The sequence below is a fragment of the Scylla paramamosain genome, chromosome 25 (genome assembly GCF_035594125.1).
Source record: "Scylla paramamosain isolate STU-SP2022 chromosome 25, ASM3559412v1, whole genome shotgun sequence".
Classification (NCBI taxonomy): Eukaryota; Metazoa; Arthropoda; class Malacostraca; order Decapoda; family Portunidae; genus Scylla; species Scylla paramamosain.
In genome coordinates, this window is record NC_087175.1 from 21,123,513 (window position 1) to 21,175,892 (window position 52,380).

Here is a 52,380-nt window from a genome sequence, read left to right on the forward strand (position 1 = left end):
TCTCTCTCTCTCTCTCTCTCTCTCTCTCTCTCTCTCCAATTTCCTTTGGTGAGTATAAAAATATCTTTGAACTTTCATTTCATGACTGCTATGCCATCCTGCAAGTGTTGTTAATCATCTCTGGCCAACACTAGGCATCTTCTTGACCCGGTATGTCTAATACGCAAGAACGTAAAATTAAAACAGGTGTTCCGAGCGGGCTATCAGTTTCCGACCCAAGCAGGTGTTCAGCATGTGTGTTGGAGGGAGAGGAGACGCACAATAGCTGCAGCCCGCCCGCATTTTGCCGAAGTCTGTGTGAGTATGTGTGTTCGCCTGTGATGACGCCCGGCTGTAGCTTCGAAACTAGCCACAGGGTATTCTCGGAAATGCTCTTATTGTGATTCCCACTCAAAGTCGTCATGTTCTTAAGTTTAACCTGGTGAAGATGCCAAGGTCGTCTGATAATGGGTTATATAATGAAACACTTCTGGCCGCACCTCCACTACTTTCAGAAGGCTTTAGTCTAAGTCACACTGTTTTTTTTTAAACGTTCTATTGACAAATTAACAAGATTTCTACATAATTAGCAGAAACACTTTTGAAAAGACGTCTTGTCATCTTTGAGGCCTTTGAAAATAGTCATGGTGAGAGAGCTATGTGCCTCTGAACACTGGCCAAAGTGGTTTTGTTTAGCAGGCTTTAAACAAAAATCAAGTGATAAAGAATTGCAGTACACGAAATAAACTACGAGAAAGAACATTTGTGATATATATATATATATATATATATATATATATATATATATATATATATATATATATATATATATATATATATATATATATATATATATAGTTACTTTCACAGTTCCCTGCTTATTTCAGCACACAATTCATTATTTACATTTCTGTGGGCGTGTTGCTTGTGCCTGATGTCCCGTACTGGTGGAATTCGTAATTATGAGCACACAGTAGTATCGCTACACTATCCTTTACCGTTACAAACCTTACACACTTCACGAGTTCCATGTTTATCTCCACATGTGCCTTAGCTGGCTGTGGGTAAGAAACGTGGGAGGAAGCAGGACAACAGGTGGGTGCCCAACAGGTGTGTTCGTAGCTGTCTCTTGTAGCCGTTCGCTCTTTGGACAGCCGCGTACAAGAGGACAGCTAGGAGCACAACATGCTGTCCACAACAACATGGCTGAAGACTTTGTTACAATATTAGCCAAATATAGGGAAGAAATAAACCCTGTAAAGCATTCACAATAGTCAAGCTTTTATTTTTCAAACAAAGAGCGGACAACCACGTACAAGACGACAGCTATGAGCACGACACGGAGTGCAGCTGTCATCACGTTACTGCAGGTTTGTACTGTTAGTGTACTTGTGTGTTTAATAAAGGACCTCTGAAACACTCTGGACGTGTGTGGATCCCGTCAACTTATTACCCTGTCACACCCAGCTGTGTGTGTCCTCTTCTGGTGATAAGAGATACGAAGGGCGTGGCAGTCAGGATGTATTGCTTTGGCCCTTGTACTCATCCGGCAGCTTCCGGAGGTGCACGTGGCTTCAACCTTCTCGCTCTTGTACCAAAGGTTATAACAGGTAAAGTATCTTTACGTACATCGTCTAGTCATCTTTGGTCTTGTAGTAAAAACTGTCTTTAATCTTGAAGCAAGAATTATACAACCTTTTACATAGCCTTGGGTTTTTAACAAAGATTAAGCAGTCTTTTATACTCTGGTCATTTAACACAGATTATACACACTTATAGTCTTCGTTAATTCAACGGAGATTACACAGTCTTCGGTCATTATATAGAAATTATACATACTTATAGAATGTTTGGTGATTTAACAGATTAAGCAACCAGTCACAACATGTGGTGTTGTAAGGTAACACTGTCTTGCAGACAGACTCGTTTGACTTGGTTTGACTTTGATAACTGATTTCAGACCATTTTTTTTTCCAAACTCATTAATTAGATGATTATTGTACCAGTACTTATTAAAGAGGAGGGAAAGAATGAAAAGCAAGTGGATTTTGTGAACATCAGTTTTATTTTTTGTGATAGAAATGGATCATAAGTGATACCCGCAATCAAGTCCTCTTTTAAGTAATAAATTGCCATGTCTTTTATTTTATCTTATCTATTTAGTATACAGGCTTTCTAACTCGTACGATAATTATGTTCCGATTGTTTCGAATTGGAGCTTTTGAGTCTCTCAGTCTCGGGGCACCATATTTCCAAGAAGCCAGGGACGTGCTTATGTTAATGTGGCCAGCTCATTTGTGGAACTAAAAATGAGACATTCTACAGACAGACAGAGAGAGAGAGAGAGAGAGAGAGAGAGAGAGAGAGAGAGAGAGAGAGAGAGAGAGAGAGAGAGAGAGAGAGAGAGTTTCCTCTTTCTATATTACAACGTTTCAGCTTCGCATAAGGCATCATCAGGCTTAAAGAAATAGAATAAGTATACCGACACACGGTATATGGAGTTGCAGTGAGGTAATGGTTAAAGCAAGGATGAAAAAAAAAAAGATAAATAAATAACGTTACTTGATATATGTATGTAATGTAAATTTTCTCAGCCAGGTAATGACACCGTACTTGCATGTGTTTAGCTTATAACCTAGTTTATTATTATTATTATTATTATTGTTATTATTATTATTATTATTATTATTATTATTTATTTATTTATTTTTTTTTTTTTTAGTATTAAATTTATTCAGTTCATCATCAGTGACATACACAAATATTTTTTGTTATTGTATATTTTCAGAAACAAGTTATTAAGGTTTCAGTATTCAGTATGGTAGGAAATATTTATACACGAGGCTTCGGTACAGATGTGTCAAATGTGACCACACTCCACCGCACCGCGCAGCTCTACCTACTACCTACACAGCATCGTGCGCAGCGGCCACCACTCATGGAACTCCTTACCAGCAACTATATAGCCACACGTCAACATTGCACTTCCTCCATATTCAGAAACACTCAAAAAAAAAAAAAAAAAATGTTCATACAGTCTTCAGTCACTGTAAACACTGGCACTAACTACGAATGTGTTTCTTTTTATGTATGTGCATATATGAAGTGTGCGTATTGCGTGCTGGTTAATATGAGAGGAAGAACAGGTTTATGTGTACATGTGATTGCGTATCAAATGGCTGCATTGCAAATATATGAACTAGTGTGTGTGTGTGTGTGTGTGTGTGTGTGTGTGTGTGTGTGTGTGTGTGAAGATGGAATGTTTCAGATGATATTTTCTGCCACAAAGTATTGGCAATTTTGAAGGCGGGAGGATTTGTCCCATTTATGACAACCATCCTTTTCCTGCTGGATTCATGCACTTATTATTCCTTCCTTAGTTATGTTGATTTGAGGTACGTACATTCTTTTTAGTTATATTTATCTAATTTGTTTTATTTGTTTCATATATTCCCCCCCCCCCAACAACATTTCCCATACAAATCAGTGCTGTACCGTGGACTAAGGCTTATCTGAGTCCGTCCTTGGTCACACTTATTCATGTTGCACTTTTCTCTTTCCTACGCAGTGAATGAAGGGTTTATCGGCGTGCACCACCGCTATCTGATAACACCATTACCGCACTCCCGGACAGTGAAAGCAATGTAAACAGCACTGATCGACTCCTCTGGTTGTGGTGAGCAGATAAGGAATGTTGTCGCATTATCTTTAATTTGCTGAGGAAACGAAACACACTCAACGTCATAAATAGACTATCAATTTAAGCAAAGACTACGAGCTGGAAGTTAATGGAGGTTTTAAGTATATCAAACAAGCCTCATGAGCTTTCTTAAACATATTGTGGCGTTAGCATTAATTTACTGAGGACACGAAACACACTCTGATCTTCATGAATAGATGATTATTACTGTAAGCTGCATGTACAGTATGCACTACCAGTTAATGAAGCTTTAAGGTATCACGTCGGAAACAAACCTCCTGAGTTTCCTTAATTAAACATAGATACTGTCGTATAATCATTGATCCACTGAGAAAACGAAATACACTGATGGTCATGAGTTACTGGAGCTTTTAAGTACCACGTCGAATACAAACTCCCCTGAGCTTTCTTGATTAAACATGGTCCCATAATCGTTAAGTCGCTGAGAAAATGAGAAGAAAAAATTGAGCATCCTGAGTTTTTTTTTTTTTTTTTTTTTGAGGAAAGACACTGGCCAAGGGCTACAAAAATCCAATAAAAAAAAAAATATGCCCACTGAAATGCCAGTCCCATAAAAGGGTCAAAGCAGTGGTAAAAATTTGATGAATAAGTGTCTTGAAACCACCCTCTTGAAGGAATTCAAGTCATAGGAAAGTGGAAATACAGAAGCAGGCAGGGAGTTCCAGAGTTTACCAGAGAAAGGGATGAATGATTGAGAATACTGGTTAACTCTTGCGTTAGAGAGGTGGATAGAATAGGGGTGAGAGAAAGAAGAAAGTCTTGTGCAGCGAGGCCGCGGAAGGAGGGGAGGCATGCAGTTAGCAAGATCAGAAGAGCAGTTAGCATGAAAATAGCGGTAGAAGACAGCTAGATATGCAACATTGCGGCGGTGAGAGAGAGGCTGAAGACAGTCAGTTAGAGGAGAGGAGTTGATGAGACGAAAAGCTTTTGATTCCACCCTGTCTAGAAGAGCAGTATGAGTGGAGCCCCCCAGACATGTGAAGCATACTCCATACATGGACGGATAAGGCCCTTGTACAGAGTTAGCAGCTGGGGGGGTGAGAAAAACTGGCGGAGACGTCTCAGAACACTTAACTTCATAGAAGCTGTTTTAGCTAGAGATGAGATGTGAAGTTTCCAGTTCAGATTATAAGTAAAAGAACAGACCGAGGATGTTCAGTGTAGAAGAGGGGGACAGTTGAGTGTCATTTAAGAAGAGGGGATAGTTGTCTGGAAGGTTGTGTCGAGTTGATAGATGGAGGAATTGAGTTTTTGAGGCATTGAACAATACCAAGTTTGCTCTGCCCCAATCAGAAATTTTAGAAAGATCAGAAGTCAAGCGTTCTGTGGCTTCCCTGCGTGATATATTTACCTCCTGAAGGGTTGGACGTCTATGAAAAGACGTGGAAAAGTGCAGGGTGGTATCATCAGCACAGGAGTAGATAGGACAAGAAGTTTGGTTTAGAAGATCATTAATGAATAATAAGAAGAGAGTGGGTGACAGGACAGAACCCTGAGGAACACCACTGTTAATAGATTTAGGAGAAGAACAGTGACCGTCTACCACAGCAGCAATAGAACGGTCAGAAAGGAAACTTGAGATGAAGTTACAGAGAGAAGGATAGAAACCGTAGGAGGGTAGTTTGGAAATCAAAGCTTTGTGCCAGACTCTATCAAAAGCTTTTGATATGTCCAAGGCAACAGCAAAAGTTTCACCAAAATCTCTAAAAGAGGATGACCAAGACTCAGTAAGGAAAGCCAGAAGATCACCAGTAGAGCGGCCTTGACGGAACCCATACTGGCGATCAGATAGAAGGTTGTGAAGTGATAGATGTTTAGGAATCTTCCTGTTGAGGATAGATTCAAAAACTTCAGATAGGCAGGAAATTAAAGCAATAGGACGGTAGTTTGAGGGATTAGAACGGTCACCCTTTTTAGGAACAGGTTGAATGTAGGCAAACTTCCAGCAAGAAGGAAAGGTAGATGTTGACAGACAGAGCTGAAAGAGTTTGACTAGTCAAGGTGCAAGCACGGAGGCACAATTTCGGAGAACAATAGGAGGGACCCCATCAGGTCCATAAGCCTTCCGAGGGTTTAGACCAGCGAGTAGATTATTGATGATAGCAATTAAAGTGTACATCAGTTGAAGGTTAATAGAGCTTTTAAATATCATGAAGAAAACAAACCTTCTGAGCCTTCTTAAAATATAATTGTCGCAAAATCACTGTTTCTCTGAGAAAACTAAAAACACAAATGTTATAGTATTTTTTATGCGGGTTTCATTTACACGGCAGAGAGAGAGAGAGAGAGAGAGAGAGAGAGAGAGAGAGAGAGAGAGAGAGAGAGAGAGAGAGAGACGTGACTACCCTCTCTTACTAGATATTCTTATCCATGAGAAACAGCACCTTCATAAACAGCCTACCATATATCAACCTTACTCAACCAAGCTGACTGGAAAAAATGTCACGTAATAATAGTAGTGATGAATCTGTATTATATCCATTTGTACCCTGACGACAGACAAGCAAGCAACACTATTATGTGCTTACAACTCAGTACAGGTGCTAAAAATACTGAATACTAAATACAAAAAAAATAAAATAAATAAATAAGTAAAGAATGACGCAAGTTTTGTATTCATTGGCGTCTGTGAAGTTGTCACTAAACACACTGGCCGCTTGTATTTTCCCAACAGTAACCGGGAAAAGAAAAGAAGAGAATATAAGTAGGTAGGAAAGAAAGTTAGATGCAAGAGAGAATTACTAGAAACTAAAGAAGATTAAAATAACAGAGGAGAAAAACGGTGAAAAGATACTTGCAAGAGAGAGAGAGAGAGAGAGAGAGAGGGAGAGAGAGACACGTGACTATATAACTCATCAATAAGCTTCCCTAACGTCACTATTCTCTTATTTGTGACATAATAACAGTCAGATAATGCAGTTACTGTGCACTGCATCTAAAGTTGTGATGCAAATATCTATCTACAGGGTTGTTGTCTTAATTAAAGGGACAACACCATTTCTGGATTTTCTTCTTGATTTCTATTTGTTTCTTTTAACCCCGGACCAGAAAGACCAGCAAGTGACTTCGCCGATAGGGTCACCACGCGGTTCATATCTCTCTGCCATGAGGTTACAGTCAGATCAGAGCTTGTCCTCTTATCGTGACGACTTTCAAAGGTCAAAGAGATAACAAACTGGGTTTTCAAGTGTCTTTTCCAAGCAATAATGTAGATTCTTTGTTAATATATCCATAGAGTCGTGAAAACACCCTTGAAAACCCTCAGGACTTCCTGCTCACAGTCGTAGTGTTTCAGCAGAATACGATCCCATCCCAGACTGACCTCACTCACGGCTGTCTCCCTGAGACCTCACTTCAAGCAGGGCGCGGCGGGAATAGGAAGGGGCAGGGAGGGAGAGTGAGGGGGTGAGAAGATATAAGTCTGGAAAAATGTGAGGGAGGAATTTCCTTCATCTGAACTAAAATTTTCTTCCTTGCATCTCCGACCTCTGTTCCTTCAACCACATCATCTTTTTTTTATTCTTTAACTCATTCTATTTCTCTAACAAAGCCGATCCCTTTCCTCGTAACTCCAAATTTTCCCTCCAACGCCAAGCCACTGGCCACGCGTAGGCTTATCAAAACCCAGCAGAAATATATATATATTTTTATATATCAAAACTTTCCTTCCTTTCTTCTTCATTTATTTTTAAAAATATAAGAAACTGAGGATGATGAAAGTAATAATGAGTTTGTTTTATGGAATAATATGAGTTTGTTTTATATTAGTAATACGTGAGTGCCGAAGAGATGCGTGGAGCCGAAACTGATCTAAAAAAAAAAAGAGAACCATTATCAAAATAGTAAAAGTCTTGATTTTAAAAGATGAATTTTATAACGGAGAATTACAACAAATACTAATGATAACGTAACAGCTCCATTTACCGAAAATAAACGGTAGAATTTTTAGAATCTGTTTTCAGTGATCTTGAAAAGGAAACAAATAAGGAGTCTGAAAAGAAATAAAAAAAATATTTTGGCTTAGAAGATAATTCATAAGAAATAAGAGGGGAATTAAGAGAAAAAGGAAGAGTACGGAAAAAAAAATGTCTTCACGAACTAGAGACCGGGAATAAATAATTATTGAATTGTGAAAAGTAAAGAATAAAATAAGAAGGAAACATAAGACCTCAAAAAAGAAAAAAAATATATATATTTTATTTATTTATTTATTTATTTATTTATTTATTTATTTATTTATTTATTTATATATGTTTATACACCTGAGAAGAAAGACACAAACACACCACAATAGAAATCACACAAAAAAATGCTATCAATTATCGCAACATTCTGCACCATAAAATCCTCCAGAAATAGATATTATAATAATTCAACCCCATAAAAATCTGGTGCCGAGATGGAGGTTTGCGCCGAACAAGAGGCTCCGCAGACCGTCATGTCGTCTGGAGGTGAGTACGTGTGGGCGGCCATGTGCTGCCCCCGCCCGCCGCCCACACACCGCCCACCACACCCACGTCCCCACAGAACCACCAGAGACATCACAAAGGGGGGCGTGGTGGCCGGAAATAAGGCGAGGAAGGGAATAGAAGTGTATAAATCCCGTATCCCAAATCCGCCTCCTTTCATCAGCTAGCCTTGTTTATTTGTTATTATTTTTACGTGTTTTTAGCTCATCTTGTTCCGTTTCCTTGGGTTTGTTAGCATCTTTTAGTTGTCTTGCTTATATTCCAGTGGTAGTGTGTATGTATTTCCAGTTCTTACGAGTTTTCATTCCTGTCATATTCACTCCATTCTTTTTGTATGCTTCGGTCTTCCTGCTCCTCCTGGATTGCATATTAGGGGATCTGTATGTTTAACTTTTATCTTCAAGTTGTTTTTGTCTTTCACTCCAGCACACAAGCACGCGTTCCAACTGTACATTCCATTTGCATTCCAGTCTATTCCTGCCCCGGTTTATGTATGTTAATTAATATATCTTATACATTATTGGTTTACGTGTCTTTACTCTTGTTTACCAGCGTCCATAAGTCTGCATTCCAGTTACTTGAGTGTACATTCCAGTCTTTGCATTCCAGTCTACATTCCTGCCTTGGTGTTCCCACTAACTGATGCATTCCAGTAACTATTGGGTTTTGTATCTTAGCCTTGTTTTCCTGTCTCCACAAGTTTACATTCCAGTTTTTTTTCATGAGTGGGCATTCCAGTCGTAGCATTCCAGTCTCTTTCTGCTCTGGTTTATTGGTATTATTTAATATATATCAAGCAATGTTAAAAGTTACCTATCTTGTCTTCTTTTCTAGTCTCTCCAAGTTTGCATTTCACTTAGATTCCAGCTTATTTACTTCCCTTAGGTCATCTCATTACACACTCCTGGCTCATCTGTAACTCTGGCCAGTCAGTCAGATAAAGCAAATTGCCTGTGAAATACTAGGGTTACTGAGATCTACAGGTACACCAGTCTGTTGAAGGAGTGTTAGTTAGGGGTTTGACACTGAAGGATTGGAAGTAGTGTTGGTTAGGGCTTTGGCAGAGTGAAGGATTGGAAGTAGTGTTAGTTAGGGGTTTGGCAGAGTGAAGGATTGGAAGTAGTGTTAGTTAGGGCTTTGGCAGAGTGAAGGATTGGAAGTAGTGTTAATTAGGGCTTTGGCAGAGTGAAGGATTGGAAGTAGTGTTAGTTAGGGCTTTGGCAGAGTGAAGGATTGGAAGTAGTGTTAGTTAGGGCTTTGGCACACTGAAGGATTGGAAGTAGTGTTAATTAGGGGTTTGACAGAGTGAAGGATTGGAAGTAGTGTTAGTTAGGGCTTTGGCAGAGTGAAGGATTGGAAGTAGTGTTAGTTAGGGGTTTGGCAGAGTGAAGGATTGGAAGTAGTGTTAGTTAGGGCTTTGACAGAGTGAAGGATTGGAAGTAGTGTTAGGGCTTTGACAGAGTGAAGGATTGGAAGTAGTGTTAGTTAGGGCTTTGGCAGAGCAAGGGACTGAGTTAGGTACGTTATGCAGAACCAGCAGATACAGGCAAAGTTAAGTTTACTTCATTGGGCCCTAAATTCTTTTGATTGCAATCTTAGCCCAATATCCTAACCTGTCTTGGTGTCTTGACAACATGAAGAAAATAAGGGAAGCTGCAAGAAGCCATCAGGCCTACATGTGGCAGTCTCTGCATGAAGCACATCTGTCTATATTCCAGGCATTGACCAGCTTACACATTTTGGCCACATCTTGAGGCCATTATTGATTTATGTTTCAGTCATTACAAGTGTGGTACATTCCTTCAATCACTTAGCTGTCAGTAGGTGTTTGTATTCTTTCCATTACTTACATTCTAGCCATGATTAGTTAAGTTTATTTTGAAGCAACTTTATTGACCTCAAGATGCAAATAAGATATAACTAAAACAATGAAATGATCATAATACTTAAGCATGTATGATATTCACTATACAACATTTTTTAACATGATAATACTCCTTTAAGAAAACCATTATAGAACAAAAAGCTAAAACAACAAAAATTCTAAGCTCATCTGGCTGATTAAGTTTACATGTCTTGGTCACCCATTCCTATATTTACGTTCCAGCCATGACTAGTGGTTACCTCTGAACACATTCACTTGTCTGAGCTGACGTGGCCTAATAGATTTGCGTAAATATTCAGGTCACTTGTTGTGCAACTGACCCTCTGAGTGTTTGAAACCTGCTTGATGATTTCCTCTCGCTCATTGTTGCTGTTCTCGTTTTCCTGCCGTTAGCTTTATAACTGTCGGATTAGGAGTATTTAGCAAGGAGACAAGGATTTAGGACTTTTGTTTTTTCAAAGTATTAATTTTATTTTGTTTATTTATTTATATTTTTCTCTCTCTTCTTTTTTGTGTTGAGTTGGCTTATTTATCTTGAGGCTTAAATAGCATTCACTCCATGTACAAAAGATGAAATGGACAGTGTGAAGTTTGATCTAAAATATCCATCTGACTCATGCTCCAGAAAATTTCAAGGTTACGGTTGTAAGTGTGCCTACTCTCCTGTGTCTGCAGCACATACAGGTGTGGGTAGTGCACTGCATTACTACAAGGTGGCTGACAAGATGCAGATAAAATATGATAGATTATTTCATGATATATAATCACAAATTGATATCTTCAACAAATTGAGAGAATTTCTCACCAAAGGCCAAGTTGGCCTACCAAACACGAGGACTGATCTTGCAGAGGAGTTGGAAGTCACAGATGTATTTACCTACAGTGACTTTGGCCTAAAAGTATCCAACTCTGACTCCAACTGTGACTCCACACCCTTGCTAAAATTAAGTAGTTTTTTCTCCACGCATAATTAATTTCTTCAATACTCCATACATCAGTATATGGTAAAGTGGAAATCAGACTGAAAAACATGAAGAATGGTTGTTTGATTCACTCATACCATCATGGAGACACTGACAAATTAATCAGAGAGGCACATCACTGGCAGCTGAACTCTTGTCAGGACACTCACAGTAAACACCTGTGTAATGTATTACTGGTCAGGCCAAGGTGGGGGTGACTGCCTGAGGGATCTTTGGTTGTGTTAACTGTCCTGTCATTACAGAGATTCCTGTAGAGAGAGCCTGTATAACTATTAACCTTTCACTTCTAGACAATATTTGCAACAATTATGTACAACTTTTTCAATGCTCATTTATGCATTATTCTGGTTTTCTATTACTTTTATACTTTTTTATTTCTTTATTTGTTACTTATTTTTGTATTTGTTTTTATTTTTATTTTATTTTATTTTCGTATGTATGCATTTTTCACCCCCTTGGTCTGCTGGTCACCCAGTCAACCATTCCCCTATAGAAAGAATTTAGAACTCATAGTCTTTGGGTGGGACTGAGACAACTCACAACAAACACCAGGACAGTGAGGTCACAACCCCTTGGTTCATGTACATCCCGCACCTGCTTGCTGCTGTTGAATAGAGCCCTTGACCATGGACAAAAAATGGATAAAAGAACACACTAAAATGCTGTTCCCAGAAAGAAAACAGTAAGAAAATCAAGAGAGAGAGAGAAGCCCAATAATTTTCTGAGGTGTCTTGATACTCCTCTTTTGAAACAGTTTGTCATAGGGTGGGGGAAGTACAGAAACACAAAGAGGGTTACTGGCAAGATTATGTAATGGAAGTATGATGTTAGTGGAGAAATGCAGTCAGACTACATTGGTCAGGGTGGGAAGATGAGTGTTAAGTAATGGAGAGACATAATCCAGTCTGCATTGGTTAGGGCGGGAATTCCGCCAGCTGATCCCAAGGCCTTCTCTGATACGAGGGTCTGTGTTCTGAGACTGTTCTCTCACTGCAACTATTTTCAAAGGCCACAGTGATGAGTAACCAGGTTCTCAAGAATGTTTTTCCTGTTAGTAATGTAGAAATCTTGTTAATCTGTCATCACAACCACAAAAACACCCTGAAAACCCTTGCAACTTAAATTAGAGCCCTTTGAAAATAGTGGGTGGGCAGAAGTGTTTCAGAATATGGTCTGAGATCTTACAACAGCATTTTGTGTCTCTTCTGGCTCTCCCTTTCTCCACTGAATTAACAATGTTTAATTTGGACTGGATGTTGTGTTTCTCAGTAACAACACATGAAGACTGCAATAGTCCTGATGAAAGCCTGAAAATTTAAGGATATGAACCTTTCTCACATTTCTTTTGCAACATGCATTCCATTTTGTGCCAGCAGGTAAAAGAGTCTGTAAATTAATGCAGCTTTATTAGGACAGGATGTTATTTTCCCCAATAAATCCCTAAGAACATAGGAAGACTGCAGTAGCCCTGATGAGAGCTTAGAGTGTTCAAGGACATGAACCTCTCTATTCCCTTAACAATGTGTGTTCCATTTTGTTGCTGCAGGTAAGAGTCACTGAACTCATGGGCTTTCATCAAGACTGGGTGTTGTTTTCATCAGTAAGAACACAAGGTTACAGTAGTCCTGATGAAAGCCTGAAAATTTTAAGGATATGAACCTTTCTTTCATTTCTATAGTAATATGTATTCCATTTTGTGCCTTCAGGTAAAAAAAGCAAGAAAGGGAAGGGGAAAGGAAAATCCCTGTCCCTTGGGGAGTTCCTGGGAACCTCCAACACAAACACTGGCTCTACTGTGGTGGTGAACAAAGGCAGCTGGGCCGATGAGAGCGAGGACTTTGAGGGTGAGTGTGACGGAAAGGGAAAGGGAGCAATAGGGAGCAATATATACTAGCCCTAACATTGCTAAACAATATTCCATAATGACTTACAACATTTTCAACACTTCTTTGTAGACTGTCATGTCTTTAACAGATATATAGCCATGAAAAATTAAATTCTGATTTTCTTTTCCTTTATATAAGTGTCAAACATTTTTTTACACATCTGTAAACTCAAGACAATCATAGCTGCACAAGACTTTCTACTTTCGCTGCAGTTCTGTCCATCTCCGTAATGCAAGAGTAAGCCAGTATCCACAATCTTTCATTCCTTTCACTGGTGAAATCTAGAATTCTTTGCTTCCTTCTGCATTTCCCCTTCCTTTGACTATAATTCTTTCAAGAGGGAGGTCTCAAGACACTTCTCTCATTTTAGTTAAACCTTTTGACTCTTCTTTAGGGACTGGCACCTCAGTGGCCCCTTTATATATATGTATATATATATATATATATATATATATATATATATATATATATATATATATATATATATATATATATATATATATATATATATACATACATACAGTAAAACCTCCCTAAACCAAACCCGAATAAGCTGATTATCAGATAACCCAAATGCCCTTATGGCATCTCTGAGTGACAAGCAAAAGTACACTACATAGTAGTACAGTGTGTAATGTTATGTTAGCTCGTGTGACCAGTTGAGAATTGGGTGACCTAGGTAACCCAAGTTGCCCAACTGAATGCACCCCAGTTAATATATTGTGTACAGTGTGTAATAACAAAATATGGTGTAAATATCTGTCTTGGGGCTTATAATGTGCTAACAGATGTGCTGTAAATAACAATAAGCGTACAGCAATCTACGAGTCTCATTTTTTTTACTTTTGTACTTTGCTCTGAATGTTAAGACAGGATAACAGTAGCAGGGAAAGCCTTAAACTAGGTACTAAGTGCAGAACAATAACTTAGAAAGCCAGGAGATGTAAAGAACTCCCTAAAGGCTTAAACTAGCTACTAAGTGCAGAACAGCAGTATTAGAACTTAAGTAACCTGAACCTATAAAGAAAGTCCCTACTACATATCATCCTATAATGTACACCTTTCCCTGCAGAGGACCGGTACCAGGGGCCCACCGAGAGGCTTGTGCTGCCCACCGCACCCCGCACTGCCCGGGAGCCTGATGTGGACCTGGCCAGAGTACCAAAGGAGCCACCCTTCACTGCTTACATTGCCAACATCCCCTTTGAGGTGGATGACAATTACATCATCAGATTTTTCCAGGACCTCAAGGTGTGGCTGGTGTTTGTATTTTTGGTATTATTTATTTAGTGTTTCTGTTTTTATTTAATCTTATTTGTCAGATCATTTGTGTCTTTCTCTCAGAGTGGGACTGATGTTTGTACCTTTTTTTGTGTTCTGTGTGATTTTGTATTTATTTATTTATTGTTATTGTTGTTTCTTTAGTGTCTTCTTATTTTATTTGACCTTACCCATCAGATTTTTTTTTTCTAATTCTGTATGTGATTTTTTTTTAAAGTATTGTTTCTTTAGTTTGTTTAGTTGTTTAGTTTGGTCTTACTCATTAGATTTTTTTTTTTTTTTTTTCAGCTGTTGTTTTACTCCTCCTTTTCCTCATTTTTCATCCTCCTCCTCCTCCTCCTCCTCTTGTGATGATGGAGTAATCTTAGAGCCATATTCTGTCCTGTTGTACCTCATGTAGGAACTCAGAGGTGATCATTCCTTGCAGATTATTAATTGGCTTGATAATCAAATCCCTAAAGCCACATTTTATCCTCTTCTACTTTATTTAGGAGCTCACAGGGACTTTGATTCCTTGCAGGTTGTAAATGAAGGGGAAGGATTGGAAGTCTAACTTATAATCTGACCCTAATACCCTGTTGTGTCTTGTCCTCTGCCACAGATCAAGTCAATCCGTCTGCCCCGGGAGGGAGGCGAGGGAGGACGCTTCAAGGGGTTCGGCTATGTGGAATTCGAGACCCGGAGTGAGCTGATAGAGGCCCTGGGCAAGAATGATGATGTGAGTGCTTGGAGTGTGGGCAGTGGCAGGGAGTCTTGTGCTGGTAGAAATCCAGGAACAGATTCTCATGCATTTTGGTGTCTTGTCTCAACTTCTTTTGGCAGGCTGTAGTGGAAACTATTGGATATCACAAAAGAAAGATAACCTGTTTAGCCTGTTTAGATGCCTTGCTAAAACAATAGAAAACCAGAATTTCAAATAAGTTAATCAGTTTAGTTCTGGAATTGTCTTCATATTCTTTTCCTGAAATATTTGGCTTACACTTCTGACCTGCTCATTTCTCTTATAGTTTGTTCCAGATACATATATAAATATATTCCAATAAGGGAAGCTGTTATTAATACTCAAATATATACCTCCTCCTTGTTACTTTCTAGGTACCTTTATTTTTATGAGAGAGGCTGTAATTAATATTCAAATACCTCCCTTTTGTCAACTTCTCTTATGCTCTCTCAAGTGTGTGTGTGTGTGTGTGTTAGTCATCTGTCCACCCTAGAAGCACCACTTTCTCTGCCAGATGATGGGGAACCGCAAGGTCCGCTTGGATGTGGCAGAGGGTGAGGGTGGCAGCATACGAAGGGGCTTCTCAGACCGGAGTGGGCGAGACGATGACCGGCTGGACCGCAGTGAGGGTGTGTCTGACTGGCGTGCTGCCCCCCCTAGAGAAGGTAAGTGTGGCGGGGGCTGTAGTGTGTGGTGCTGGCTGTGTCATGGTGTGTGGAAGAGAGGGAGGCACTGTGCTGGGTGAGGCATCAACACTTTACCTGCTGTCACTTAGTAAAATGATGTCTTCCAAATGTTGAGTGTTGCTCCTCCTAGGGTAGTTGAATGTGGCTGGCTGTCTCTGTAGTGTGTGCTGCTGGGTGTCAGGGTGTGCAGTAATGGAAGAGAGCTAGGCACTGTGCTGGATGAGGCATTGTCAACACTTCACCTTCACTTCTTAATAAAATTATCTCATGCTAATGTTGGGTATAATTTTGAAAGATGACATTATGAAGGTGATCAATTGTATGGCTATGTATATCAAATATATATAGTTTTTTAGTGCCTGTGGTTTAACTTTTTGGCTAGTAAAACTGTTAGTGTGGCCTTTCATTGATTTATGGAATTGAATTAAGCTCAGAATTTGGCCGAGTTCCTCCTAGATAATAAAAGAATGTATTGATAAATTAAGTTTTAGAGTTGGTTTATATTTTCCTGTACTTTTACCATGCAGGTCATGTGTGTACACCTTTTCTTTATGCACAGCTACTTTTTTATGCAGTTCTGTTTCAGAAATGTTGTTGTTTATATGATTGCAGCTTCAGTTCATCCTTGGAGGCTGAAGGTTAAAAGGTTACAATATTACATCAGTTTTACACAGTTTAGCCACACATAATGATCATACTTTTCTTGTTATTGCTCTTCCTAACGTAGTTCTGATTTGATGTGTGACAACTGTAGTTACCCTGTGAAATTCTACCTACCATTCTGTACTTCAATATACTGGTGTCTTTTTTCTGGAGGAGTCTGTTGCAGAAGAGTGTACATGTGCGTCTGTTTGTGTACCCAAGCCTTGTAGTATTCTCAAGCCTCTGACACCTCCATTCTCTCTCTCTCTCTCTCTCTCTCTCTCTCTCTCTCTCTCTCTCTCTCTCTCTCTCTCTCTCTCTCTCTCTCTCTCTCTCTCTCTCTCTCTCTCTCTCCTAACACAACCTAACCAATCAAACTAAACTCAACCTAACCTAACCTAGCCCAACCCAACCCAACCCAACCCAACCCCATCCCAACCTAACCTAACTGAACTTACCCTAACCTAACCCTACCCAACTTAATCCAGCCTAACTTAACCCAACCCAATCAAACCAAACCAAACCAATCCAACCTAACCTAACTTTACCTTACCCCACAGACCGGGACAGCCGTAGTCCAGTGCGCGGAGGCTTTGGAGACCGTGATCGCGGAGGTTTTGGAGACCGTGATCGCGGAGGTTTTGGAGACCGGGACCGCGGCTTTGGTGACCGGGATCGAGGTGGCTTTGGTGACCGCGACCGAGACCGAGGGGGAGGCTTTGGTGACCGCGATAGAGGGGGAGGTGAGTATTGGTGGTCTGGTTTTTCTCTCATCCCTATTGTATTTTTTATTTTGTTGTTATTATTTATTTAGAGTCCTGGTCTTCTTTTCCTACTACTTGGCCAGAGCATCTAATTTTTTTTACCTCATCACTTCTGTAATGCATTCCAATCCTGCCGTGTTTCGTGCTTCTTCATTTTATGGATGTTCTCTGTTGTTGTTGTGATAAGCAGAAATGCAGTAAATCCATAACATAATGAACTATTTTATGCGAAGGTTAGTTTCTTATGTCGTAAAATTTGTTCTATCCAGTGGTCATTATTGTGAGGCATTCTAGTGAATTCAAGGCTTTATACAGGGTATCATAATTATAATGTCTCTGTTTTAGTACAGTAAAATCCCTCTTGTCCGGCATTCGAGTATCCGGCAGCTTCAAGTATCCGGCACATTTTTCCCCGAGCCTTAAAATCAATAAAAAATCAATGTGTACTCATAAAATTGATTAAATTATGAGGACGGCACAATCCCCGAGTTCCAAAAACAGTTTAATGTCAAGGATGTGATATTCATGGCTTCACTTGCTTGGCTAGACATTAAAAGGCAAACATTGATGCGATGTTGGTGCAAATTGTACCCTTTGATGATGTGTGATGATGAGGATGATGAGGAGTTTGAAGGGTTTGTAGGTGGCATGAAAAATTCGGTGGTGAGTGAGCTGAGGGAAATGGGGGGAAATGTGCAACTTAAAGTGACAGATGAAGCGTTACAGGAATGTGTGGACGTGGACGAAAATCAGGCCGCAATATTCACTCTCACAGACGAGGAACTTATCAACGCTGTAGTAGAAGTTCATTTAGAGAAAATTAGTGATGATAGTGATGATGATCATAATGAGCCTAAAGTAACTTGGGAACAGGCTGCGAAACACATAGCTGGCTTTGTCAGGTTTGCTGAGCAGTGCACATACATGTCAACCCGAGATGTTATGACCCTTCACTGCATTGAGAATGAGTTTTTGCTGCAAAGAAGAAGGAGCTGCAAACAAGGAGACATTAGAAACTATTTTAAAGTAGCTTGTAAGGGAAAAGAAGTGGGGCAAACAAGTACAGAATCTGATGATGATGATGACCCGGAGGATGTTGAATGAGAGGTGTGGGGAGCGAAAAAGTGTCACAAACACTCGTACATTTTCATATCTTTATTGTATGCTATACATGTTGGCTAATATTGAATAAAGCAAATAAGTGTATACGTACTTTATTTTTGTAACCCATTAACTTATTTATAAGAGGAAAGTATTAAAGAGAATGTTAGTACAGTAGTATTGTGTGTTGGTGAGTGTGAGGTGGCAGCGCGGGTGGCAACGCGCGGCACGGCGATCAGCTGATCTTTGTTATGGTAAGATGCGTGAGTGTAGGGTGGTGATTGTGGACATAATTTCACTTCTATTCAAGTATCCGGCATGCTTCAAGTATCCGGTATGTCGGCGGTCCCGTTGATGCTGGATAAGAGAGATTTTACTGTATTCTTTCTTTTCTTTAATGTGAAAAAACAATTGGCAGTTTTTTTTTATAGACTTCCCTCAACCTTTTCAGTAGCCAGCACATAATTTCTTTAAATTTCTAGCTTTGTAGAGAAACTTTTCGCACTGTAAAAGGGAAAACAAGGAATTAAAGACAAATGTAGTGTTTTTTTATAATTACAGAATTTACAAATACTGTATTGATGTAGTAAGTGATTAAATTAATAGCAAGGAAGGGAGGGATATGTCAGTAGCAATGAAAGAAGGTTGATGAAGACACTGTATGCTCTCTCTCTCTCTCTCTCTCTCTCTCTCTCTCTCTCTCTCTCTCTCTCTCTCTCTCTCTCTCTCTCTCTCTCTCTCTCTCTCTCTCTCTCTCTCTCTCTCTCTCTCTCTCTTGGCTTTTCCTAATACATAAAAGAACAATACTTAATAAATGCACATTAACTTTTATTCATTTATTTATTTATTTATTTATTTATTTATTTATTTATTTATTTATTTATTTATTTATTTATTATTCCAGGTTTCAGGGACCGCTATGGTGACCGTGATCGTGGTTTTGGTGACCGGGACCGAGGTTATGATCGGGACCGAGGCTTTGACCGCGACAGAGACCGAGGTGAGGTTGGTTAGCTGAAGTGCAGTGTGATTAAGTTGTGTGGTGGCAAATGAGAGGTCAGTAGTTGGTTATTGTGGTGGTGGTGGTGGTGGTTAGTTTGCATTTGGTTGTGGTGAGTGTTGTGTATATTGTAGTGAAAGAGTAGTGATGGTGGTGGTGGTGGTGGAAAGAGAAAAAATAGGAAATGTTCGTTTAAGAGAAAGGTGATAATGATGGTGGTGGAAGAAGGGAAGATAGAGAGTGAGATGTATTAATGAAAGATGACGTACAGTACTGGCTGTTGATGGTTGCAGTGTTGGAGGTAAGGAATGAATGATGATGATAGTGATGATAAGGATGACAGAAGAGAAAGCTAAAAGAAAAAAAAATTATTGAGAAAGTATTGTGTAGAAGTGAAAGGTTTAGTAGATATTAAGACTTATTAGAATTGAGGGTTAGTGACAGTAAAGATGGTGGGAGAAGAGAGAGAGAGAAGGGAAAGGATATACAGAGAGTGATAGACTGAGCAGCTGTCATATGGAAGTGTATATACAGGGAGTGATAGACTGAGCAGCTGTCATACAGAAGTGAAAGATATGTGATGATTCTGTTGCAGTGAGTGATTTACTTATTTATTTACTTTTTATGCTTATTTATAGTTGGAGGTAGTATCAGTTTCAGCCACGATAAGTATTCCAGGTGCCAAAACTAAAGCTTATTTGGTACCACATACGAAGAAAGTCATTATGTATTTGTTTTCATTACAGAGTGTCAAGTGTAAGTCTTTTAGTCTTTTAAATTTAAGTTCCTGATTGTTCATTAGTATAAGTTTTTTTATTTTTTTATTTTTTTTTATTAGAAGTGAATCAACGAAGGAGTTACATTGAAATGATCGTTTGTTGAACATTTGTGAATCTCAATTAACCTAGATTTCTATATTTTTTTCCTCCACACGGTGTATTTCCCAGTCAAAAGATGCATAACATAACTCACCCCAAGAACATTTTCAAACTCATATTTTCCACAGCAGCTAACAAACACTGTAATGTAATAGTATCTTATAAGTTTCCCTCCTGCCTCTTTCCCTTCCTTACACCTCCTCCTCCTCCTCCTCCTCCTCCTCCTCCTCCTCCTCCTCCTCCTCCTCCTCCTCCTCCTCCTCCTCCTCCTCCTCCTCCTCCTTTTCCTTATCATTGGCCTTCCCTTCCTCCTCTTCCTGGTCTCTGTGGTTGGTTTTGCAGGGTACAGGGACAGATATGGTGACAGGGGTTATGACAGGGATCGAGGCTATGACTGGGACCGAGGCTATGACAGGGACAGAGGCTATGACAGGGATCGAGGCTATGACAGGGACAGAGGATATGACAGGGACAGAGGTAAGCTGGAGCCTCACTCTGGCAAGGGTATGAGGCTTGGATTTTGTCATTGTTTTTTTGGCTCATTATATATATGGTAGAATATGTCATTATTATATTATTATTCATTTTTTTTTATTTCTTCACTTTTTTTTTTTTTTTGTTCATATATTGTAGAACAGTATGTCTTTTTTTTTTTTTATTATTTATTTATTTATTTATTTATTTTATTTATCTATTTTTTTGTTGTGATGCAACTCTTCACTTAATGTACTTCACAGTTTGGTGGATTCCAGATGCAGCTGACAAGATTTCCTACTCTCACTGAATATCTGTATTTTATTTAGGATTTTCTTTTTAGAGAACTAGATTTTGTGTGTTGCATCCAAATCTCATAAAAGTGAAGTACATAAAGTTGAGGGTCAAGTGCATTATCATTATTATTATTATTATTATTATTATTATTATTAGTATTAGTATTAGTATTAGTATTATTATTGCAACAGCCTCAGTGGGTTTAGTTCCAAGGGCGGCACAAAAAAATAATTGGCAGCCTCGCACTTGTACATTACTTTGTCTTAAAGTATTGAAAGTCTCAAGCTTCAGTATAGGAGAATAGGGCCAAGAATCCCCAATCCTTCCTGTGTTTTGTCCTCTTCTGTCCTTGCAAGTACCGCTTGTGCAGCCATGTTAGTGGATCTCCTGCATGTCTGGAGCCTGGCAGACCTAGAGAGGCATGTCTGGTTGTTACATAGACTGTGGAGGTAATTGAGGCTTTCCATACATGAATGAGGCAAGTGATGCAGGGATTGGAACTGAGCTGTGATCTGGCTTGACTTGGGAAGAGTGTCTAGATCATCTGTGTGTGTGAATTTGCCTCCCCCGCAAAAATATAATAAATAGAAAATAAAAAAAATTAAAAATGTGGAAGTGTGTAGATGAGGAGTACAACCTCATCTAGACATCACTTTGCTAAAGGAATTAACCAGAAATGTCTATGATAAAGGTAATGTGAATTTCTATAAAGATGCTTGTGCCTGGAATTCAAACCAGGAGTGAGGCAACATCCTAGATCATGCAAACAGAAACTGCCTGAGTTACCATCCACCCTCCTCTCTAGCCTGCCAGTCAGCCCTTTCTTCCATGCAGTTGTTGAGTGAGGCAAGACCTGCTGGCTCCAAACATTACTTTCCTGCCATTCTCTTGGTGTTGCTTGCCTCATTACTGCAGGAAGCACCTCAGTTGTTGGTGTCTATGGTCCTTATTCTGAAACACTTCCATGCCACTCTTCCACCACATTTCAAAGGCTCTAGTTGAAGCTATATGGGTTTTTAAGGGTGTTTCTATGGTTCCAGCAACAGATTAATATGTTATTAAAAGGAGAAACAGTCTTGAGAACCCGAATAATCATCTCTGTGGCCTTTGAAAATAGTTGTAATGAGAGAGCAAAGTGTTTCTGAATACAGACTTAGAGATCTCACCTGTTTGGCTGTTTGGCTCCCTGTCTTGGGTGATCCTTGACTCCTCTTAGACAAATAAAGTATTCCAAATTTTCCAAAGTGTGAACCATCACTGCTTGGTGGTGGTGGTGGTGATCTGTTCATTAGTTTGGAGTCTAAATTGATGATAGTTTTCTTGTCAGTGCTGCCAAAAAAATATACCCACTAGAACATTTTAAGTTGAAATTGTGTTGATAGATAAAAGCAGTTTATGCAGAAATAGATGTTCATTGTTAAATAGTGTTGCTGTTATTTATTTTTCATTTGTCATTTTTGATATATATATATATATATATATATATATATATATATATATATATATATATATATATATATATATATATAAATTTTTTTTCTCAATGTATGTACACAGTAGTCTTCCTATCCACTTTTCATGCAGTATTTCTGTGGTTTGTTTATGTATGTATTTTTTACAAGTGTGTACAAATGTGTTCACAAGTTTGCTCTTCACTTACACATGTTATATTTTTTGTGGTGCTCTCAGCCCATTTCTTGCCTTGATCTTGTGGCGCGTCACAGTTATCAAGATGTTACAGAAATTCACCAAGTGCTTAACTCTTCCACCAATAGAATAATCCCCAGAGGCCAGACACTGAGCACTGTATTTTAAAATGTAGTCTCTTATAAGCACAATTTTCTATTGGCAGAGGTTTGTCAGGTACTTGTGGGTGTTTTTCATAATGATGTGGAATTTTAAATATCACTAGAATGATACAAACACTCTTGAAAACCTCAGTAATTCCATGAGTATCTATTAAAAGTATATAAAATATTAAAGCATTTGAGAATATGAACCTAAAAGCCACAGAATTAAAAAGAATACAATTAAAATTTACTGCAAATTTTGTTTTTGTGGATTCAGTATCTAATATTGTGAAGCTTTTCTTTAACCTTTTACTTGAGATAAGGGGGAAAAAATACTGTTGAATTGTGCTGCACTGAGTCATAGATATTTGTACCTGAGTGTTTATGGCACTTGGTCACATGAAATTCTACTGTTGTAGGTTTGATCAAAGTCATGGTGGTCCCAGTTTTACCTTAGGATTATTGCAGTGCTTGGTGCTTTGTGGTGATGGGAATAGTGCATCAGGTGAAGGTGAGGGAGTTGTGAGCTCTGGGAGGCAAAGAACAGTTCCAAAAAGAATGGTCATAATTGCCAATAAGATTAAATGAATATCTCACAGCTCCTCCCATTGGATGAAGGAATGGATGCATGTCTGCTTGGCCTGGCCTGGTCATGTGAGCCTCACTGTGCTTGCCTCCCACCTGTAACTTTCCACTACTCCTTCACACCTGTCTGGCTCATGACCAATGATGAAAATACTTCAGTCATTTCAAACCAATAGGAACTTAACTATTCAACTAGTTAAACATGCACACATGCCTAAGATTGTTAATGGTGTTCCTGTAGTGCTTTGTTCATGTATTGTATTGGTTATATGTTCAGGTATTACTTTATGGAAAATATGTTGTGTGGAGCAGGCCATCGCGCACACACACACACACACATCAGGGAATTTAAGACAATAGGAAACAAGGATCTACAGAAATAGAGTTTTCAAAATGGAGCTGTGGATCAGTGAGATGCATTACCAGAGGAGGTGGTGTGTGCAAATAGTGTGCATAAATTAAAAGAAAATATAAGTTATCTCTTATTTGACAAGATATAACAGGTTTGGCTCAATCCACTAAACATACAAATAGGACTTAGCAAACCTCATTCAGTCCTGTGAATATCTATCTGTTTATATCCTAGGCCAGGAATCCCACATGGGGTGAGCCAAACAAGGCACCACACACACACACACACACACACTTTTGGCCCTTGTTCCCTAGTGAATTCTAACAAATTAATAAATACAAGTGGCTCAATACAGGACATAAGCTTCACTCTGTCCTGTTGATATACAAAATAGATCAATATTGATATGTAAAAACACACTACAATCAGGCTAGATGTGGTAGGCAGTGTGGATGCCAGTAATGCTCATTCTGGGCTGTATTGTTGTGGCTGTTGTGTGGCTCATCTGTGTCACCTCCTAGCTGTGTTGTGCTGTGTTGAACTGCCATCATCTTGAAATTAGGGCATTCTATTATATTCATGAAGTTTGTTGTAAGGGTGAGCACGTTTGAATGTGTGTTTTTGTATAATTCTCTTTCTGTGTTGTTAGTGTTGCCTTTCAGGATTTGCTTTCTCCTTCATTATTGTTAGCATTTCAGAAGCTCGTATGAGTGAGCACTGTTAAATGTAAGCTTTCCTGTTCTCATCTTCCTGTGTTGTCATTCAGTTCTTACTTCCTCTCCTGTGTTGTCTCATACATGTCTCCTTGATGTGTATCCTTCAGTATTTGCATTCTTGAAGTTCATTTTAAGGGTGAGTGCCATTAAATGTGTGCTTTCCTGCAGTCATCTTGTGTGTTGTCATTCAGTCCTTGCTTCTTTTCCTGTGTTGTGTCACATGTGTCTCCTTGTTGCCTTTTCTTCAGTGTTTGTATTTTATAAGTCATTTGTATAGGTGAGCTCTACTTTTTTTCAACTGCCTTCCTGTGTTGTCATTCAGTCCTTGCTTCTTCTTCTTCCTGTGTTATCTTATATGCCTCCATGTTGTGTTTCCTTCAGTATTTGTGTTTCACCCTTGCCACATAAGATGATTGTTAGTTTTAAATTTTGTTAGGCTGAAAAAGTTGGTGTAGGAGTTGGAATATACAGAAATTGCTGCACTGTAGAGAACTGAAGAGCTGAATGAACATTTTGGCATCTATTTGATATTTACCTAGTTTGTTGTGTCTTTCTTTCATATATCCTGTATTGTCTTGTGTATGCTTCACTTCATAAGTTAAATAATACTGACCTCTATGCCACCTCTCATCTACCATTTGTTGTTTATATTGTCATCTTGTATTTTCTTCTCGTGTATCCTGTATTGTGTTACACATGCATACATCACAGGATTACTAGCAGAATGAACACCTCAAGCACCAAACGTACCTCTTGCTCTTTGCCACCTCTCATCCGCACCTGTTGTGTGTATTATCAGCTTGTATCTTTGTTCCTTGAATCCTGCGTTGTGTTACGCATACACCACAGGATAACTTGCAGAATGGTCATCTCGAGCACCACACTCTTCTGTCCTTGTCTTAGTCACTTGTGTTTTATCTTGCACCTCTTTTGCCTGCGTCTCTTTTTCCCCCAACTTTGCCTTCCCCCCTCCTCTGCAAAATGATCCATGCTAATTTCCAGGGCGTTATATGGGTGGGTCAGGTGGATACCGTGATGATCCGTGGAGGAGGGATCGCGATGGCCCAAGCCGCGGCTCTGATTCGGCACCAAGAGAGCGCCCCAAGTGAGTACCAGTTGACTTACCCACTGACTTGTATCTTGTGTTGCCTTGTATTCTTGTCTTCTGCTTGGGAGTTGAGTATCCTTTGGTATTTAGTCTGCTTGTAGTGAGAATGAGATAAAGTCAAAAGGAGAGACTTAAGAGGATATTTTGTCTTATTAATTGTGATCTCGTGTCATTCTGTTTTTCCTTCTGCCGTTATCTTCCTCATCTCTGTTGCCCTTTGTCCTCCGTCTCATGCATCCTTTATGTTTAGAGACTACTATCATTTAAGTTCTTTCTTCACTACCATCTATACAGGTCATTCCCTCAGCTTTCCATCTCACTGTCCCATCGTCATGTTCATTCGTTCCTTCACCACTCCCTCATGTCACGTTCATTCTCCTACATCCTTCATCATCCCCCTCATATCGCATTCATTCTCTCATTCTCTTTGTCATTCCTTCATTTTTTCTGTCATTCTGTCATCCCCCCTCACCATTCCCTCATTTTCTTATCCTTTTCATTCCCTCATTCCCTTCTTCGTTCCTTCCCTCATTCCTTCTCTTATCCTCTTCATTCTCTCACTCCTTCCTTTTCCTCAGGTTGCAGCTGATGCCAAGGAGCAGGGGCCCAGAGGCTGAGGAGAAGAAGGACGCTGGAGGTGGCGGTGGCAGTGGTGGAGGAGGTGGAGGAAGTGGAGGAGGAGGAGGAGGAGGAGGAGGAGGAGGAGGAGGAGGAGGAGGAGGTGGCAGTGGTGGTGGTGGAGGGGGAAGTGGAGGTGGAGGTGGAGGTGGAGGAGGAGGAGGAGGATCCAGCATCTTCGGCGCTGCCCGGCCGGTGGACACAGCTTCAAGGGAGAAGGAGATAGAACAGAAACTCCATGGACGGGAACTGCCTAGGAGGTTAGTGTGTCATGCATACCATTAGTACTCATGAAAACACTTACGTGACTTGCAGGCGAGATAAATTTTAACCATTTTGATGCGATATGCAATAATTCATGCCACTAAAAAGCAATGTATAAAATCTTTTAGGCATTTAGTTTAAAGACTGGGAGAGAGAAGACTAGATTTTGTAATTTCTAGGCAGTTCACTGCTTGGAGATGGCTGTGGAAGATGTCTCAGAGTGGCTAGTGTTTAAGGATGTGCCAATTAGCAGTACAAGGGTTTTAGGATTAGCCAGAAGGGGCTGTAGCTAGGAATTGATCCTCTTACCAGAACAAAACACAATGCCATACATGTTGTGAGGATTGAATGCTAGACTAGGAGAACTAAGTATATAGTTGTCAAGATTATAATGATTGTCAGGTCCTGAGATCAGTTTGGGGTATTTGTGCCCTCACTCATTAGCACAAGTATTGCTGACACCAACTTGTTTATTTGTGTGGTTAAGATTCTCAAGTTTATTAATGTGAATAGGATGAAAAGAAAAAAAGTTTAAGCTTCATCAAGTTAAATTTAGAAAAGAGATAGGAAGTTATTGGTGTCTTCTCTGTTTTAGCTGAATAACACCTGACACCAGGATGGCTTGCTTGTCAGAATAATGGTAGTGTTTGCATGAGTGGTGCAGATGCTACATACTGCCAGAAATTTTAATACCTGATGTGTTGTTGTGAACTTTACAGGAAACTCATATTTGACTGTTTCTCTTACAAAAATATTACATATATATTTTTATATGTTTAAGGTACATATCATGTCTTAGAATGCACTAACAAGATGGTTGTGAGGTCAATTTGTGGGATCTGTAATGTTGGCTATATGCGACAAGGAATGAATATTTGTAGACTGTATACATACCTATAAATACTTTTTTATTTGTACTAATATTGAAATACTGATAGTGGTTGCCAGCAAAGGTGTCGACTAAGAAAATTAAGATTTTCCTCAAAGAGACTGGGTCTTTCGAGGTTGCAGGGGCAAAGGAAGAAATTGAGGAAAGAAGCTTATGTTTTGTCTTAAGCTATGTATACAGGATTAATTTATTATCTGGTAAGCAAATGCATAGCTAAAGTATTATTATTTAGATGTAAAAGACATAATGCTGTTTATTTTTTAGAGTTATCAACCAATACAACCATTACTTGAATTTGTTAGATATAGGATAGAAAAGATCAGTACATCTAAGGAGCTCTAATAGTATTCTTCTCTGTGTGAACTCACATCTTCGCAGGGCTGTAGATGTATGTATGTGTCAGGTCAAATTAGCCAATCTGTCTGTTGTAAAATGCCATGACTTGCTATATGTGTGCTGTGGTTGACTGCAATTCAGAGTCTAGAGAACCAAGAACAAGAATAAAGAGTGCTAGTAATATCAGAAGATGGGTTAAGTTTCCAGCTGCAAAGAATTGATGAAATTGGAGGAGAATGTGACTTTGTTTTGGTTTTGTAGAGCCTGTTGTACCTCACAGCCAGCAGCAATCATCTGTTTCTTATTTCCTTTTTCTTTTTAGTAACTTTTTCTGGCAACCAGTGGGAGTATTTAAACAGAAGTATAAATAAGAAATATTCAGATATGCATAAACTCAATAAATATTCATCCCTTGTATATAGCCAACATTTCAGATCCCAGAAGTCAGTCTCAAGTGTTTTCTTAGTGCATTGTAAGGCATGTGAAATGAATTATGAAAATATGTGCATAACATTTTTGTGAAAAAACAGTCGAATGTGAGCTTTCTGCAAAGTTCACAACAACACGTTTAATTAAACTAATTAAATAATTAAAATAAAATTTTTTGGCGATATGTAGCATCTGCACCACTCATGCAAACTCTCCTGTTGCTCGTCACTTTATTTTACTAATGAAAATGTAAGTTTTAGAAGTTCAGAGAAGACTGATCAGCAAAAAAGATCAACTTCTGTAAGGTTCCACTATTTTATTATTTTATCTAAAGGTTATCCCCAAAATTTGTGGTGTTAGAACTTGATCTCTCTCTCTCTCTCTCTCTCTCTCTCTCTCTCTCTCTCTCTCTCTCTCTCTCTCTCTCTCTCTCTCTCTCTCTCTCTCTCTCTCTCTCTCTCTCTCTCTCTCTCTCTCTCTCTCTCTCTCTCTCTCTCTCTCTCATTGGTTCATATTCTTAAACACTTCCGTTGCTACAAAGAAGTCTAGTTCTAATGATTTTTTTTTCATTAATGATGCAGAATCCATGTTTATCACTAGAGTCATGAAAATACTTGTAACCCCTAAAGGACAGGAACATTCTGCGCAGATGTTCCTCCCAGCCAGGCTAGTTTTGATAATTCAGCAAAAATGGGTAATTTTCCACCACCAATTTCTCAACTTTGCCTTGAACAATTGCTTAAAATGTAACAGCATCACACTTGTGAATCCTTCCTCTTCTGTCTCCCATAAACCCAAACTCTCTAGGTGATGTGGTGCCTCTGTGGCAAAGTGGTGAAGTGAGTAACTTTCTGTGCTTTCTCAGCCTATGTTTGGATGGTTGTGTGCCGTCTGGCGGCCTGGCTGGGCCCCAGCGAGGGGGCCCAAGCCTATTTTATCTGTTTCCCTCACCAATATCTCTCAGTCATTCACTCACATGAATGCCTAAATCTATAATTTCATGGACACACTAAAGGAAATAGTATTGCTGTCAGTCACTCATAACACAAGAAAAAAATGAATCATTACAACTGGGAATAGTATATTAGAGAAACACAGTCTACTAGTGTTTTATTTTTCTCCAGTAAAACCACTTGTGAGACTTGAGAGAATAACTTCTAACTCTCTCTCAATAGTATTTTCACTAAGAGATTATTTTGGAGCAAATTTACTCTTATTTAGAGTGGAAGTCACTGGCCACTTATCCTTGCCCCAGGAATCCGAGGAAGAGGAATGATTATTTTCCTCTGTAGCCATCACTATGGTTCACAAGACACTCAGGCTCAGAGGGAGACATTGTTCTGAGGGAAGGGTGTTTGCAGACCCAAAAAATTTGTGGATATTTGAAATAAAACCCACAAAATGCAGGTCAACTATGGACACCACCCACCCTTTGCATTGCATCAACTATAGGTGGCACCCACTCTTTAGTGGTTAAAAATCCAGTAACTTTCATAGGAGCCTGTTAAAGTAAGTTAAGATAATATTCCAAAATATTAAAGAATACAGACCAGCATCTCAGGTCACAAGACAACAACATTATACATCTGATGTGAATGGTGATAATCATGTACAAATAATGAAGCAAGTTTTTTCTCTAACCAAACAGGGATGGAGGTATAGGAGATAGAGGAGACAGAGGAGAACGAGGTGGAGAAAGAGATCGAGGTGGAGAAAGGGGAGAACGAGGTGGAGAAAGAGATCGAGGTGGAGAAAGGGGAGAACGAGGTGGAGAAAGAGATCGAGGTGGAGAAAGGGGAGAACGAGGTGGAGAAAGAGATCGAGGTGGAGAAAGGGGAGAACGAGGTGGAGAAAGAGATCGAGGTGGAGAAAGGGGAGAACGAGGTGGAGAAAGAGATCGAGGTGGAGAAAGGGGAGAACGAGGTGGAGAAAGAGATCTAGGTGGAGAAAGGGGAGAACGAGGTGGAGAAAGAGAAAGAGGTGGAGAAAGAGAAAGAGGTGGAGGAGAAAGAGAAAGAGGTGGAGAAAGAGGAAGAGGTGGAGAAAGAGGAGAACGAGGTGGTGGAGGAGGAGGAGGTGGTGGCGGCGGTGGCGGTGGTGGCGGTGCAAGCATCTTCGGAGCAGCCCGGCCTGTGGACACAGCTGCCAGGGAGCGCCAGATTGAAGAGAAGCTGAGGAAGATGGAGCCGTCTGTGAAGTAAGTGTTGTGGTGCAGGAGTGACGAGGTTGTCTGGTCCTGGTGGTGACTGACTGTTATACACACACGTCATTTTCATCAGGTTGTGACTCAACAAACTTGGGTACTGCTCTCCATGGTCTGCGTAGGCTAAATTTTGGCTCATTCAGTACTACAATTTTCAGACTGTACAAAATACACTATACCATCCTTGGCATGATTTGTGTTCCTGTCATCTCCAGTTCCTGTAATGTAGACAAAATATTAAGAGAAAACTTATTATAATGTAGAATTGCAATACTATCAACAAGTAATTAAACTTCTTTCACGAATCATAGACTATAACAAAATGACTTACATACTTAACCTTTGCATTGGCTTACCTTTTCCACTGATATCACTTGAGGTACTATTGGGAAAACTCTAACCTGATATAATAAATGCATGAGAAAAACAAAGAAACAAGACTATTAAACTATTTTGACAGTGTAGAAAAGTCTTAAATCATCTAATAGAACTCTGTGAAACACACACACACACACACACTCAGGTGTATACCAGGTTAAAGTTTTCTCAATAGTACATCTCTGCTGAAAATTCAAATGATCTGCTCTGCTTGCTTTCATTGTGTTGTGCTTTTTCCTTCAGTCTCAAGTCCTTTAGTCTTAGAATTTATCATTTGCAAGACTGTCAGCAGATCAAAGGGATTGAGATTTAGGAAACATGCACAACACCATGGGAGTGTTCAATGTACATCACTTTCCTGCTAGTCTTGACTATACCATGTCCTTGAGCTCTAACTTCCTTGAACAGCTGGAAAGAGAAATATTACTACGTTTCATTTGCATTTTCATCTATATTATCATTAAGTGTAGAAGCAGGTTTTTCTCTTTTAAACAAAAGGCAGAAACAACCACATTTCAACAATATATTTTTCTGTCATTTTTATTTGTCTTCAACTTTTTCTGCAAATAGAAAACTAGCAGTTAATTTAAGCTTCATCTGTTTCATGGAGAATTTACTCTTGGACAGCAGCAATGTAAAATTATACTTTTATACATCCATATGTATATATATATACATATGGTATAAACCTGTGTTGTTTTATTTGTCTTTTAAAGTCACATTCTAAAAACTGGAAAGGTAACAAAAAAATGTAGCTGTGCTGAAATAACCGTTGTTTTCACCTTCATCTATTTAAAGGAGAGTTTACTCTCAGACTACCTAAATGTAAAATGATACTCTTTTACACACACTCAAAATAGTATTGCTACACACTCAGCACAAAACAAACTGACTCCAAGGATGGATCCATTAATAACAGGCTACTTATGTTGGTATCCCTGCATGTGTTTAGTGCTGCTGTACCTGCATGAATCAAGTGAGCAACACCTGTTCACTGTGACATGTTCTGCTTCCCAGGGATGAGCCGCCGCGCCGCTATGGTCGTGATGATGGCATGAGGGACATCAGGAGAGATGAGGGCACCAGGGACATCAGGCGAGATGAACGCAACAGGGACATAAGGAGGGACGAGCGGCGAGATGACCGCAGGGACGATAGGCGAGATGATCCCCGGGATAGGAATGGCCCTCAAGATGACAGGGATGACACGAGGGACAGGGACGGCTCCAGGGACAGCCAGAGGAGTGGTGGCCCTGCCACCCAAAGGGACCGCAAGGGACCTCCAGTGAAGGATACGTCCAATGAGAAGGTAGCAATGTGTAACGTGAATTATGTTTGTTGTGGCTGTACTAATAAAATATCTGCCCTTCCTGCCCTTCCTGTAATATGGGAACTAAAACTGTATACCATAATCAGACCTCATCTAGATTTTGCTGTGCAGTTCTGGTCCGCATATTACAGGAAGGATATAGATATAATAGAATCAGTGCAAAGGAGAATGACTAAAAGGATACAGGGGATGAGGGGCATCCCTTATGAAACAAGACTGAATTTATATTCTTTATAGATATGTATGTCAAGAGTAGACCTGATGGAAGTCTAAGTGGTATAGGAGATATAACAAGGATGACATAAGCTAAATTCTTAGGGTCAGGATAGAACAAGAAATGGGTTCAAGCTTGAAAAAGATAGATTTTAAAGAGATGGGAAGGAAAGAATGGTAGATTGAATGGAATGGACTCAGTTATCAGATTTTAAAAGAGATAGGAAGGAAAGAGTGATAGATGAATGTAATGGACTCAGTAATAAGGTTGTTAGGACTTTTCTACTTCTCAGATCCTTGATAGAAATAACAAACTTGCATCATCTTTTCTGTTTTACCTTGAGTTTCCCTATATTGATTTCCCCTTGTCCATTCAGATCCTTGATACAAGTAATAATATTGCACCATCATTTTTGAAGCATGTCAAGTTTTCTCTTGAGCTCTCAGATCTTTGATAAAAGTAACAAGTTTGTACCATTATTTCTGAATCAAATCAAGTTGCCTCTTAATTTTCCTTTATCCTTCCAGATCCTTGATACTGCCAACAAATTTGCCAGCCTTGACTTTGAGGCTGAGGATTAGGAGCTCAAAGCTACGTAGTGTGCAAGGCAGGCCAGAGCTGTCTAGCCTGCAGGCGTTCCAGAGTGTGTGGCTGCCTCTCTGACGGCCTCTTACTGACCTCCCCGGCACGGTCCTCGCCACCAGCTCAGTGATAGACACCCTGTGGTGGCTACCAGTGTCTCCGGCCCCTCGGCGAGTGCCCCGGCGTGGCCCTCGCTTGCACTACACCCTCATGGTCACCCAGAGCTGCTCACCTACTGATGTCTAGACTGAGTTGTGGGTCACCTCTGTGCTGCATGTGGGAGTTGTGGCATTCTTCTCAGCCTGTGTCTTGAGGGTGTTGCCTTGAAGTATTTCCCTTGTCCTCTGACTTTACTCTTTGGTTGGTGACGGCAGTGTGATGCCTGTTATTTGAGTAACCCTGTGTGAGTTTACCGAATACAAGACCACAGGCAATTAATGAACTGCTCAATCACTCTGTTTGCCGTAAGTGGTTTGGGTAAACTTGCATTACAACTTTTTATTAGTCCTTTTACTGGTATTGACAGAAAAACACTTGCTGCTTCATCTGAGTTACCCATGATGTTTCTACTGAAATACAAAACCACAGGCACTTGAAGGTTTGAACTACTCTGTCACTGCTTTTGTTGTCTGTGTTCTTTCAAAATTATAGTGCAAAGTTGCTCCATAACTGAAGTTTGATGGATATAGCAACCAGATGTTTCTTGGGTCACAGGTTGCTGGAAGAATGTAAGCAGCTTTGATGGCATGCAGCACAAGTGAGGTGGTGATTTGATTCATGCATGATTTTCAAGACCAGTATCTAGTATAATAAAAACAACAATCTTGATTTATTATGACTATGAGATGTTTTGCTATGTGTAATTTCATTCACATTCATCACTGCATGTTTTGGTTAAACTTTTGGGTTTGCTTTTGCCGAGTTCCCAGGTTTTCGTTTGAACGACTTAACACTACACAGCTTTGCAACTCAACCATGATGTGCAGGCAGACAGACAGATACTCGGTCCTGTTTATGCATCACTCATTAGTTACAACACATCGTACAGCTGCCCAAAGTAGTGATGTCATGTACAAAACATTTCAGATAACTACCTCCACATATCATCTCTCAGTTCCTCTTGGTCTTTGCTGAGTAGTTCATTTGTTGATAATTCGTTTTTATTTGATTTGTAGCTGTGAAATTCACTGGACTGTGTGACATGAGTACTTGGGGCACCTGTACCACACATTAGCTTTGAGTTGAGTCGGCTCGAGAGGAAAACTTGCAGAAGGTCTTCCTGGTTGTGCCAAGTCTTGGGTCACGCCGGGGCACAGCAGCCAGCGGCAGCAGTATATCTCTTCCAGTCAGTCTGTCAATCAGTCAGTCAGTCAGTCGATCAGTGTGTCGATCAGTCTTGTGACGGCAGTGATGACGACGAGCTGTGGTCTCACCCAGCAGCAGCAGCAGCATCATGTAGCCTTCTCTACCTGTGATGATGACCTCTCCATGTGGCTGTGTTGACCTCCAGGTGCTTATATATTGAGCTGTTTCCCCCCGAGATAGAGACAGGGAGAAAATGATTTGTACCAGAGCCAGTAGGAGGAAACGAGACCAGTTGACCAGATGAGCAGAGAGCCAGGCAGTGTTCCCTTCCAGTTGGACCGCTTGTGTGTGACTGGTGCACTCAACACTGTGGCTGTCTGCATGCAAACACTGACTGTCCCTCATGTGGAGGGCATGGCAGGGAGGCGAGAGGGAGAGAGAGAGAGAGAGAGAGCACGATGGGCGGAGAGGTGGAGTAGGAAGGGCCGGATGAGGCAGGGGGAGTTGTCAGGGCAGGAAATCAGGCACTTAGTTAATGTTATGACTTTTATCCTTATTGTATTGTACTGTGTAGCTTAAGTATGCAGCGTGTCTGGCAGTTAGGACAGAGTAATGTTAAGAGATCTTTATGAATATACTATATAAATATATAAACTAATTTTTGTTTTGATCAAATGAGGAAAAGCATTCTGATAAGCTAAATTTAAAAAATGAGTAGTTTTTATAGAATTAGATGATTGTTGTCCTCTTGGAGACTTTAGGATAGTTAAGTATTACTAATTGCACATTGACATCACTTGCTGTGAACCTTGAATAGCACTAACTCAGTGAGAGGTAGCAGAGATTAGGTTATAATTTTCTAATCAGCTTTTTTCCTGTTTTATCGCCTTATACAAAAAGTGTGTTAGATTGTAAAGTGTTGGTACTATAAGGCATCTTTTTACTCCTGAGCCCCGGAACCATGCGGCTGCCGGGCTGTATTGCTTATTACTGATTACTTGAATTGTGTTATAATTTGGCATAATAAACTTAATAAAGCGATCAGGGTTTTGGTTTTCTAGGACGAGTGGAGGAGTTCCTGTAAAGGTGATTTATTTATTTATTTGTTTATTTTTAATGAAGGAATTAAAAAAAATAAAAGATTTTTTCTACGAATGAATGGAGATGTGGTAATACAAAAGCCTTTCATTATATATATATATATATATATATATATATATATATATATATATATATATATATATATATATATATATATATATATATATATATATATATATATATATATATATATATATATATATATATATATATATATATATATATATATATATATATATATATATATACATATTTAATTTTATTTATTTTTTTATCAAAGACTTGTTCTAAGGACAAAAAAAAAAAAAAAAAACTATTATTTATTTATTCCTTTATGTACACCTTGTGAAATTGCTATCGATTAACGAAGAGAGACGAGTTAATGAAAGAGCATAAAAATGTAATCAGTTTATATGGTCAAGGATGTATTAAGAATGAAATCATTCAGATGGTTAAGAGTGTAAGATGCCTGAAGACAGCTGTGATAGTGAAGATACATCATGAAAATGGTAAATGTTGAGGAATATAGTACGTATTTAAGATGATAGATGGTCAGGAATGTAGTGAGATGGTGGTAAGTAAAGAAATGGGAACTATAATTAGAACAAATGTACAGAAATGCACTTAAGATAATTCAATCAGATTTATGTGTAAATAAGAAAATGACACTGATGAAATAAGAGAAATGTGCAAATGAAAAGTAATTACATGAAAATGTGTAAATCATGATGAATATTCAAACTGATTATAAGAATAAATAAGTGTCAAAGAATATGCACAAATTGGAAATTATTGGGACAAATATAATTATTATGGCTACATAACGACATTTTAATCGCATTTATACAAAAATATGTATAAAGGGCAAAAAAAATATGATAGTATCACAAATGCAAATAATGAGATGAAATGAACTGACTTATCAGAAATAGCAAATGTAAAACAACTTTTTGGAAATGAGCATGATATTAAGGCGAAATGTCCATTATTTTATTTATTTATTTATTTTCTCTGAATATTCTCTTTCTTTATCAATTTATCGAGATGCGCAGGCAGTGTACGAGACGTGTCCATTGAGGTGTGACGCAAGTGTTCTGTGCTGTATATAAAAAAAAGATAAATAAATAAATAAATAAATAAATCCGTACTGCTTTGTGGGTTGCCGGTGGTGGGATCAGGCGTGGAGGCGCGTGCACAAACAGGAGGTGGCGTTGCGGAGTGTTGGCGCGAGACTGCTGGGGAGCAATGACAGGTGAGGCGAGGCTGTCAGTGGGGCAGCGGCGGTCACGTTGTTCTCATCATCTTTCTTTCTTTCTGTCTTTTTTTCTTCTTCCTTCCTCATTTTTCTTCTTGTTCGTGTATTTTAATTTTCTTATTGTTCCTTTTCTTGGTTCCTTTCTTTCTTTTGTGTTCTTTGTTGTTGTTGTTGTACGAGTCATTAAAAGAAACAGTTAACAACTTCCACTACAGACGAGACACCGGCCTGTGCTTGAGAGTTACTGTCCCTGGTAGGCTGGCAAATAGGCTGCGGCAGGCCAGTAAATAGGTTTGGCAGGAGACTAGTCACTTCGTTAAATTAAAATCCACCATCTCTCTCTCTCTCTCTCTCTCTCTCTCTCTCTCTCTCTCTCTCTCTCTCTCTCTCTCTCTCTGATAAATAAAAAAAAGAAAAATACAGTTTCATTGTAAGCATATATACAGTCTCATAACGTACATTCCTTCAAGAATTCTTACAAACAAATCACATAATCTAATTCATAATGATAAAAGCCTATCGCGTGATTGTTTTTGTTACTTGAAGTAGTGATTTTAGTTTTGGAGGGACATGCAGCGTTAAATAACAGAATGGTTCATAAGAAGTTCCTCAAAGAAGAGAAAAATGAAAACAGTGACAGGTAAAATTCACATACGCAATTTGATTTATATTCATCTATCAACTATACGTATATAGATTGTTTTTGTTATTTGATATTTATAACTCAGAGCGGACACCCAGAGTTTACTAAGAGGGATTTATGAGATTGATATCCTGATAGAAAAGGAAAAAGAAAATAATTAGCATCACCAGAAGCAATGCGTGAAGTCTTTAGAAGCATCCACAAGAAAGTTAGCGATGAAAAAATGCATTTTGCAATTTTCTTCCCAATTCAAAGATTGAATGTGGCTGTAGAGCAAGTAAAGATGTCTCAGTGATCAGGGAAACGTGAAGCAAGTGGAAGTCAAAGGGTTAAAACACACACAATATAGGGTAACATTTCATTGTTTTTGTTAACTGATGTATTTTATTGTACGTACTTAATTCAGTGCAGACACTTTGGATTAAATAACAGAGTAATTATGAGATTAATTTCTTTGAAGAAAAATGATTATTATATATTATTATTATTATTATTATTATTATTATTATTATTATTATTATTATTATTATTATTATTAATAGTAGTAGTAGTAGTAGTAGTGGTAGTAGTAGAAGATAGTGTGACTGGTGAAACAGGGGTAAGCTATGTCTTGTGTAGCTGTCCGATACATATTTAGGACAGGATATGAGGGATATGAAAATAAGATAGAAAAGCAGAACTGCTGGAATGCAATAATGGTGATACTCATTCCTGATTTTGAAGAAAAACCCCTCTCAGAAAAGAAAGAAATACGTAAGCAACAAGTAAAAGCTCTTCGTTTCCCGCCATTCTTCCGACTGAGGTGTGTGAGTGGCTCACTAGTTGCCAGGCGGTGTCTTGAGCAAGGACACTAGTGTCCGACACCGGTGGCGTACACTAGTGTCCTCGTGTGTAAGAGCACTAAGAGAAGATTGGACAGGTTTATGGATGGGGATGATAAGTGGAAATAGGTAGGTATATTTCATACAGGGACTGCCACGTGTAAGCTTGGTGGCTTCTTGCAGCTTCCCTTATTTCTGATGTTCTTATGTTCTTATAACAAGGGTGACGTAAGCAAAATTCTCAAGATCGGTGATTAGGATAGAACAAGAAATAATGGATTCAAACTTGAAAAATTTAGCTTTATGAAAGAGATATTAAGAAAATGCTTTTCAAATAGAACGGTAGATGAATGGAATGAACTCAGTAATTTGGTTGTTAGTGCTGAGTCATTAGGGAGCTTTAAAAGAAGACTAGACAAATTTATGGATGATGATTGGTGCAAATAAGTAGGTATGTTTTATACAGGGACTGCCACGTCTAGGCCTGATGGCTTCCTGCAGCTTTCCTTATTTCTTATATTCTTATGTCACAGTATAAAAAGGAGCACACACAAAGACGGCTTGGGTCAGACTGGGGCGGGGCTCAGGAGGAGAAGCGGTCATTGTAGTACAGCTGACGCAATCACTCACTCCCGCCGGCGTCTTGTCTGAGTGGATCCAGAATCTGCTTAGCCATATCGAGCCACCTTTCGGTCACAGGAGGTGTTGTGATCAGGCTCCACACAACAGACGGGGCAGCGCAGGTCGTATCTTGACGTCAGAACCCACACGCCTCACACACCCCTGTCTGAGCAGTCATCCTGCTTCCGTGATGTGTGACAATAATTAAGAAAAGAGGAAACGAATAACAGTAAGGAAACTGTAGAAATAATGGGTAATAAGTGCGTCAGTCAATGAGAGAGAAAAAAAAAGTAAAGACAATATGTACAAATGATGTGTAATAAGTTTGTCAGTCAGTGGGCGAAAAGAGGAGCGGGACTGGTGACTCCTTGCCCGCCCGCCTGCTGGCCCGCCCGTTTGTCTTTGGATCCTGCATTTAATCGATTACTGAGATAGGAAGTGGTGACGCGGTGTTGGAACAAACAAACAAACAAACAAACAAAAAGTTAAACTGAAATTTAATGTGCAGGCGATGAATACAAGAGAGCTTACGTAGACATACCTTAGCCTAACGCTGTGAAATAGTAGTGCCGCAATTTAGCTAAGAAACAAAAAAAAAAAACTAATTTAATTATTTTGATTTTGAAACGATATGAATTAGGTAATGAAGTTCTACGGTTTTATTTCACCATAGGACAATTTATGTAATCAAATGCCAACCCCAGACACCGCCAGGATTCATAGTGGTCTTGGATGATATTTTCCTGGTTGCATGTCCACGAACTGCTCGTTGAGACAGGTCATGGCTGCCACCAGTGCTGTATCACTCAGTGCTGAACGCGCAAGCCACAAACGCTAACGTCAGCAATTTCATCAGTACCAACGCTTGCTTTACTCAGTGAAATATTTACTCATCCGGCAGAAGCTTGCTCTTCCCCGTTATAGAAGAAAAGTACACAAAATGAGGTCTGACGTGTGGCAGGTGACAAGTTGACACTGGTGATGTGACGTTATGCATCCCTCCCTCAGTGGCCCGGGTCAAGCTGAGGTCTGCTGCCATCTCGTGCTGCGGGGAGCGGGACAGATGCCGCACACCGCCAATATATATGTACTGTTTGACTGTTAGAATTTAATAACATTCTAAAATTTGTGTGGTACGTATTTCAGCCAGGTGAGTATTACTAACCATGAGGCGTCGTGTTTGGCACATATCTTCCAAACAAGCTGTTGGATTAGTATGACATTTTGGCACAGCTTGCTTGACACCGTCCCCTCGTCTGTGACACCACAGTGCATTGCCAAGTGTGTTTCATTAATTAAGGAGTTTACTCTTGGCTTTCAAGGGGAAGTTGGCAAGAGCCGAGTAGACATTCGACTGGGAAGGTTGTGCGTGATGTACTGTGCACTGTGACGTGTGCCGCCAACCACCTCTCCCTCCACTCCCGTCTTCCCTTTCTCCCTCCTTGCCCTCCTGCCTTCTTAGCCGCAATTGCTGCCTTGCACCAAGGACTCTGTTTACTGGGAGGACGGTCCAGTGACTCCACTCGATGTTAATTTTTTCTCTCGCCGCGACGGTGGCGCCTCCAGCCATTATTCGCACCATTTGAGCTGATTTTTCTTGATTTATGATGCCACAAGCTTCACAATGTACCGTCTGGCTGCAGGAATAATAAACTGATGCATTAAGTTTAAGTTTGATGGAATGACTGTGGTAACTACCTGTATTTCCTTCAGTAATCAGTAACTAAAGCTGTGGGTGGGTGAATACACTCACACAAAGATGGTGACGACGAGGGAGGAATGACAGAGGAGAGGGTAGGGGGACGAGGGAAGGCCGAGCGTGTGTGACTGATTCATCCAAACTATGAAAAGAATAATGCACTTTGTGCTAATTATTATTATTCTTATATTTGTCTTTTAAATAATTGTTATGATATTAATAAGAGTGACAATAACACCCAAATTGGACACGAGCTGAACGAAAGTTCACGCTCTTGCTAATTCTCTCTCTCTCTCTCTCTCTCTCTCTCTCTCTCTCTCTCTCTCTCTCTCTCTCTCTCTCTCTCTCTTTTATTTCTATTATCCTCTTCCTCCTCCTCCTCCTCCTTCTAATGTTTTCATTGTTATTGGAATTATGCTGTGTGCTGTGTGGTGGTCAATAAAATATCTATCTACGTATCTGACTATCTATACGTGTGTGTGTGTGTGTGTGTGTGTGTGTGTGTCAAGGACGAGCACTGTAGAGGAGAAAGGTACATACATGCCTACTGAGCCGTTTTTGTCACATTTGATGCATCAGTACCGCTGGTCATCGCCTGGAGTGAACAGCCGGCGCAACCAGTCTGGGCATTATACACGCTACAAAAACCCACCCCCTCGTGTGAATAGATCCTTGATTTTCCCTGGTCCTGAATGGGAGTAACCTGTGAGCAGTGCAGTGTCTTTCAATATTATTCTGTCTACCTTACTGAAGGCGGGTTCACACTAGGCAGTTCGCTGCTGAATTGCCAGCCGCCGCAAGCCGCGTTGGCCCGCCTGCTGGACTTTTGGTGCCTGGCTGCTGGAATTGCCACCCGCGCCAACAAGACCGACAGATTGGTCTTGTCCAGCCGCGCGCTGCTCTGTTTACATCGTGTCCTTGAGAGGACCTGTGGAAAATGTGGTGTCCGGAGGCAGAAAACTTAATGCTGGAACTAGTGAGGGACCAACGGCATCTCTGGGTCCCGAGACACACGCACACACACACACTCTCTCTCTCTCTCTCTCTCTCTCTCTCTCTCTCTCTCTCTCTCGTAGTAATCGCTGCAGGAGCCAAGTTCTTTATAATTACCGATCTCTCTTGCTTACCTGTTGCTAGATAACTCAACGTGGCGTGTCAGGCGTCCACCAGGCGTCACTGCATCCCTCATGTGTGTATCTTCCTTCTGATAAGAGGAGTCACAAGCTGCAGAAGACCATGGTGCTGCTCCCTGTTGAGGCGCATCCACTGCCTCATGATGGTGTCTGGGTCTTCCACGCTCAGCTCAGGCAAAAGGCTGCGGTAGACACTCCTTTCTCTTCTACTCAGCCAAGGACGTGTCTACTGGCGTTTTCTTTTCTGTTTTATCTTCCAGTACTCCGAAAGAAATGCATCTATCACTTAGGCATCGTCGCTGGAGGAAGACATGTTGCTGAGTTGCTGTTTGTTTATATTCATTTCCTTTAGAATTCTTAAAACACTCTTGAAAACCCTCGTGACCTTCCTTGGAGTCTGAATGAGTCAGATTATCCGTACACCCCAGAAAATATTATTGAAAACTGATAGCTTTTTCCGTAGAACCTGCTTGAATTTGGCCAGAAACTAGAAAAAATATTATAGAAAACACTGATTATCTTAGACTATCTTTACAATCCAGAAAACACTTGAAACCCCCTATGACTTTCAATAAAGCCTGCTTGAATTGGGTTAAACCACCCTTAGAAAACACTTGAAAATTCCGATAATCTTCCAACTGCGACTCGCATTCCCTTCCACTGCGACGCGAAAAAAAAAAAAAAATAGCACTAGAAGCAATGCGTGAAGTTTTTATAAGCATCTACAAGGAAATTAGCGACGAAAAGGAATACATTTTGCAATTTCTTCCCAGTTCAAAGATTGGGTGTGGCTGTAGAGCAAGTAAAGATGTCTCAGAGTGACTGGTAATTAGGGAAAGGTGTACCAAGTGGCAGTCAAAGGGTTAAATCTTACTTGAATTTAGTCACAATATCTTTAGAATCCAAAACTCTGATATCTTTCATTAGAGTTTAATTAAATTTTGTCAAACTATCGTAACAACCCAAAAACATCATTGAAAATCCTGATAACTTCATTAGCCTGGTTGGATTTGGTGGGACTATCTTGACATTCCATAAAACACTTCAATAAAACTTTACAACTTTCCTTCAGTCCTGGTGGAAACGGGTCCAGATAAGGCACCGTAATGTTTAAGAATCCAGCTCTTAGTTGTTGCCTGGGCTGTTTGATTACGCAGCTATTTTTATTTTTATTATTTTTTTTTTTCCTCTCATCCCTCTGTCTCGGATATCTGTGTTCGGGTGGAGGTTAAGAGAGAGAGACATGTTGTGAGGCGAATCGATTTCCGACTAGTTTAGCTTTTGGCATATTGTACAGACGCTAGCCATTATAAACACTGCATCATAAACACATTTTATATAATTTTCACACCACAACGAGTAGAAAATGCAAATATAGTTTCTTTTTTAGCCTCTTCCATAAACGCCATCTATCATAAACACTGCATCATAAACACATTTTCATACAATTTTTCACACCACAACGAGTAGAAAATGCAAATATAGTTTCTCTTTTAGCCTCTTCCATAAACGCCATCTATTAAAACACTACATCATTGACACATTTTTATATAATTTTCACACACCACAACTTCAAAAACACGAATAAAGATACAAATGAACGTTTAAAAACTAGAAATTTTAATCTTAATCAATCTCTTTATGAATTTGTTGAGCAAGAAGCGGTAATGTGTGTTGCGTTTTTACAATGAGCCTTTGAATGAAGTGGCGGCCCCGTGAGGTTAATTAGGCCATGTTACCTGTGAGCTCTTCATTGCCTTGGTCTGTACTGCTTTGTTGAGTAAGAAGCGATAATATTGCGTGTTGCGCTTTCATAGGGAGTCTTTGAATGAAGTGGCGGCCTCGTGAGTTAATTAAGCCATGTTACCTGTGAGGTCTTCATTGTCCTGGTTCATAAAGGAGGCGCAGCGCTTCAGAGCATTGTGAAATAGCTATACATGATAATGATGATAGTAATGATAATGACTGATAATAATGATAGTAATAATAGTGATAATGATAGTAATAGTAATAATAATAATAATAATAATAATAATAATAATAATAATAATAATAATAATAATAACATTGATAATGATACTACTACTATTGCTGCATACCACCACTACCACTACTACCACTACTACTACTACTACTACCACCACCACTACTACTTCTACTACTACTACTACTACTAATTCTAATACTAATATTACTACTGCTACTACTACTACTACTACTACTAATACTACTACTATTACTACTACTCCTACTACTACTACTAATAATAATAACATTGATAATGATACTACTACTATTGCTGCATACCACCACTACTACTACTACCACCACCACCACCACCACCACCACCACTACTACTACTACTACTACTACTACTACTACTACTACTACTACTACTACTACTACTACTACTACTACTACTACTACTACTGCTACTAACAACAACAATAATAACAACAACAACAACAACAACAACAACAACAACAATAGTCACCATCATCATCATCATCATCATCATCATCATCATCATCATCATCATCATCATCATCATCATCATCCTTTGCAGTGATAAATTAAAAATATCATTATAGTTTAGAGTTATAAGTCTTAAAATTTTCCATTAATTCACTGCCTTGCCCCGTCTAATTGCGCCGCTTAAAACCACAAAATTAAATGGCAATAAACAAAACTGGACCTTATTTTTCTCGGTTTTCACGTCCGCTTCTCCTCGGCTAATCAGTCAGGGCAGGGCGGCGCCTCTTAAAAGGACTTTGGGCTGTGGCATTTAGGAATTGTTAACCTGAATACTAAGCTTTACTTTAAATACTCTTCAATATATTTTCTTTACAAGGTTGTGGTCACTTTATGCATGTATGTAGGTATGTATGTATCTATCTATCTGTGTGTGTGTGTGTGTGTGTGTGTTGAGTCACCCTGCCATTGAGACGAGAGGTGTAACAAGACGGGCACTCCTCAGGGTCTTGAAGGGAGTCACATGGCAGTCATCAGCACGAGTGGGCGTGAGAGGGAGGCAGGCGGGGCTCCGTGACGCACATCGGGGACTGATGAAACGCGAACACTCAGCATTTCTCACAGCTGAATGGTGAAGATGTTACGTAAATAAATGAAAATGATAGTAATAATAAATAAACAGGTGAATAAATAAAAAAAAAATCTATCAGTCATTAAATAGATAGATAATTAAGTAAACTGATAGATTAATATGTAGATAGATAAATAAATACAGGTTTACCTTTTCATCATTGCACGTCCAAGTGATTCATTATAAACACTTGCATTAAATAGCCATCCATTAACAGATGCGATGAAACTAAAGGTCAAAAAAATATATATATGTCAGTAACTTAACCTAACTCTAGTCTAGCGGCCACCTTAACATTTTACCTTATTTATTTATTATTTTTCCTATGGAGCGATCAATGATGTGGATTAGTTAAGGAAAAGTAAATAGTTCCCTTCCTTACAGTGAGTTAAGAAAGTAAGTAATGTTGATTTTTTTTTTCTTTCGCGCTACAAAAAAAGAAAAAAAAAGGGTGTTTACAAATGGAGTGATATTGTCTTGTATTAGGGAAAATTAACACACACACACACACACACACACACACACACACACACACACACACACACACACACATACACACACAGGAATAAAGATGAATAATAAATTAGATAAAGGGAATGAGTAAATAATTAAATAAGAAATAAGAATATATAAGACAAGATCCAAAATGAATACATTGAAAGTAAGAGAAGAAAAAAAAAATAAGAAAAAAACAAAAACAAATGAAGGACTAGATAAATAAGTAGACATATGTAGATAGATAGATAGACAGACAGATAGATAGATAAATAGATAAAGAGATAGACGGATAGGTAGATAGACAAGTAGGCATGTAGATAGATACACAGAACGACTGGTACATACATACATACATACATACATACATACATACATACATAAATAAGTAAATTAATATGAAAACTAAAACTGAATCATATGAAATCAATAAAAAAAAAGGTCACTATTATCTTGTCAAAAGCACCAGTAAACACTCTCTTTTTTGCACATGAAGAAGAAAAATGAGACAGGAGAGAGAGAGAGAGAGAGAGAGAGAGAGAGAGAGAGAGAGAGAGAGAGAGAGAGAGAGAGAGAGAGAGAGAGAGAGAGAGAGAGAGAGAGAGAGAGATTAAACCTACAATACCCTGTCATGTATGCAGCAAGATATTTTAATGTACTGACAAGAATAAGAGTAATAAGTAAAAGTAATACCAGAGTCCAGTCTTTAATGTACAGATCATCTTGTCCTCATCACGCCAGACGCCTTCATACTGGGAAGCTGAGCCTGTTTGGTGAGGAGGAGGAGGAGGAAGAGGAGGAGGAGGAGAAGGAGGAGGAAGAGGGGGGAAGAATGAGAGCAGAAAAAAGGAGGAGGAGAAAGAGGAGAAGGAGCAGGAGGAATAAGAGCAGGAGGAGGAGAAGGAGGAGGAGGAAGAGGGGAGAAGAATGAGAGCAGAAAAAAGGAGGAGGAGAAAGAGGAGGAGGAGCAGAAGGAATAAGAGCAGGAGGAGGAGGAGGAGGAGGAGAAATAAGAGAAGGTGGAAGAGGTGAAAAGAAAAAAAAAGGAAAAAAAGAAGAAAAGAAGAAAGGAAAATGAAGAAGAAAAGAAGAAAAAAAGAACAGGAAGAAGAAGAAGAAGAAGAAGAATGAGAGAAGTAACAGCAAGAAAAAAAAACAAGAAGAAGAAAAGAAAAAGAAAAAAGAAAAAAAGAACAGGAGAAGGAGGAAAAAGAAAAAAAAAAGGAAGAAGAAGAAGAACAAGAGGAGGAGGAGAAAGACCAGGGAAATGGGAGGGGGTAGGCGAAGGAAAAAAACATAAGATGCAAGAATATGAAGAGAAAAGGAAACATAGACAGAAGCAGAGCGAGGAGGAAGAAGAGAAGGATTTATTTATTTATTTATCTATTTTTTTCAATCATCTATAGAGAAGCTTCAGACTAATCCCAGTGTAACTCTCCCTTAGAAACACCTTGCTGATTTTCCTCCTTCCTCACTACTGCATGCCCTCAGCCTGGCACTTACATCCTTGCCCGGCAGACACACACCCATATTCTGAAACTTATGCGCCCTACCTCTACATTCCAAAGCCTCTACTTGAAGTTACCTGGGTTCGTAAGGGTGTTCTTACGGTTGTAGTGAGAGGTTAACCAGATTTCTACATTTGTTAACAGGAGAAACACTCTTGAGAACCTGTCTGATTGTCTCTATGGCCTTTGAAAGTAGTCGTGGCAAAGTTACAAGGGTTTTTTAAGGATGTTTTTACGGTTCTAGTGACAGATTAACTAGATTTCTACGCTATTAACAGGAGAAACACTCTTGAGAACCTGTCTGATTGTCTCTATGGCCTTTGAAAGTAGTCGTGGCAAAGTTACAAGGGTTTTTTAAGGGTGTTTTTGCGGCTCTAGTGACAGATTAACTAGAATTTTACATTATCAACAGAAGAAACACCTTTGAGAACTCAGCTAATCGTTTCTGAAAAAAAAAAAATCATGGCAAAATTACACGGTTTTTAATTTTTTTATTTATATATTTTTTTAGTGACACATTATCAAGATTTCCACGGTATTAACAGAAGAAACAATTTTTAGAACCCAGCTGATCGTCTCTGTGGCCTTTGGAAATAGTCGTTGTGAGGGAGCAAAGTGTTTCTGTATACCGACCTACAGAGGACTATTCTGAAACACCTCCGGGCCGCACCACCACTACAACCAAAACGCTCCAGTTGAAGGACACGGGTTTCTTAAGGGTGTTTCTACGGATCTAGTAACATATCAACCAGATTTCTACATTATTAACAGGAGAAACACTCTTGAGAACCTGATTGATCATGTATGTGGCCTTTGAAAACTGGTGGTGAGCGAGCAGGGCGTCTGAATGGATGTGCTTGGCGTGCCTGAAGGGGCGTGGCGGGGTCCCAGGAGTTTTGATAACTGGCTTGGGTTAATGTCTGGCCCCAGTGCCCTGAGAGAGAGAGAGAGAGAGAGAGAGAGAGAGAGAGAGAGAGAGAGAGAGAGAGAGAGAGAGAGAGAGAGAGAGAGAGACTGATGTTTATTAAATGGCTCATAGGTCAATTGCTGTGTGTGTGTGTGTGTGTGTGTGTGTGTGTGTGTGTGTGTGTGTGTGTGTGTGTGTGTGTGTGTGTGTTTGTCTTTCTCTCCGTCTTTTTTGTTGTGTCTGTCTTCTTCTTCTTCTTCTTCTTCTTCTTCTTCTTCTTCTTCTTCTTCTTCTTCTTCTTTTCTTCTTTTCTTCTTTTTCTTCTTCTTCTTCTTTTCTTCTTTTCCTCCTCCTCCTCCTCCTCCTCCCCCCCCCCCTCTCTCTCTCTCTCTCTCTCTCTCTCTCTCTCTCTCTCTCTCTCTCTCTCTCTCTCTCTCTCTCCATGGTAATTGGGTGAATTTTTGCGTATTACTCTTCATTTGTTTCGCTTGTCTTGTCTCCTCCCTTCTTCTCCTTCTTCTTCTTCTTCTTCTTCTTCTTCTTCTTCTTCTTCTTCTTCTTCTTCTTCCTTCGTGTCTTCTTTTGTTTTGTTTTGTTTTCGTTAATTTCTTCAGTCTTCTTTTCTTTTCATATGGGTTGTTGTTATTGTTGTTGTTGTTGTTGTTGTTGTTGTTGCTGTTGTTGTTGTTGTTGTTGTTGTTGTTGTTGTTGTTCGTATATATATCATCATCATCACCATCATCATCATTATCGCGTTATTCTTCTTCTTCTTCTTCTTCTTCTTGTTCTTAACATCATTATCATCATCATTACTATTATCGTTATTCTCCTCCTCCTCCTCCTCCTCCTCCACCAAGTAATGTTCCACCAGCACCACTACAACACACATTCTCATAATCTGAACCACCCGTGCTCCACACCTCCACTACATTGAAGACGCTGAGGTGAGCTGCAATGACAAACTCTAAATGGTGTTTCTATGCTTCTAGTGACAGATTAACAAGATTTCCACATTACCAACGAGAGAAACACACTTGAGAACGCGGCTGATAATCTCTGTGGCCTTTGAAAATAGTCATGGCGAGAGGGCAAGGTGTTATTTACAACTGACTACAACTTCTTCTCCCCAATGGCAATAATTCACTGGCTGGCAAACAATAACTTGGGTGCAGGTTTTGTCTCGCCTCAGGAAGTGACGGGCTGAACCAGCTTCCTCTTACCTCTTACCCCCCCCCCTCTTCTCCTTCTTCTCCTCCCTTCCCACTTCATCTGGTACCCGCCGCCTCTTCCCTTCTCGTTTCTCAGTCTTCTTTCTCTCTTCCCTCCTCTCTTCTCCTTTCTCCCTTCCTTCCTTCTCTCTTTCCATCTCCTCCTTCTCATTTCTTTCCTTTTCGTTCTTCTTTCTTCTCCCTTCTTTCCGTTCTCTCTTCCTTCTTCCTTTTTTTTCTATTTTCTCTTTCTTTTCATTTTCCTTCTTTTCCTTCTCCTTGTTCCTCTTCTTCCTTCCCTTCTTTCTGTCTTTCTTTTTTTTCATTTTTTGTCTTCTCTTTCTCCCTCTTTCTCATTTTTTCTGTCTTCTTCTTCTTCCTCTCCTCCTCCTCCTCCTCCTTCCTTCTTTTCTTTTTGTCTTTCTCCTCCTTCTTCTTCTTCTCCTCTCCTCTCTTTTTTCTTTCTCTTCCATCTCTGTTCCTTCTTCTCCTTCATTCTCCTTCTGCTTAATCCTCTCTTCTCTCTTCTCTCACCTCAGTGCCTCCTCCTCCTCCTCCTCCTCCTCCTCCTCCCTTGTCCTCTCCTAAGCAATTTCTCATCCATGACCTACCTCAATACACTTTAAATTTCATATGAATTTTTTTTTATTCTTATTTTTGTTACTGTTATATATCTTTTTTTATTAGTGAGTGAATAAGTAAATGAACGGGTAGTTGTATAATGAGAGTGGCTTGTGGTGTAGTTTTCCTTGTGATTGTTGTTGTTGTTGTTGTTGTTGTTGTGGTGGTGGTGGTGGTGGTGGTGGTGATTCTTGTTGTTTTCTTGTTCTTTCTTTTTTTTTTCTGTGTTTTGATTTGTTTTGTTTTGTATTGCTTGTTTGTTTGTTTGTTTGTTTGTTTGTTTGTTGTTCTTTTCTTCTTCCTTCTCTTCTTCTTGCTGTTCTTCTTGTTTGTCTTGTTTTTGTTCTTCTTGTTTCTTGTTCTTGTTCTTCACGTACTTCTTCTTCTTCTTCTTCTTCTTCTTCTTCTTCTTCTTCTTCTTCTTTCCTCCTCCTCCTCCTCCTCCTCCTCCTCTTCCAGTATGCAGTTCCTCCTGTCTTTCCCTTCAGGAGAGAGAGAGAGAGAGAGAGAGAGAGAGAGAGAGAGAGAGAGAGAGAGAGAGAGAGAGAGAGAGAGAGAGAGAGAGAGAGAGAGAACATTTTTGTTTCTTCTCTCTGGTATGCAACCAATTAATACTTTGGCTTCTTCATCTTCTTTTTCTTCTTCTTCTTCTTCTTCTTCTTCTTCTTCTTCTTCTTCTTCTTCTTCTTCTTCTTCTTCTTCTCCTCCTCCTCCTCCTCCTCCTCCTCCTCCTCCTCCTCCTCCTCCTCCTCCTCCTCCTCTCACCCACTACTAGCTAGAGTAGAATAGTTACCCAAACAGCCAAGAACATCAAGGTCTGTTGCTGTTTGGTCTTCCTTTGTGTTCCTTTGCATTATTTCTCCTTATTCTTGTTCTTTTTTGGTTGTTCTTGTTCTTGCTGTTCTTGTTCTTGTTCTTGTTCTCCTCTTTTCTTTTATGCAGTAGTAGACAGTAACATGTTTCTCCTTCAGCCTCTCCTTACTTGAACCTTGCTTTTCTTTCACCTCTTACTCATAGAATCTGTAGTGCCAGTATAGTCACACAGCCTCGTTACGGCCAGTAGGTCTGTTGGTATCGGTTTTTGTTTTCCTTTATATTCCTTTGTGTTCCTCCTCCTCCTTCTCCAACTCCTGCGCTTTCATCACACTAGCCAGTCATTATTTACATTGCCTGCCCACAGCTCCTTCTTTCCTCCTCGTCTTAGTGACCTCTCTGGAATCCCTCGTCTTTTCTTCGTCGCAGGAAATGTTGTGGCATTTTTTTGTTTCGCTTTTATATTTTTTATGAATTTTCCTTTCTTTACTTGCTTTTTCTTTCTTTATTTATTTACTTTTTTTTTCTTCTATTCATGCATTACCTCCAACGCTGATAGTGTTTTGAAATTAGCACAAGAAAGAAGACAAGGGAAGCTGCAAGAAGCCATCAGGCCTACACGTTGCAGTCCCTGTATAAAACATGCTTTCCTGTTTCCATCCATTATCCCCATCCATAAATCTGCTCATTTTTTCACTAGAGCTCGCTAATGACTCGATTCTAACCTGATTACTGAGTTTGTTCCATTCATCCACCACTCCATTTGCAAACCTGTTTCTTCCTATCTCTCTCTTTTTTTTTTCTTTCTCTCTCTCTCTTCTTCTTAGGTATAACTGTATCAAGCTTGTGTGTTGAAAGTGCAGTGATTTAAGCAGTTTCAGTCAAGCGTTACATTGCAAAGCGCAAAGTCACTGGGGAGAGAGGAAGCGCGTCTTTAAATTTAGTCTCGTAATGATGTGCTGAGAATTGTTTGGTTTGTACAAGGCTCGGCAACTCTCGGTACCGTATTCTCAAGCAGGCCATCGTCTTGTCTGGGATATTTTTAACAAGCTGTGGTGAAAGTTATTAGGGATATCGAAAGTGTGTTCATGATTCTAGTAAGAGTTTGATATTATCTGTGGTGAAAGTTATTGGGGATTTCAAGAGTTTTTTTTTTTTCATGTATTTTTTTTTTTTTTTTTATGAATCTAGTGATAGGTTCATATGATCTGTGGTGAAAGTTATTTGTTTTTCTTTTTAAAGGTGTTTTCGTGATTTTATTGACAGTTTAATCCTACCTCAATATTTTTTTAATAGGTTATAGTGAAAGTTATTGGTGTTATCAAGGATGTTCTCATGATTCTAGTGACTGTTTAATGTTGTATCAATCAACTGTAATACGTTTTAGTGAAAGTATTTTTTATCTAGGTTTTCATGATACTTTTGACAAGCTGTTACTAGGCTTTTCAAGGTATTTCCATTAATCTAGTGACATTTCAATCTCGTGCACTTTTATCCAGCTGTGGTGAAAGTTTGGTGTTTCAAGGGTGTTTTCTTGATTCCAATGACAGTCTAATGTTGTCTCAAGCACTTTTAAAGAAGGTACTGTGATTTTTTTTTTTTTTCTTTTTACTTTCTTCCTTTCAGGGTATTTATTTCATTGATGACAGTGGCAGTTTTCAAGGCGCTTTCATGATGCTAATGGTAAATGTTACTGGAAATTCTTCAAAGGTGTTTTCACGGCTGTAGTAAAATTTTGGTGTTATGTAGAGTAGCGTCACTTGAGGAGAACAGTTAATACATAAGCTTAGCACGGAGCTGTACCGAGAGGAAAGATTCGAACCGGCGTTGAAGCAGTCTTGAATGTGTACTGCTGTGATGGCGGTGGTGATGGCGGTGGTGATAGTGGTGGTGATAAAGATGATCATGATGTTATTAATTTGTCTGAGAGTGCAAGTGTAACAGAGAGAGAGAGAGAGAGAGAGAGAGAGAGAGAGAGAGAGAGAGAGAGAGAGAGAGAGAGAGATTTAATACATTTTATTGACCACTGAGTTATACATAAGTTTCGTTTGCATAAATGATGTTTAGAAGGCTGGCGTGGTGTGTTAAGTTAGGTTAGGTTAGGTTATTTTAGATTTGGTTGGTTGTGGGTAAGTTAGGTTAGGTTTGGTTAGGTTAAGTTAGTTTGTTAGGTTAGGAAGTTATGTTAAATTAGATTAGGTTAGGTTAAGTTAGGTTAGGTTAAGTTAGTTTGTTATGTTAGGAAGTTAGGTTAAGTTAGGTTAGGTTTAGTTAGGAGTTTGTTATGTTAGGTTAGGTTAAGTTAGGTTAAGTTAGTTTGTTATGTTAGGTTATGTTAGGTTAGGTTAAGTTATTTTAGATTTGGTTTGGTTAGGTTGTTAGTTTGTTAGGTAAGGAAGTTAGGTTAGGTTAGATTAGGTTAAGTTAGGTCTGGTTAAGTTAGGTTTGCTTAGGTTAAGTCAGTTTGTTATTTTAAGTTAGGTTAAGTTAGGTTAGGTTAAGGCAGGTTGGGTTAGGTTTGTTATGTTAGGTTAGGTTGTTAGGTTAAGTTAAGTTATTTTAGATTTGGTTTGGTTAGGTTAAGTA

The 52,380-nt window shown here is 39.4% G+C and overlaps 1 protein-coding gene across 5 annotated transcripts; it reads left to right on the forward strand.

The window, feature by feature from the left end:
- The first annotated feature begins 1,483 nt into the window (after window positions 1-1,483).
- Window positions 1,484-34,907, forward strand: LOC135113345 (eukaryotic translation initiation factor 4B-like). 5 transcript variants are annotated; one of them, XM_064028588.1, is made up of 13 exons: window positions 1,484-1,589; window positions 12,744-12,881; window positions 13,996-14,174; window positions 14,806-14,922; window positions 15,440-15,590; window positions 16,814-16,996; window positions 19,023-19,118; window positions 20,339-20,473; window positions 25,213-25,315; window positions 25,897-26,196; window positions 29,503-30,051; window positions 31,453-31,744; window positions 32,507-34,907. In XM_064028588.1, exons 1-13 carry the CDS (start codon window positions 1,499-1,501, stop codon window positions 32,558-32,560), a joined length of 2,388 nt encoding a protein of 795 aa, XP_063884658.1. In that variant the 5' UTR covers window positions 1,484-1,498; the 3' UTR covers window positions 32,561-34,907. The 5 variants fall into 5 exon arrangements, with proteins under 5 accessions (XP_063884658.1, XP_063884659.1, XP_063884661.1 ...); XM_064028589.1 differs by having other exon boundaries at window positions 25,234-25,315; XM_064028590.1 differs by lacking the exon at window positions 1,484-1,589 and adding an exon at window positions 8,023-8,151.
- The last annotated feature ends 17,473 nt before the right edge of the window (window positions 34,908-52,380 follow it).

Bases quoted from the DNA above. Each gene is read 5' to 3' on its own strand.
- LOC135113345 (XM_064028588.1), top strand. From the start codon at position 1,499: ATGTATTGCTTTGGCCCTTGTACTCATCCGGCAGCTTCCGGAGGTGCA. The intron at 1,590-12,743 runs GTAAAGTATCTT...TTGTGCCTTCAG, and splicing joins TGTACCAAAGGTTATAACAG to GTAAAAAAAGCAAGAAAGGG. The intron at 16,997-19,022 runs GTGAGTATTGGT...TTATTATTCCAG, and splicing joins TGACCGCGATAGAGGGGGAG to GTTTCAGGGACCGCTATGGT.